This window comes from Mobula hypostoma, chromosome 7, assembly GCF_963921235.1.
Source record: "Mobula hypostoma chromosome 7, sMobHyp1.1, whole genome shotgun sequence".
Lineage (NCBI taxonomy): Eukaryota > Metazoa > Chordata > Chondrichthyes > Myliobatiformes > Myliobatidae > Mobula > Mobula hypostoma.
The window spans coordinates 23,229,262-23,301,350 of record NC_086103.1 but is presented as its reverse complement, the minus strand read 5'-3'; the positions used below and the strand labels follow the sequence as shown (position 1 = coordinate 23,301,350).

General features: G+C 42.0%; 1 protein-coding gene across 2 annotated transcripts; it reads right to left on the bottom strand.

The window, feature by feature from the left end:
- Nucleotides 1–24,932: 24,932 nt before the first annotated feature.
- On the bottom strand, nt 24,933–52,564 carry sparc (secreted protein, acidic, cysteine-rich (osteonectin)). 2 transcript variants are annotated; one of them, XM_063053145.1, is made up of 10 exons: nt 52,414–52,564; nt 40,649–40,721; nt 39,849–39,893; nt 36,804–36,894; nt 35,928–36,049; nt 34,904–35,024; nt 30,546–30,682; nt 28,456–28,604; nt 27,417–27,565; nt 24,933–25,625 (listed from the first exon to the last, which is right to left on the bottom strand). In XM_063053145.1, exons 2-10 carry the CDS (start codon nt 40,703–40,705, stop codon nt 25,597–25,599), a joined length of 900 nt encoding a protein of 299 aa, XP_062909215.1. In that variant the 5' UTR covers nt 40,706–40,721; nt 52,414–52,564; the 3' UTR covers nt 24,933–25,596. The 2 variants fall into 2 exon arrangements, with proteins under 2 accessions (XP_062909215.1, XP_062909214.1); XM_063053144.1 differs by having other exon boundaries at nt 39,849–39,896; nt 52,414–52,563.
- Nucleotides 52,565–72,089: the final 19,525 nt, after the last annotated feature.

The window sequence follows — 72,089 nt, the reverse complement described above, 5'->3', positions numbered from 1 at the left end:
CACATCACAACATGCCAGCATTGGTATCTACAGGAGATGCTGCCTCAAGATGGCAACATCCACCATCAAAGATCCCCACCACAGCGCCATTTCATTTTCGCAGCTCCCATTGGGCAGGAGGTACAGAAGCTTGAATTGAATTGAACTGACTTTATTTCTTACATCCTTCGCATATGTGAGGAGTAAAAATCTTTACATTACATAGAAACATAGAAATATAGAAACATAGAAAATAGGTGCAGGAGTAGGCCATTCAGCCCTTCGAGCCTGCACCGCCATTTATTATGATCATGGCTGATCATCCAACTCAGAACTCCGCCCCAGCCTTCCCTCCATACCCCCTGATCCCCGTAGCCACAAGGGCCATATCTAACTCCCTCTTAACTATAGCCAATGAATTGGCCTCAACTGTTTCCTGTGGCAGAGAATTCCACAGATTCACCACTCTCTGTGTGAAGAAGTTTTTCCTAATCTCGGTCCTAAAAGGCTTCCCCTTTATCCTCAAACTGTGACCCCTTGTTCTGGACTTCCCCAACATCGGGAAAAATCTTCCTGCATTTAGCCTGTCCAATCCCTTTAGGATTTTATACGTTTCAGTCAGATCCCCCCCAGTCTTCTAAATTCCAACGAGTACAAGCCCAGTTCATCCAGTCTTTCTTCATATGAAAGTCCTGCCATCCAGGAATCAATCTGGTGAACCTTCTTTGTACTCCCTCTATGGCAAGGATGTCTTTCCTCAGATTAGGGGATCAAAACTGCACACAGTACTCCAGGTGTGGTCTCACCAAGGCCTTGTACAACTGCAGTAGTACCTCCCTGCTCCTGTACTCGAATCCTCTCGCTATAAATGCCAGCATACCATTTGCCTTTTTCACCACCTGCTGTACCTGCATGCCCACTTTCAATGACTGGTGTATAATGACACCCAGGTCTCGTTGCACCTCCCCTTTTCCTAATCGGCCACCATTCAGATAATAATCTGTTTTCCTATTTTTGCTACCAAAGTGGATAACTTCACACTTATCCACATTAAATTGCATCTGCCATAAATTTGCCCACTCACCCAACCTATCCAAGTCACTCTGCATCCTCTTAGCATCCTCCTCACAGCTAACACTGCCACCCAGCTTCGTGTCATCCGCAAACTTGGAGATGCTGCATTTAATTCCCTCATCTAAATCATTAATATATATTGTAAACAACTGGGGTCCCAGCACTGAGCCTTGCGGTACCCCACTAGTCACCGTCTGCCATTCTGAAAAGGTCCCGTTTATTCCCACTCTTTGCTTCCTGTCTGCTAACCAATTCTCCATCCACATCAATACCTTACCCCCAATACCGTGTGCTTTAAGTTTGCACACTAATCTCCTGTGTGGGACCTTGTCAAAAACCTTTTGAAAATCCAAATATACCACATCCACTGGTTCTCCCCTATCCACTCTACTAGTTACATCCTCAAAAAATTCTATGAGTTTCGTCAGACGTGATTTTCCTTTCACAAATCCATGCTGACTTTGTCCGATGATTTCACCGCTTTCCAAATGTGCTGTTATCACATCTTTGATAACTGACTCCAGCAGTTTCCCCACCACCGACGTTAGGCTAACCGGTCTATAATTCCCTGGTTTCTCTCTCCCTCCTTTTTTAAAAAGTGGGGTTACATTAGCCGCCCTCCAATCCTCAGGAACTAGTCCAGAATCTAACGAGTTTTGAAAAATTATCACTAATGCATCCACTATTTCTAGGGCTACTTCCTTAAGCACTCTAGGATGCAGACCATCTGGCCCTGGGGATTTATCTGCCTTCAATCCCTTCAATTTACCTAACACCACTTCCCTACTAACATGTATTTCGCTCAGTTCCTCCATCTCACTGGACCCTCTGTCCCCTACTACTTCTGGAAGATTATTTATGTCCTCCTTAGTGAAGACAGAACCAAAGTAATTATTCAATTGGTCTGCCATGTCCTTGCTCCCCATAATCAATTCACCTGTTTCTGTCTGTAGGGGACCTACATTTGTCTTTACCAGTCTTTTCCTTTTTACATATCTATAAAAGCTTTTGCAGTCAGTTTTTATGTTCCATGCCAGTTTTCTCTCATAATCTTTTTTCCCCTTCCTAATTAAGCCCTTTGTCTTCCTCTGCTGAACTCTGAATTTCTCCCAGTCCTCAGGTGAGCCACTTTCTCTGGCTAATTTGTATGCTTCTTCTTTGGAATTGATACTATCCCTAATTTCCCTTGTCAGCCACGGGTGCACTACCTTCCTTGATTTATTCTTTTGCCAAACTGGGATGAACAATTGTTGTAGTTCATCCATGCAACCTTTAAATGCTTGCCATTGCATATCCACTGTCAATCCTTTAAGTGTCATTTGCCAGTCTAACTTAGCTAATTCATGTCTCATACCTTCAAAGTTACCCCTCTTTAAGTTCAGAACCTTTGTTTCTGAATTAACTATGTCACTCTCCATCTTAATGAAGAACTCCACCATATTATGGTCACTCTTACCCAAGGGGCCTTTCACGACAAGATTGCTAATTAACCCTTCCTCATTGCTCAAAACCCAGTCCAGAATAGCCTGCTCTCTAGTTGGTTCCTCGACATGTTGGTTCAAAAAACCATCCCTCATACATTCCAAGAAATCCTCTTCCTCAGCACCTTTACCAATTTGGTTCACCAATCTACATGTAGATTGAAGTCACCCATTATAACTGCTGTTCCTTTATTGCACACATTTCTAATTTCCTGTTTAATACCATCTCCGACCTCACTACTACAGTTAGGTGGCCTGTACACAACTCCCCCCAGCGTCTTCTGCCCCTTAGTGTTACGCCGATCTACCCATATCGATTCCACATCTTCCCGGCTTATGTCCTTCCTTTCTATTGCGTTAATCTCTTCTTTAACCAGCAACGCCACCCCACCTCCCCTTCCTTCATGTCTATCCCTCCTGAATATTGAATATCTCTGAACGTTGAGCTCCCATCCTTGGTCACCCTGGAGCCATGTCTCTGTGATCCCAACTATATCATAATCATTAATAACAATCTGCACTTTCAATTCATCCACCTTATTACGAATGCTCCTTGCATTGACACACAAAGCCTTCAGGCGCTCTTTTACAACTCTCTTAGCCTTTATACAATTATGTTGAAAAGTGGCCCTTTTTAATGCTTGCCCTGGATTTGTCAGCCTGCCACTTTTACTTTTCTCCTTAGTACTTTTTGCTTCTACACTCACTTTACACCCCTCTGTCTCTCTGCACTGGTTCCCATCCCCCTGTTGTGAACTAACCTCCTCACGCCTAGCCTCTTTAACTTGATTCCCACCCCCCAACCATTCTAGTTTAAAGTCACCTCAGTAGCCCTCGCTAATCTCCCTGCCAGGATATTGGTCCCCCTTGGATTCAAGTGTAACCCATCCTTTTTGTACAGGTCACGCCTGCGCCAAAAGAGGTCCCAATGATCCAAAAACTTGAATCCCTGCCCCCTGCTCCAATCCCTCAGCCACGCATTTATCCTCCACCTCATTGCATTCCTACTCTCACTGTCGCGTGGTACAGGCAGTAATCCCGAGATTACTACCTTTGCGGTCCTTTTTCTCAACTCCCTTCCTAGCTCCCTATATTCTCCTTTCAGGACCTCATCCCTTTTCCTACCTATGTCATTGGTATCTATATGTACCACGACCTCTGGCTCCTCATCCTCCCATCTCTGTCTAAATGTGCAATTTGCAATTTATAGTAATTTGTAATAAATAGTATGTACACCGCTGTGGACTATCAGTCATGCTGAAGCACGCCTTTGGAACATCAACTGAGGGTGTCTACCTCCACACCAGATCGGACAGGAGGCTGTTCAGTCTGTCCCGGCTGAGGGCAAAAACCAAGGTTTGTGAAGTACTCATCAGGGACATGTTGTTTGCAGACAATGCAGCACTGGCAACACACTCTGAAGAGCAAATGCAACACCTCATGGACAGCTTCTCAAGAACCTGCCAGGACTTCAGCTTGACCATCAGCCTGAAGAAAACCAACGTGTTGGGCCAAGGCGTTGAGCACCCCCCTGCCATTACCATCAACAACTACGAGCTGGAGGTAGTTCACGAATTTACATACCTTGGCTCCACCATCACGGACAGCCTCTCCCTAGACCCCGAGATCAATAGACGGATCGGACAAGCAGCCTCAACATTCGCCAGGCTGACAAAGAGAGTCTGGGAGAACAGAAAGCTGACGACGCACACCAAAGTTGCAGTCTACAGGGCCTGTGTCCTCAGCACACTGCTTTATGGCAGCGAGACCTGGAGCCTCTACTACAGACAAGAGCGGCGTCTCAACGCCTTCCACCTTCGCAGCCTGAGACACATCCTGGACATCGCTTGGACTGACCGAGTCACCAACAATGAGGTCCTAGCCCGCGCCCAGATACCCAGCCCCTTCACCCTGCTCCAACAACGCCGACTCCGCTAGCTGGGCCACGTACACCGCATGTCAGATGGGAGGATCCCGAAAGACCTGCTGTACGAGGAACTGGCCTCCGGCAAGAGAGCACTAGGGTGACCCCATCTTTGTTTCAAAGACGTTTGCAAGAGAGACATGAAGTCACTGAAAATGAACATCGAGGGGTGGGAGGACATCGCAAGCGATCGCTCTCAATGGAGGCTGGAACTACGCAGAGGTCTAAAAAGAGAAGAGAAGCTGAGGCTTGCTGCTGAAGAAAAGCGCACTCATCGGAAAAACAGCGTCAAGACAACACTGGAGGACAGCGTCTTCAAGTGCAGTCGATGCAGCCAAAACTGTCACTCCCTTGTGGGCCTCTACAGCCACAACAGATGCTGCTCTAACAACACAGACTGAAGCAAGACTTTCCAGGAGCAGATCCATGGTCTCACTAGACTAATGGATGCCACCACCAGTATGTACAACAGGACAGCCAATATAACATAGAAATACAATGGTATCAGTGTGAATTAATCAGTCTAATAGTCTGGTGGAAGAAGCTGTCCCAGAGCCTGTTGTTCCTGGCTTTTATGCTGCGGTACCGTTTCCCGGATGGTAGCACCTGGAACCTTTGGGCACTTTTTACACACCTGTCTTTGTAAATATCCTGAATAGTGGGAAGTTCACATCTACAGATGCACTGGGCTGTCCAACCCACTCTGTGCAGAGTCCTGCGATTAAGGGAGGTACAGTTCCCATACCAGGCAGTGCTGCAGCCAGTCAGGATGCTCTCAGTTGTGCCCCTGCAGAAAGTTCTTAGGATTTGGGGGCCGATACCAAACTTCTTCAATCGTCTGAGGTGAAAAAGCACTGTTGTGCTTTTTTCACCATGCAGCTGGTATGTACAGACCACGTGAGATCCTCAGTGATGTGTCTGCTGAGGAACTTACAGATGGTCCCACAGCACTGGGTTCAAGAACAGCTACAACCCTTGAATACTTTAGGTCTTGAACAAGATGGCAAAACCTAATCACCACTGCAGTTTAGCAACTCTATGACTACTCTGATCACAGTAAAATGGACTTCCTTTTTGTTTGTTCTAATTCAAATTACAGTATTGTTTTGCGCTGTGGTAACTACATGTTATAGTTATGTTGCTTTTGTCAGTTTTAGTCTTGGTCTGTCTTGTGTTTCTGTGATATCATACTGGAGCAACATTGTATCATTTCTTAATGCATATGTTACTAAATGACAATAAGCGAGGACTGAGTGTCCTCATAATCTAATCTAATCTAATTATTTGATTTTGTAAAATTGTGATTAATTTATGATTTTCCTGAGATTGCTGCTCACATGATATTAGTCAGTTAACTCGTACGTCTTTGGCATGTGGGAGTAAACCGGAACACACAGAGGCCACAAGCAGAACATACAAAATTCTTACAGACAGTGGTGGAATTGAATCTAGGCGGCTGTGCTGTAATAACGTTATGCTACTGAGGTATACAGCATGTTCTAAGTAAAACAAAAACTATGAATAACAATGTATATTTTTGATAAAGAAAGAAATTTCAATGCTTATATTAGTCCTTGAATGCTAGACAATTAATCTCAGCCCACTGCCAACACCAAGCACAGATTTTTATCCTAATCCTATTTAGCCCATTTTGATCTCCTCACATTCCCATTTCTCCCCCACACACTCCCCCTCCATACAGGGGATAATTTACACTGGATAATTAGTCTACCAACCTGCATATATGCGCAAAGAGACCAGTGCAGTTGGAGGAAGTCCCCCTGGTTACAGAGATAGCATGTAAACTCCTCACAGACAGTACCAGAGGTGAGGATTAGATTCAAGGTCTATGGAGCTGGGAGGCAGCAGTTCACCTGACTGGACTACCATACTGCCCAAAAACCAAGAAGTCAAAGTAGGAGCTACCAGGAGGGAATGACGTTTGACTGGAAGTTTAACCAAAGCAAGAAGATTTAGAAAGGATCTTAATGGTGAGGTGAAACCAGAGGTTTCAGGAGTGGGAAACCAGGGATTCATGATCCAGTCCTCATTGGAGGTTCATGGGTGCAAACAATCAGTAACTTTAAATTTCTGGGTGTGACTATTTTAGAGGACTTGTCCTGGTCTCAGCACGTAAATGCAATTCTGAAGAAAGCACGGCAGCACCTCTACTTTCTTAGGAGTCTTCAGAGATTAAGCAAGATGTCTAAAACTTTGACAGTCTTCTATAGATGCGTAGTGGAGAGTATATTGACTGGCTGCATCATGGCCTGATATGGAAACATTAATGCCTTTGAATGGAAAATTGTACAAAAGGTGGTGGTTTTGGCTCAGTACATCATGGGTAAAACATTCCCCACCAGTGAGCACATCTACATGAAATGCTGTCACAGGAAAGCAGCATCCATCATCAGAGATCCTCATCACCCAGCTGATACTCTTTTCTCACTGCTGCAGGCCTCACACCACCAGGTTCAAAACAGTTACTACCCCTCAACCATCAGGCTATTGAATAAAAGGGACTAACTACACTTGCTTGACCCATCATTGAGATGTTCCCACAACCAATGATCTCACTTTAAGGATTCTTTACCAAATTATCTCATGTTCTTCTGATTTATTGCTATTTATTTATATTTGCTGATTTTCTTTATCTTCTTGATCATTCACTGATTGGTGATAGTTATTATTCTACAGATTTGCTGAGCATACCTACAAGAAAAATGAATCTCAGGGTTGTATATGGTGACGTATATGTACTTCGACAGTAAAATTTAATTTGAACTTTAAACTTTGAAGAGGGATGGTATAGTAAGTCTAGGGAATGGACACATATGGCTGGTGGAAAACAGCATTTAAGATGTTGATTAATTTACAATTGCAAAGGGCTTCTTTTATTTGCAAGAATCATAAATTTTATTCTGAGAAAATGCATTTTTCCAAATGTTAAACTGAGGGTGGACATCAACTGAGAATACAGCCACATAGCTTTTAAACAAACATTGGAAGGAGTTATAAAATGACTAACCAGCTAGACTTGCCAAGGACTGAATTGCAGTTCATCAGCACCAGGTCAATTCTGTCTTTACATCCATCTCATATTCAGCTGTACTGTAATATTATATTTACTGTACTTTATATTATGACTGCATGAGCTCCTCTATCACTTTACCTTCTATCCATATCACATAACAGAACAGAGACAACAGAGTAACTGTGTGGTGAATCGCAATGACAACATCATAAGTTCACCTAATGAACTGCTGAACATGGCTGACCACGTTTTTACAATCTTATTTGACCTCAGTTCTAAGTGGCAATTGGAGTGCTACAAAGAACTGAGATACAGAGATGAATAAGTGAAGAATCCTGCTTCCATAAGCTACCAGCTTGCAGGCAATGGTTTTCTCCAAGGGGAGATGCAAAAAAGCTAGAAATTCATCCAGTTCTCTACAAAATGGCATCAGAACTACTTTATCATAGAAGTTAGATTGCCCCACCCCCCGTAATGCCTTGTTCCTGATACACCAGCAGCCTCTTCCACCTTTCAGATCCATATTATCTGCTGATTTCCTGCTGACGATAACCTCTGAACTCATATGACCCAATTAGATTATGAAGACACGCAGTCCTCTTTTATTGTCATTTAGTAATGCATGCATTAAGAAATGATACAATATTTCCTCCGGTGTGATATCACAAAACACAGGACAGACCAAGACTGAAAAAATGAACAAAACCACTTAATTATAACATATAGTTACTACAGTGCAACAATACCATAACTTGATGAAGAAGTCCATGAGCACAGTAAAAAGTTCAAAGTCTCTCAAATGTCCCACATCTCACGCAGACGGGAGAAGGAAGAAAAACTCTCCCTGCCATGCCTGACCACAGTCCGACTCTGAGTCATCCGAAAACTTTGAGCTCCGATCAGCTCTCCGACACCGAGTACTGAGCGCCATCTCTGTCCGAACAATTCGACCTCAATCTCGGTCGCCAACAGCAGGCAAAGCCGGGGATTTTGAGGCCTTCACTCCGGAAGATTCCCGACAGCACAGTAACAACAGCAGCAAACGAGCATTTCAGAAATTTCTCCAGATGTTCCTCTGAGCTTTCACATCCATCTCCATCAAATCAGAATTGTCCACGGCCCCTATTTAACAGATACGATATCATTTTTCACCGGAGGGCTGCACACGCGCGGCGCACTGCTGTCTCTCCTACTGCCGTCGAAGACAATGAAAATAATATTACTGTAACATATTTTTCAGGATATCAGTGAGCTGGAGTCTGCACTGAGATCATGGCTCAGAGGTAGTTGTTTTTAAGTTCATAGTGTCGGCGTTTGGGGACATAGAGTGGGATTAGAGGTCAGGTTTAGGGTTGGTGGAGAGGGCAAGTTAGGGGTCAGGTTAGGGTATAGGGACAAGGACGTGGAGGAGTTAGGGGTCAGGCCCCTGCTTGGCGTTCTGCATTTGAAGTCTAGTGATGTGGATGGGTGATGAAGAGCATCTGCAGTCTAAACCTCCACTCCATGCTCGACGAGTGATGCAAGGCACCTGTTGATGTCAGGCTGACCCTGTCAGCGTGTTCCAGCATCGGGTGTCTGTGCCAGCAGGAGGCTTAAGGTCAGGTCAGTCGGCATCTCCAGAGTTCAAGCCTGGAGTATGGGGTCCCATCATCAGATAGTCCAGGGTGTCAACACTGAAGATTGGAGCCTGAACGTCATTCAGAAGTCCAGAAGTTGAAGCCCAGTGGCTGAGGCCTGGAGAATGGAGGCTGGAGGTCCGTCCTGCAGTTGGAGGACTGGCTTTGTGTCTGTGTGGGGGCGAGGGAGGAAAGGGACTTGAGTTGCTGCTGTTGTTTTGTTGCTTGTTGTAATCTGTGTTGTTTTGCCGAGCATTGTGGGCATGCTATCTTGATGCTGGATATTCCCCCAGTATACCTCGAGGCTGCGTTGGTTGTTGATACAAATGACAAATTTCACCATATGTTTCAATGTACAAGTGATAAGTAAATCTGAATCTGTAACTCTCTGTGTTTCAGAGACCTGTACTAATTGATCATTAAGCACCTTCTCCATTTCAACAGCAATTAACATAAAACAGTACAGCACATGAACAGGCCCTATAGTCCACAATAGTTTGCCAAACCAATTAGAAACATAGAAACATAGAAAACCTACAGCACAATACAGGCCCTTCAGCCCACAAAGCTGTGCTGAACATGTCCTTACCTTGGAAATTACCTAGGGTTACCCATAGCCCTCTATTGTTCTGAGCTCAATGTACCTGTCCAGGAGTCTCTTAAGAGACCCAATCGTACCCACCTCCACCACCACCGCCGGCAGCCCATTCCACGTACTCACCACTCTCTGCGTAAAAAAAAATTGCCCCTGAGATGTCCTCTGCACCTACTTCCAAACACCTTAAAACTGTGCCCTCTTGTGCTAGCCACTTCAGTCCTGGGGAAAAGCCTCTAACTATCCACATGATCAATGCCTCTCATCATCTTATATACCTCACCACTAAACAATTCTTTCTGAGATTGTCCTTATTCTTCATAACTTGAGGTGCATATGATACTGCAAAAGTGCCATAGAAAGATGCAACATTGAAACCGGCACTTTGGCTACATGAGTCCACATTGATCATCAATGACCCATTTACACTATGTTATGTTAACCTTTTTTTAACTTCTCCTCACACCTCATCAATTACCATTCACCTACACTGCGGCCATTTAAATTTCTATCCCTCACAACTAGGGAATGTGGGAGGACACCAAAGCACCCAGAGGAAGACTATTTGGTCACAGGGAAAATCATGCAACACCAAGGGTTAATATGGTACCTCAGGCTCTGGTGCTGTGAGGCAGTAGTTTTAAGCACTGTGCCACTCCTTAGTTAACCATATGAGTTTCTCAAGGTAATAGTGATCTTTGATGCAACTTTTTAAATAGCTCCTGTACCTAATAAAGTGGCCACTGAGTGTATGTTCATGGTTTTCTGCTGCTATAGCCCATCCACTTCAAGCTTCGACTTGCTGTGCATTCAGAGATGCTCTTCTGCACCAACTGTTGCAACACATGGTTATCTGAGTTGCTGTTGCCTTCCTGCCAGCTCCAACCAGTCTGGCCATTCTCCTCTGACCTCTCTCATTTATACGGCATTTATGCCCACAGAACTGCTGCTTGCCAGATCTTTTTGTTTCTCACAGCATTCACTGTACACTCTAGAGACTGTTCTGTGTGAAAATCCCAGGAGATTGGTAGTTTCTGAGAAACCCAAACCACCCTGTCTGAAAATGACAATCGTTGCACAGTCAAAGACACTTAGGTCACATTTCTTTCCCCATTCTAATGTTTGTTCTGAAGAACAACTGAATCTTTTGACCATGGCTGCATGCTTTCATGCATTGAGTTGCAGCCACATGATTGAATGATTAGATATTTGCATTAATGAGCACAGATGTAGCTAATGAAATGGCCACTGTGTGTACTTATACCACATTCAAGATTCATTTCAAGTATGGAAGTGTGAAGTAGAACTAAATGAATGAAAAGAATATTTAATGCATTATGGTCTTTGTCATCTTGATGCTTAGGATAAGGTTTCTCTTGGCTGCTCTGTCTCTAAGCTTGAAGGCAGCATCCTGGGTTTGGCATTGGGAACAGATCTCTGCATTCTGTCGGGGCTTCTGGTTGGGCTGTGCGATGGCTGTTCTTGAGGTATTAATCATGTCTTTATCTTTATTAGCTTTAGTCTGCCTGAATCACTTCGCATCTCACTCCGTCATCAAGAAAGGCATTTACATCTACCATCTTAATAAATCTTTTGATTATCTATCTTACTTCTTCATTGAACTCTGTGCCAATTATTTGTCTGAATACATTCCTGTGAACGCCTGGAGATATCCATCAATGTTAAAGGATATATAAATGTAAATTGGGGCTAGTCCTTAATGGAAGCAGGATGAGGGGTGCCATTCCAACATGTTCCATAGCCTCCTCTTTTGTCACGAAGAGGCCACTCTCAAGGTCGAAGAGCAACACCTCACATTCCGTCTAGGTAGCCTCCAACCTGATGGAATGAACATTGATTTCTTTTTCCGGTAATTTTTTTCCTCTCACTCCCTTCCCACTTTCATTCCTGACTCTGGCCTCTTACTACTTCTCCTCACCTGCTTAACACCTCCCCCTGGTGCCCGCCCCCCCTTTCCCCTTTCTCCCGTGGTCCACTCTTTTCTCCTATTAGATTCTTTCTTCTCCAGCCCTTTTACCTTTCCCATCCTCCTGGTGTCTCCTATCACTTTCTAGCTAGTCCTCTTTCCTCTCCCCCCAACTTCTTTATTCTGGCTCCTTCCCCTTTTCTTTTCAGTCCCTCAGAAGAGCCTTGGCCCAAAATGTCGACTGTTTATTCATTTCCATAGATGCTGCCTGAACTGCTGTGTTCCTCCAGCATTTTACGTGTACTATGCTGGAACCCTGCTAGCTTCAGGGCAGTTAAGTAGCAGCATTTTAACTTTCTAAGTTTTGGCAGGCAGGTTTAATTCAAATCTTCTCCATGGGATGAAGTAAGGACTGATTCACTGCCAAGGATTTAGAAGGAATATAATCCTTGAATAAACCCCCACACTATTTAGATTATGACATGTTGATATCCAACTGCATTTTAATACATCTAAGCTGCAAAATAAGATGTCAGTGACAAATTAGTGCATTTTCCAGCTCTAATAATGAGCTTCAGACATAAGTATGCATTGGTGAGTCATTGACCTGGGGCTACACAAAGAATACCAGGAATATCTGCCTGTTCGTAGCACTTCCAAATGCACCGAGGCTATACATTATAGCTGCCAGTAACTGTGCAGAGGCCACAGTGTTCAGCTGCTTTACATTAGAAAGAATTTCACAATCCTTATCTCCCTCCTATAGAACCAAAGTGGAATGCTTTGTGCAAGGACTCTCTGGGTTAGTAATGACCTGGCTTATGGAAACCTAACTTAACACAAATTCTCCCATACATTTATAAAGTACTTTTCAAACAAAATGAATATTTCATGGTAATTCATTATTACTGGATACAGTGTATATTCCATTTATTTAATTACGTGATTGTTAGGGTAATTGTTCAATGGCAGAATCGCAGCAAACGCATATCGAGCAAAATGATATGGGGTACTGGAGAAAATGGACATCTCTGATTTATAGAAAGAAATTCAGGTTTTGACCATTTCTCGGAAACAGAACCCTCGTATAACCCAGGACTGCTTATATGGACCTACAAGTACCTGGGGGGTGCACACTTGGATGACAGACTAGAGTGGAGCACCAATATGGAGGCTGTGTACAAGAAGGGCCAGAGTCGCTACTTCCTGAGGAGACTGAGGTCCTTTGGAGTATGCAGGCCTCTCCTTCTCGTGTTCTACCAGTCTGTTGTTGCCAGTACAATCTTCTTTGAAGTGGTGTGCTGGAGCAATGGTATCAACACAGGCGATGCCAACAGACTCAACAAATTGATTAGAAAGGCTGGTTCTGTTATAGGAGCCAAACTGGACACACTGGAGGCTGTGGTAGAACAAAAGACCTTACAGAAAATCCTGGCGATTCTGGACAATGTTTCTCACCCTCTGCATGCCACCTTGCCTTAACAGAGGAGCACTTTCCGTAATAGACTGAGACAACTATGCTGCTCCAAAGAGCACTATATGAGGACATTCTTACCCTTGGCCATTAGGTTCTATAATGAATCAATCTATAGCCAGGGAAGTAATGACCCTCCTGTTAGACTGTTTGAGGTGACTTTTTTTTATTCTTTCTTACTTCTTTTCTAATATTTGTATATTTATAAATCTGTGCATTTGTAATGCTACTGTGACACGGTAATTTCCTTTGGGATCAATAAAGTATCTATCTATCTCTTGATGTGTGGAATCGACTTTCAATTCACTATGGGTTGGCAAGGCCTTCAATAGGTGAACACCGCTGGTAAGCAAGAAGTCCTTAATCTGTGTTCTATAAAGTTATTACAACTGCAAAAATATTTAATTTAGAGGGTTTTAATATTTGAAATTTGTAGTCTGTAGAAATGCAAAATATGATTAAAGAAAATAGTAAAAAGGGTTTGAATTATTTGTTGAAAAGAAACATAACTATGTAAATACTCGGTGATGACATTGTGGCCATCACTGAGTCATGGCTAAATGATGGATGTGATTGGGAGCCGAATGTCCAAGGATACACAGTGTATAGGAAAGATAGGAAGGTAGGTAAAGGGGGTGGTGTGGCCCTGATGGTAAGTAACGATATCAAATCAATAGAAAGAAGGGACATAGGATCAGAAGAGGTAGAGTCCTTATGGGTAGAATTAAGAAATGGCAAGGGTAAAAAGACACTAATAGCAGTTATATACAGGCCTCCAAACAGCAGCCAGGATGTGGACTACAAGTTACAGCCGGAAATAAAAAAGCGTGTCAGAAGGAAAATGTCAAGATAATTATGGGGGATTTTAATATGAAAGTGGATTGGGAAAGTCAGGAAGGTACTAGATCTCAGGAGAGGGAGTTTGTAGAATGCCTACAGGATGGCTTTTTGGAGCAGCTTGTCCAGAAGCCCACCAGGGGATCGGCTGTTTTGGATTGGGTGCTGTGTAACGAACCAGAGGCGATTAGGGAGCTGGAGGTAAAGGAACCCCTTGGAAGTAGTGATCATAATATGATTGAGTTCAGTTTCAAATTTGAAAAGGAGAAGCTGGTATCAAGTGTATCGGTATTTCAGTGGAACAAAGGAAACTACAGTGGTATGAGAGGGGAACTGGCCCAAGTAGATTGGAAAAGTAAGCGAGAGAGAGGGACGGTAGAGCAGAATTGGATGAAATTCCTACAAGAAAAAAGGAAAGTGCAGGAAAAATATATTCCAAGAAAAAAGAAAATCATGAATAGAAAAATGGCACAAATGTGGCTAACGAGAGAGGTTAAGGCTAAAATAAAAGCAAAAGAGACAGCGTACAAGGAAGCAAAAATTAGTGGGAAAACTGAGGACTGGACGACTTTTAAAAACTTACAGGAGGAAACTAAGAAAGTCATTAGGAAAGAAAAGATGAATTATGAAAGGAAGTTGGCAATTAACATAAAAAAGGATACTAAGAGTTTTTTTAAGTATATGAAGAGTAAAAGAGTGACAAGGGTAGATATGGGACCAATTGAAAATGATGCTGGAGAAATTATAATGGGTAACAAAGAGATGGCAGAGGAACTAAATGAGTATTTTGCATCAGTCTTCACAGTGGAAGACATTAGTAACATACCTGATAGCCAGAGGTCTCAGGGAATAGAATTAGGTACAGTCAAGATTACTAGAGAGAAAGTGCTTGGGAATCTAAATGGACTAAGAATAGATAAGTCTCCCGGACTAGATGAGGTGAACCCAAGGTTCTGAAGGAGGTGGCTTTGGAGATTGTGGAAGCATTGGAAATGATCTTCCAGGAATCAATAGACTCTGACATGGTTCCAGAGGACTGGAAGGTCGCAAACATAGTTCCGCTGTTAAAGAAAGGAGGGAGGCAGCAAAAAGAAAATTACAGCCCTATTAGTCTGACATCGGTGGTTGGAAAGATATTGGAGTCGATCCTAAACGACGAGGTTATGAAATACCTCGAGGTGTGTGACAAGATAGGCTCAAGCCAGCATGGTCTCATGAAGGGAAGATCCTGCCTCACCAACCTATTGGAATTTTTTGAGGTAACCTCAAATAAGATTGATAAGGGAGATGCTGTGGATGTTGAGTATTTGGATTTTCAAAAGGCCTTCGATAAGGTGCTGCATAACAGGCTGCTTAATAAGATGAGAGCCCATGGAATTACAGGAAAGATATTGGAATGGGTGGAGCATTGGCTGATAGGCAGAAAGCAAAAGGTGGGAATAAAGGGATCCTATTCTGATTGGTTGTCGGTTTCTAGTGGTGTTCCGCAGGGGTCGGTGTTGGGGCTGCTTCTTTTTACTATATATTTCAATGATTTAGATGATGGACTAAATGGTTTTGTGGTTAAATTTGCAGATGACACCAAGGTAGGTGGAGGAGCAGGAAATGTTGAAGAAATGGAAAGGTTGTAGAGAGACTTGGTCAGTTTAGGAGAGTGGGCAGAGAAATGGCAGATGAGATACAATGTTGAGAAATGTACGGTTGTACATTTTGGAAGAAGAAATAATCGGGCAGATTATTATTTAGATGGGAAGAAAATTCAATAATTGGAAGTGCAAAGGGACTTGTGGGTCCTCGTGCAGGATACCCTAAAGGTTAAAAACCAAGTTGGATCGGCAGTAAGGAAAGCGAATGCTATGTTGGCATTCATTTCAAGAGGAATAGTGTATAAGAGTAAGGAGGTGTTGATGAGGCTCTATGGGGCATTAGTGAGACTTCATTTGGAATACTGTGTGCAGTTTTGGGCCCCTTATCTTAGAAGGGATGTACTGATGTTGGAGAGAGTTCAGAGAAGATTTACGAGGATGATTCCTGGAATGCAGGGGCTAACATATAAGGAGTGTTTGTCAGCTCTTGGACTGTATTCACTAGAGTATAGAAGAATGAGAGGGGATCTCACAGAAACATTTCGAATGTTGAAAGGGTTGGACAGAGTAGGTGTGGAAAGGCTGTTTTGTTTGGAGGGTGAGTCCAGGACGAGAGGCCACAGTCTTAGAATTAGAGGGTACCCATTTAAAACAGAGATGAGAACATAGAACATAGAACATAGAATAGTACAGCACAGTACAGGCCCTTCGGCCCACAATGTTGTGCCGACCCTCAAACCCTGCCTCCCATATAAGCCCCCACCTTAAATTCCTCCATATACCTGTCTAGTAGTCTCTTAAACTTCACTAGTGTATCTGCCTCCACCACTGACTCAGGCAGTGCATTCCACGCACCAACCACTCTCTGAGTAAAAAACCTTCCTCTAATATCCCCCTTGAACTTCCCACCCCTTACCTTAAAGCCATGTCCTCTTGTATTGAGCAGTGGTGCCCTGGGGAAGAGGTGCTGGCTATCCACTCTATCTATTCCTCTTATTATCTTGTACAGCGCTATCATGTCTCCTCTCATCCTCCTTCTCTCCAAAGAGTAAAGCCCTAGTTCCCTTAATCTCTGATCATAATGCATACTCTCTAAACCAGGCAGCATCCTGGTAAATCTCCTCTGTACCCTTTCCAATGCTTCCACATCCTTCCTATAGTGAGGTGACCAGAACTGGACACAATACTCCAAGTGTGGCCTAACCGGAGTTTTATAGAGCTGCATCATTGCATCGCGACTTATCCCTCGACTTATGAAAGCTAACACCCCATAAGCTTTCTTAACTACCCTATCCACCTGTGAGGCAACTTTCAGGGATCTGTGGACATGTACCCCGAGATCCCTCTGCTCCTCCACACTACCAAGTATCCTGCCATTTACTTTGTACTCTGCCTTGGAGTTTGTCCTTCCAAAGTGTACCACCTCACACTTCTCCGGGTTGAACTCCATCTGCCACTTCTCAGCCCACTTCTGCATCCTACCAATGTCTCGCTGCAATCTTTCACAATCCTCTATACTATCTACAACACCACCAACCTTTGTGTCATCTGCAAACTTGCCAACTCACCCTTCTACCCCCACATCGAGGAAGTTAATAAAAGTCACGAAAAGTAGAGGTCCCAGAACAGATCCTTGTGGGACACCACTAGTCACAATCCTCCAATCTAAATGTACTCCCTCCACCACCACCCTCTGCCTTCTGCAGGCAAGCCAATTCTGAATCCACCTGGCCAAACTTCCCTGGATCCCATGCCTTTTAACTTTCTGAATAAGCCTACCGTGTGGTACCTTGTCAAATGCCTTACTAAAATCCATATAGATCACATCCACTGCACTACCCTCATCTATATGCCTGGTCAGCTCCTCAAAGAACTCTATCAGGCTTGTTAGACACGATTTGCCCTTCACAAAGCCAAGCTGACTGTCCCTGATCAGACCATGATTCTCTAAATGCCTATAGATCCTATCTCTAAGAATCTTTTCCAACAGCTTTCGCACCACAGACGTAAGGCTCACTGGTCTATAATTACCCGAACTATCTCTACTACCATTTTTGAACAAGGGAACAACATTCGCCTCCCTCCAATCCTCCGGTACCATTCCCGTGGACAACGAGGACATAAAGATCCTAGCCAGAGGCTCAGCAATCTCTTCTCTCGCCTCGTGGAGCAGCCTGGGGAACATTCCGTCAGGCCCCGGGGACTTATCTGTCCTAATGTATTTTAACAACTCCAACACCTCCTCTCCTTTAATATCAGCATGCTCCAGAACACCAACCTCACTCATATTGTCCTCACCATCATCAAGTTCCCTCTCATTGGTGAATACCGAAGAGAAGTATTCATTGAGGACCTCACTCACTTCCACAGCCTCCAGGCACATCTTCCCACCTTTATCCCGAATCGTTCCTACCTTCACTCCTGTCATTCTTTTTTTCTTCACGTAATTGAAGAATGCCTTGCGGTTTTCCTTTACCCTACTCGCCAAGGCCTTCTCATGCCCTCTTCTTGCTCTTCTCAGCCCCTTCTTAAGCTCCTTTCTTGCTTCCCTATATTCCTCAATTGACCCATCTGATCCTTGCTTCCTAAACCTCATGTATGCTGCCTTCTTCCACCTGACTAGATTTTCCACCTCACTTGTCACCCATGGTTCCTTCACCCTACCATTCTTTATCTTCCTCACCGGGATAAATTTATCCCTTACATCCCGCAAGAGATCTCTAAACATCGACCACATGTCCATAGTACATTTCCCTGCAAAAACATCATCCCAATTCACACCTGCAAGTTCTAGCCTTATAGCCTCATAACTTGCCTTTCCCCAATTAAAAATTTTCCTGTCCTCTTTGATTCTATCCTTTTCCATGATAATTATAAAGGCCAGGGAGCGGTGGTCACTGTCCCCCAAATGCTCACCCACTGAGAGATCTGTGACCTGACCCGGTTCATTACCTAGTACTAGATCTAGTATGGCATTCCCCCATGGTCGGCCTGTCCACATACTGTGACAGAAATCCATCATGGACACACTTAACAAATTCTGCCCCATCTAAACCCTTGGAACTAATCAGGTGCCAATCATTATTAGGGAAGTTAAAGTCACCCATGATAACAACCCTGTTATTTTTGCACCTTTCCAAAATCTGCCTCCCAATCTGCTCCTCTGTATCTCTGCTGCTACCAGGGGGCCTATAGATAGAATACCCCCAGTAGAGTAACTGCTCCCTTCCTGTTCCTGACTTCCACCCATATTGACTCAAAAGAGGATCCTGCTACATTACCCACCCTTTCTGTAGCTGTAATAGTATCCCTGACCAGTAATGCCACCCCTCCTCCCCTTTTTCCGCCCTCTCTATCCCTTTTAAAGCACTGAAATCCAGGAATATTGAGAATCCATTCCTGCCCTGGTGCCAGCCAAGTCTCTGTAATGGCCACTACATCATAATTCCATGTATGTATCCAAGCTCTCAGTCCATCACCTTTGTTCCTGATGCTTCTTGCATTGAGGTACACACATTTCAGCCCTTCTACCTTACTGTCTTTAGACCGTTTATTCTGCTTCTCTTTCCTCAAAGCCTCTCTACATGTTAGATCTGGCTTTACTCCATGCACTTCTTTCACTGCTCTATCGCTCTGTGTCCCATCCCCCTCGCAAATTAGTTTAAACCCTCCCGAACCATGCTAGCAAACCTACCTGCAAGGATATTGCTCCCCCTCAAGTTCAGGTGCAACCCATCCAATCTGTACTGGTCCCACCTTCCCCAGAAGGAGAAATTTTTTTAGCCAGAGTGTTGTGGATTTATGGAATTCGTTGCAACATACAGCTGTGGAGGCCCTATCATTGAAGGTGTTTAAGGAGGAGATTGATAGGTATCTAATTAGTCAGGGTATTAAGGAATATGGGGAAAAAGCCGGAAATAGGAACTAGATGGGAGAATAGATTAGCTCATGGTGGAGTGGCGGAGCAGACTCGATGGGCCAAATGGCCTACTTCTGTTCCTTTGTCTTGTGATCTTGTGAAATGGATCCTTAGAATATTTCATCTCAATGGTCTCTCAATACTGCCTCTAGACAGGCAGAACATAACAGAAACATAGAAAATAGGTGCAGGAGTAGGCCATTCGGCCCTTCGAGCCTGCACCGTATTTATTATGATCATGGCTGATCATCCAACTCAGAACCCCACCCCAGCCTTCCCTCCATACCCCCGACCCCTGTAGCCACAAGGGCCATATCTAACTCCCTCTTAAATATAGCCAATGAACAGGCCTCAACTGTTTATGTGGCAGAGAATTCCACAGATTCACCACTCTCTGTGTGAAGAAGTTTTTCCTCATCTCGGTCCTAAAAGGCTTCCCCTCTATTCTCAAACTGTGGCCCCTCGTTCTGGACTTCCCCAACATCGGGAACAACCTTCCTGCATCTAGCCTGTCCAATCCCTTTAGGATTTTATACGTTTCAATCAGATCCCCCCTCAATCTTCTAAATTCCAACGAGTACAAGCCCAGTTCATCCAGTTTTTCTTCATATGAAAGTCCTGCCATCCCAAGAATCAATCTGGTGAACCTTCTTTGTACTCCCTCTATGGCAAGGATGTCTTTCCTCAGATTAGGGGACCAAAACTGCACACAATACTCCAGGTGTGGTCTCACCAAGGCCTTGTACAACTGCAGTAGTACCTCCCTGCTCCTGTACTCGAATCCTCTCGCTATAAATGCCAGCATACCATTCGCCTTTTTCACCGCCTGCTGTACCTGCATGTCCACTTTCAATGACTGGTGTATAATGACACCCAGGTCTCGTTGCACCTCCCCTTTTCCTAATCGGCCACCATTCAAATAATAATCTGTTTTCCTATTTTTGCCACCAAAGTGGATAACTTCACACTTATCCACATTAAATTGCATCTGCCATGAATTTGCCCACTCACCCAACCTATCCAAGTCACCCTGCATCCTCCTCACAGCTAACACTGCCACCCAGCTTCGTGTCATCCGCAAACTTGGAGATGCTGCATTCAATTCCCTCATCCAAGTCATTAATATATATTGTAAACAACTGGGGTCCCAGCACTGAGTCTTGCGGTACCCCACTAGTCACCGTCTGCCATTCTGAAAAGGTCCTGTTTATTCCTACTCTTTGCTTCCTGTCTGCTAACCAATTCTCCACCCACACCAATACCTTACCCCCAATACCGTGTGCTTTAAGTTTGCACACTAATCTCCTGCGTGGGACCTTGTCAAAAGCCTTTTGAAAATCCAAATATACCACATCCACTGGTTCTCCCCTATCCACTCTACTAGTTACATCCTCAAAAAATTCTATGGGATTCGTCAGACATGATTTTCCTTTCACAAATCCATGCTGACTTTGTCCGATGATTTCACCGCTTTCCAAATGTGCTGTTATCACATCCTTGATAACTGACTCCAGCAGTTTCCCCACCACCGACGTTAGGCTAACCGGTCTATAATTCCCCGGTTTCTCTCTCCCTCCTTTTTTAGAAAGTGGGGTTACATTAGCCACCCTCCAATCCTCAGGAACTAGTCCAGAATTTAACGAGTTTTGAAAAATTATCACTAATGCATCCACTATTTCTTGGGCTACTTCCTTAAGCACTCTGGGATGCAGACCATCTGGCCCTGGGGATTTATCTGCCTTCAATCCCTTCAATTTACCTAACACCACTTCCCTACTAACATGTATTTCGCTCAGTTCCTCCATGTCACTGGACCCTCTGTCCCATACTATTTCTGGAAGATTATTTATGTCCTCCTTAGTGAAGACAGAACCACAGTAATTATTCAATTGGTCTGCCATGTCCTTGCTCCCCATAATCAATTCACCTGTTTCTGTCTGCAGGGGACCTACATTTGTCTTTACCAGTCTTTTCCTTTTTACATATCTATAAAAGCTTTTACAGTCCGTTTTTATGTTCCATGCCAGTTTTCTCTCATAACCTTTTTTCCCCTTCCTAATTAAGCCCTTTGTCCTCCTCTGCCGAACTCTGAATTTCTCCCAGTCCTCAGGTGAGGCATTCCAAACTATTGGACTGAAGATGATTTATTTTCTACAGTTTGTGGTCTATGATTCTAGCGATAGTCCCATGGATAAAGTGAGAGCATTCCATCCCACAGAAAATAATACTTGGCTTAAGAAACGAAATTAGAATCTTGTTAGAAATTTGCACAGGATTTTGTTGTCTTCCCCAGTAAATTAGGAATTATAGAAAATATGCAGGGTGTGCGATAGCAAAAGCTTTCACTGTTTTTAGAACAAGGCATCTTCACTAGATTACTGTGGCATCTCTCATTTGCACATTAACTGTGACTGGATTCAGTTACAGTAACTGCGATCCTTCACAAATTCATTATGTTAACAAAATGTCTGATAAAGAATTGAAGGATTTTTCACAGGCACAGGTGGTGAATAACTCCCTCTTGTGTTATAGGTTTCAGTGACTGCGGTATCGCCCTGTGCTTATTACGGCTGACCCACCATTCGTGGCAGAAGGCTCTGATGTGAAATTTATCCTCGATCAGATCCCTTGAATATGGGTTAATGTAGGACACATTCCCACTCTGCCTCAGAGTATCTCTGCTTCTATTGTCTGTAGCAAAATACTGTACGTCTATCATATGCCTGAATTTATTGCACACATAGTATGTGACAGAGAACTAAATTTCTACTATGTGGTGTATGGTATTAAAAAAAACCTCTTAATACAGTGCACCTCATGGTAGAAGGTGCCTTGTCACTGACATCCATGCTGATACATACTTCTGTTTTTGTAAGTATCATTGCTTTGATCATTTTAAGATATCATCCTGTATTTCATTCCTTTCAGCATTTGCTTTAACCTTATTATGCAACTGTGAAACAACTTGGGAGGCTTTGCTCAGCTGAAGGTACTTCATAAATGGCATTTGTTACTGTAAGTATTACCAGTGATCTTACATATCTAATAAAAATATCACACAGCTATTCAATCTTTTTGAACTTCCCTTCATTTTACCACAATATTTCCTCCCATTCAGCTTTGCTCATATTATAGGCATGGAATGATTTATTAGCAATTCTACACTCAGTCGTCACTTTATTAGGTACAGGAGCTGCCTAATAGAGGCTGCAGAGTGTGTTAATGCATGATTGACAACCTTTTGTTGGAAATATTGGCACTTTCCCATTTTCAGAACAATATTAATAGTCTTGTGTCTTTTATTACTGTATAATTTAAGCTGTTTCATATGGTTTACAATGCATTGCATAATTACTGTTTAACCATGTTTTATTTAGAGTACATTTTTATTATAACAATGTTTATGCAATTTATAGTGTAAATGAGACTTTTAGGATTGCAATGTGGAGTTGCTAGTTAGTTTCATATTCTCTGTAAAGGGCAAAATTGTTATTGCTTGCCTGGTTCAATTGGCATTGTGCCATAATGTGAACGTACTGCATTGTGTCACATTTGTTTGCCATTATACAGCTAATATTGTGTTGGATATGTTTTGTACTACATCCAATGGTGAAATTAATTTGTTCTAATAGATGGTATTGGACCCGGTTTATGGTCTTGCAAAAGTTGTATTAGTTTTCCTTTGAACTTAACATTAATGGTACAAGTAAGTGCCCACCAGAAGCCATTTGAGTTAATCTCATGGAATGGTTCTAGAGGTATACGTAGGTTGACAATTCGAGAGAGTCAGATTTCATCCCTTAAAGAGCATTAGCAAACAGTGAATACTTATTTTACTCTAAGCTAAGTGTTTTATGGTCATCTTTACAAAATATTATTGAAAACCACAAATTCTGGATTATTGGAGGAGGAGAAGACGGCGGTGTGATTCAGCGCGCAGCGGCCACTCCGGTGAATGATATCAGTAATCTGTCAAGTAGGGTGCCATGCACAATCCTGATTTGATGGAGACAGACGTGAGAGAATGGAGGAACATCTGGAGAAACTTCTGAAATGCCTGTTTCGCTGCCGCTGCTACTGTGTGATCCAGAATCTCCGGAGGAGAAGGCCCCGAGTCCTCGGCTTTGCTTGTTGCTCGGCGGCCGGGGCGGGATCGAAGCGCTCGGCAGAGATGGTGCTCGGTGCTCAGTGTCGGAGGACTGGTCGGAGGCTCAAAGTTTACAGACGGACTCAGGGTCGGCTGTGGTCGGGTGCTTTCAACGCATTGGCAGTTGTTGGCGCCTGGAGGTTTATGGCAGGGAGAGTTTCTCCCTTCTGCCACCCGCTATCGGGGACTATTGGGAGTCGATCGGAACTTTTTCTTACCGTGCCCATGGTCTGCTCTTTATCAAATTATGGTATTGCTTTGCACTGCTGTAACTATACGTTATAACTATGTGGTCTTGTCAGTGTTAGTCTTTGGTTTGTCCTGTTTTTTTTGTGATATCACTCTGGAGGAACATTGTATCATTTCTTAATGCATGCATTTCTAAATGACAATAAACGAGGACTGAGTGTCCTCATAATCTAATCTAATTTATTAACGGAATTTAAATTCCATGATTGTCGTGGGATTTAAACTCCTGTCACTAGGTCACTGATGTGTTACTTTAACTATTTTACCACCACTGTACCATACAGGTACCTTTCAGAGTCCCCTGATCATTCATCATACTGATTTGAAATACATTACCAATTCTTCGTTGTTGCCGGATTGAAATCCCAAATCCACCTGCTGAAAAGTAGTGCTTTTCTATTTATTTTCTTTTAAAGAGGTACAGCACGGTTACAGGCCTTACTGGTCCAACAAGCCCACACTGCCGAATTACACCATGTGACCAAATAACCTGGTTTGTCTTTGGAAACCGGACCACACGAAGGGAACCCTCAAGGTCACAGGGTGGATGTACAAACTCCTTACAGACACTGGCATGATTGAAGCTGGGTTGCTGATACCGTAATAGTGTTACACTAACCGCTACACTACTGTGCTGCGTCCTCATCAGAGGAACTGCAGCAGTTGAAGGAGACAGCTACCTACCACCTTCTCAGGGGCAATTATGGATCAGCAGTGAATTATGTCCTTGACAGTAGTATCTAATTCCCAAAATTGAATAACGAAGCTGCCAACCTAGAAGTTATATTTCTCTTTGGGACAGCTATGCTTTTATAAATCACATGTTTGAGACTGCACTGCACAGTGCATTGTACTGTGCATCATTATAAAAGAAATCGAGATTACCGTGTAATTTGTGACTGCCGTGAAGAAGCACGGGTATGCAATACATTGTGACACTATTGTGTTGTTTTATTCCACTGTACGGTAAACAGTTAGAAGCACATAACAGATATTTTTAAGCTCAGTATCCATGTAGAAAATAACAAGTTACAAAATTATAACATGGGTCTCTGCAGTTTAAAAAAAAAGACACTTTCAACATCGCAACTGCATGCATGAAATTATTTGTTTTAATTTTTTTATTAGAAAGAAATATGAGAAGTGTGCTTATCCTGTGTTAGTGGATAGCGTAAGGGGACCTCGAGGTAGACTTTCTTCAGCTTGTACAACCACATCCTTATTCCAATTTTTACACTTTCTGATTAACATCTGAGATGTCTCTTTTTCTCCCTTTACAAACTCTTACACATGCAAAGCACATATTAGCACTCCTGCTGTAACACAAACCCATAACAACTTTTGACAGTTTACTGAAATTAGTTCCCTAACACTCAGCCATTGAATCAAAGCAATCACCATCTACCTGTACATGAAAGAGAGAAGCTATGAACCTTCTGGGTTCTGGACATGGATACATGGGCATTTCTTTTTACAAGGGCAACAATCCAGGCAATACTGTTAACACATGCAAGTTAATCCTTTAATTGACAAGGACAATTAAAAACACAGCCAAAACAAAAAGAAATCCATCGAATTCCAACAATTGAACGAAGATGTGCGTCCTTTTTGTCAAAAAGTGTTACTGAAAGCATATGCACTGTGTTACAGTGGTATAGATAATAGGTAAGTGTAGCACCATTAGTGTAGTCAGTCTCTAGATAGCACCACTACCCAAAGGCAGCAATGGACAGCAACAGGTGAAGTAACACAGATTATATCAGAAGATTGCCGTCAATGTCCTCTGTGGAAAAAACAAACATAATATAGAAATTAGATTTCAATTCAAAATTAATTTACTGGTATCTCCTAAATAGTACGCTAAATAATTTGATATTAATGAAGAGCAAGCACTTCTAAACAAAACCACCAGGCTGTTAAACTAGCATCCAGTTGAGCAACCGTAGTCGGAAATTAACAGTGTTTTTCTCTATCATAAAATTGGATATATTAGTCTCGATGGGGAAGCTTGACCTGCTGCCGTGATAGAGCAAGCAACAGGGCTCTGGCTTGGGTCGGAAATATCAGATTTGTTATCACTGACTTTTATGATCTGAAATTTCTTTTGTAGAAGGACAATGCAAAGACATAAAAAATACTGTAAAAATTATATGCTCCAGTGCAAAATAGAAAGTATCAAGCTTGTTGGGAGGCAGAGTCTTATGCATGCAACATTGTACCTGCTCCGTAGGTAGTCATAAAAAAACAAATTGATTGGTTACCCCTCCAGAAAAGTAGGGAAGTTATCCAGACACTTAGATGTTATCCTTCAACCAAAAATCCCTAAAAAGACATTCCCATGCAATATGATAATGACTGGACAGAAAACAGAGCCAATAAGTCAAAGGTCCTTCATCAGAATTGGAAAAGTGAGAAATCCATTTAGTTTTAAGTTGCTGAGAGTAGTGGATAAGACAAAGGGAACATCTCTGTAAGAGTGAAGGCAAGGTCTCCAACACAATACATCATTTATAAAGCCATCTGACGGATAGATTATTGATGGCTTCATTAATCTGACATGTTTTCATCAACAGCACATCATCACGGCAAACTTAGCCTCACCTTAGAGATAGTTCCTTTGGCCTATACATACCTCCATTGAGTACCAGTTCATCCTTTTCTCCTTCCCAGTTCTAATGAAGAAATCTCCAGACTGAAATATTTATCTTTTCGTGGATACAGCCCGAGCTGCTGAGTTTTCCAGAGTTTTATTTTAATCTCAAAGGTATAATATGTAGTGACACACAAAAAATACCAGAGGAACTCAGCAGGTCAGGCAGCATCTATGGAAATGAATAAAGAGCCGATGTTTCAGGCTGAGACCATTCATCAGGATTGGAAAGGGAGGGGGAAAAACACCAGAATAAAAAGGTGAGGGAGGGGAAGGTGATTGGTGAAGATTTTTATTTACAACTATCATATTGTTTCTGAGGGAATTTGCAGCATGCAAATTGGCTGCTGCAATTCATTTAATACAGTAGTAATTTCACTACAGAAAAGCTTAATTGTCTGCCTTTGGCACGACCGGGATCACAACAGACATTAAGGAAATGTTAAGCTGTTTATCTTTTGGATACTTGTCATAGGAGTTTGCTAATTTCAGTTCCATTGAGAGCCGTAGAAATGAAAATCAGGTTGATTTTCCAACCAGCATAGTATTATCCATTATTTTTTATTATTGCCAGGGTGAGGTGGAAAATAATTGTATACCCACATGCTACTCCTGTCCAATCACCACCACAAAAACTCTCATGCAAGTGCAAAATGTATACGAAAAAACTACTCCCATCTAAACCTATTTATATTAAGCATGATTAGACTACTTGCTTCTTACTTTTACTATCCTTAATCTATCGCCTGAAGTACTTGCTTAATACTCATTGCAAAAGAAGATAACTGCCTCAAGGTTGTGAACCGCTTATCAGCATTAAAAATTGCCTTAATCCCCTTTCAAAATCCAAATGCTGCTAGTGGGGAGTTAACTGCAAACTTAGCAATGGACTGTTTTGCTTTCCTGCTGTCTTGAGACACTCACCCTCTTTGATGCCAAAACACATGGCCCACTCCTCCAGGGCAATGTACTTGTCATTGTCTGCGTCGCATTGCTGGAAGAAACGAGTGGTGCAGTGCTCCATTGGGACAAGGGGAGCACGGAGAGGAGCCAACTCAGAGTGAGAAAGGTACCTGGATTTAAAATAAAGGCAGGTTTACAAGGTTTAGATTCATCTGATAATGAATTTTTAACTGTTGCAAGGTGACCTGATGTACTAAACAAATTTTTAGACTCTCCACATAGATTTCCCAAGTTGAAGTGATTTTGGGATTGACACCTTCTTTAGCCAGAGAGTGGTGAATCTGTGGAATTCACTGCCACAGATGTCCATGGAGGCTGAGTCATTGGATATAGTTAAAGCAGAGGTTGATAGATTCTTGATTAGTAAAGTCATCAAAGGTTATGGGGAGAAGACAGGAGAATGTGGAGTTGAAAGGGATGATAAATTACCCATGATGGAATGACAGAGGTGAATTGATGGGCTGAATGGCCTAATTCTACTCCCATATCTGAAGCTCTATTGGCAATTGGATAGAGCCGTGAAAAGGTGGGCACGGACATCATAAATTACGCCTCCTGCTTCTACATAGTACAATTGTACTTCATAATCTCAGAAACAGTTATTGGGGGCATCTTGTGCTTTCGCTGAATCCTTGCAAAACAACGTAGTAACGTAATTAGTGTTTCCAGCTCCACTACTCATTTGGGTCTACACAAGACCTCCATGTACAGAAATAGAATTGAGTACATACAGTACATTTTAAAAAATCAATCAAATCACTGGGGGAAAAAAATCGGTCAAGTTATTGGAAGTTCAATATGCCTTGACTGGATGTTCAAAGATGGCCAGGCAAGATGCTTGGGTTCTATAATTTCTTTATCCATTTATGGATTGGTTCTGTTGGCAGATACATATGAGAAGCCTCACGACTGTTCACATTTGCCTCAACTTCACTTACAGCAAGGTAGATGGAAACTAAACCTGTGATCAACAATGTGCCGCATTTCTGATGAAGCTTACTTGTCAGCTGGGTGTTGGTCAAGTTGTCCAAATTGCCAGTGAACAGGGAAGATGAACATGTTGTAGTTCTTCTCAAAGTCATGAGCCAGAAGGTCCACTGAGTGTTCTCCAGCCTGCAGACGCTTTTCATTTTCATACATCTTCTTCACCTGTTAACCAGAACATGCAGTGGTGATGCTAAAGGACACTGGTGAGTCCCCCTTGGAGTAATGTGAGCAATTCTGGGTCTCTTATCTAAGAAAAGATGCATTGGCATTGGAGAGGATCCAGAGGAGGTTCATGAGAATGATTCTGGGGATGAAAGGGTTAACATGTGAGGAGCGTTTGATGGCTCTGAGCCTGCACTCGCTGGAGCTTAGAAGAATGAAGGGGGATTTCATTGAAACTTATCAAATATTGAAAGGCCTAGGCAGAGTAGATGCGGAGAGGCTGTTTTTGATAGTGGATGAGTCTAGGACCAGAGGGCACAGCCTCAGAATAGATGGATGTCCATTTAAAACAGAGATGGAGAAGAATTTCATTAGCCAGAGGGTGGTGAATCTGTGGAATTCTTTGCTACAGATAGCTGAAGAGGCCAAGTCATTGAACATATTTAAAGTGGAGGTTAGTGGGTTCCTGATTGTCAGTATCAAAGCTTATGGGGAGAAGGCAGAGAGCGATAATAAATCACCATGATGGAATGGCAGAGCAAACTCGATGGGCTGAATGGACCAATTCTGCTATTCCACTCCTATATCTTATGATTTTATATTTTGAAACCTGCAGATGCTGGAAAAAAAAAGCTTAACGGATCAGGTGGCATCTGTCAAAAATGAAGCAGTTGAGATTTCAAATTGGACCAATCATTAGCAGCAGACCTTCAGAATCGTGGGACATGGGGTGAGCCTGCCAACTAGGACAGGAATGAAAGAGACCACACTTCTAGTCTTCCATGAAGTTGCCATTTCCCTGTCCACATTTCCAACTGGTCTATACCCTGCTGTATCCTTTGACAACCTTTCTCACTGTCCATAACTCCACCAATTGTAGTGTCACCTACAAACTAACTAACCAGCTCACCTACATTTGTGTTCAAATTATTCACAAACAGAGGTCCCAATACTAATCTTTGTGTAGCATCGCTGTTTTACCTATTTTATTTCGGATACAGCATGGTAAAAGACCCTCCTGGCCCGAAGAGCCCACAGTGCCCCCACAGATCTCCAGTTAGAATAACACCCTTCCACCACTATCCCCCATCTTTTAGTTTTGAATCCAATCCACCAAATCTTTTCAGATCTCATCTGCCATAATCTTCTGAATCAGTCTCCCATGAGGTCTCTTGTCAAAGGCTTTACTATATCACATAGACAACATTCTCAATTCTATCCTCATAAATCATCTTTGTCACCACCTCAAAACTCACAACATGACTGCTTCTGCACAAAGCCATGCTGACTATCCGTAATATGTCCATATTCTTCCAGATGTGAGTAGACCGTGCACTTTCTGTGCAGCTTTTACACTTTATTCTGCAGTATTATTATTTTACCTCGTTCTACTCTAGCTCAGTGCACTGTGTAATGATTTGATCTGTATGAACAGTATGCAAGACAAGCTTTTCACTGTATCCTGCTATAAGTGACAACAATAAACCGAAACCTACAGACCCTATCCCTAAGAATAGTTTCCCTACCACTGATGTTCTTTCACTCAATGCCTTCATTTACAAAGCCCAGGATCTCAAATGCTTTGCTCCAACTTGGCTGCCACTTTTAATAATCTACATCCCCATCCGTTATACCCATTTTAGGACAGTGCCCTTTCATTTATATTACCCTTTTTTGTTCTTCCTACCATAATAGTAACACTTTATATTTTTCACCGTTCAATGTCATCTGCCACCTATCCATAAACCTGTCAATGTCTTCTGTATTTGCTAATCATTATCCACCTATTTTGTAATAGCACCATGCTGAGCGCTATACTCCTGTGACATTTTGTGCGTGTTACTCTGGTTTTCCAGCATCAGCAGAATCTCGTGCCTTATTTGGCATTGTCTTATTTCCCACATTTGTTTTAACGCGTTGGAAAAGATGCACTTTTCTTGCCTTCATCTTCTGCTTCTCAGTCAGCAGGTTGTTTTGCTCATTGTCGCGCTCGTAGAGGGTCACCAGGACATTTTTCAACCAGTCGCGCATGCGCAGAGGGAACTCAGCCAGTTCGCCATCCTGGCAGGGTTGAATGACTGCAAAGGAATGCAAAGGAGCTCACTTAGAGATATTAAAATATTATCTAATAAGACATTTTAATATATTCATTCCTATACTAATTTCCATGCTGTCCAAACCTGAAAAATCAAACAGAAAATGAGAAATACAGATGAATCTACAAAGACTGGGTCAAAAGGCAAAAATCAAAAGCTGACCATTGCCAGCTTTGGAAGAGAATGTCCTCAGATCCTTAATCCTGTGGGTCAAACGTGTGTGCGCATTGAGAATTTTAGTTTGGAATCCATGCAGGGAAAGCAAGAGGAGGAGGTTTCTCATGCCCCAGCCTCTCCCTATGTTCACTTTCACCCCTGAAGAAATTATGCAGCAACTTGTGGGTATAGCTCTATACTGCCGACAAAAATGGAGTACATGACATCGGTGGCAATTTGAGGAAGAGTTAAGTGAATTGGGAGAAAGGTTGAAGCTTGAGGGAGGTACAAGGAAAGATAGGAAAATGAAATGGTGCTCAGTTACAAAGCCAAAGTGTAACAACATAGCAGCGCAAACACGAGGAAATCTGCAGATGCTGGAAATTCAAGCAACACACACAAAGTGCTGGTGGAACGCAGCAGGCCAGGCAGCATCTATAGGAAGAAGCACAGTCGACGTTTCAGGCCAAGACCCTTCGTTGTGAGTCCTGATAAAGGGTCTCGGTCTGAAACGTCGACTGTGCTTCTTCCTATGGATGCTGCCTGGCCTGCTGCGTTCCACCAGCACTTTGTGTGTGTTGCTTGTGTAACAACATAGAATGCCTTCAACTATGATAGAATTTTTTACAACTATATCCCTTTGCTGAATGCATTAGTGTGAACTATGCTGCTTGAACTAAAAGCCATATTAATCATGGATCTGATGTAGAAAACATACTAGCATAAACACATTGGAAAAAAGTATCTATCTGCTTAAAATTTTAATGAGCAGTGCATCCGATTAAAGGCTCATGCCTTTTTGTGTATGATTTATGTAAATGATAGGGATGTGAATATACATGACCTAATTAGCAAGCTTGCTGATGATACTAAACTGGGAGGTGGGGGTATCTTGTTGATAGAGAGACAGGTCACACTGAATTAGTTATGGAGATGGACTGTGGGATGGCAGATGGATTTCAGCTTAGCTGAAGTGTGAGGTGATGCATTTTGGACATTCAAATCAGGGTAGGGACTATACAGTGAATGGAAAGCACTGATGAATTTTGTGGAACAAAAAGGTCTGGGAATACAAGTGCATAGTTTGCTGAAAGTGGCCGTACAGATAGACAGAATGGTGAAGAGGATGCTGACTGAACCAGAGGACCTAAGTTATAGAGGGAGGTTGCTTGGCTACACTTTAGGAGAATGAGAGGTGATCGCATAGAAATTCATGAAGTCATGGGGGATAATGATAAAATGAATGGTCATAGTCTTTTCCCCAGGGCTGAGGAGTCCCCAACAAGAAGGTTGTGAATACAGACATCCTACCCTGCAAAAACTCATTTCAGGGAGGTAGCACCATCAATTTGTGGGAGACTCCTGGAACTTCCGGGAGAGGTGGGATGTCTGCAATAGAGTAGCTCCTTAGCAGCCGGCCAGCTAGTTTAAATAACGTTAGCTGTGCTAATGAATGAATGACACCTGTTAAACTCACCTCAGCATGTCTTTTACAGTCTTAACCCACCATGGGCAATAGAAAAGTCACTGTTGCAAACAGTGCAGCGAGCAACACTGTCATTATTTTTTGACCCCTATTAGGCAGGGGTACACTTTAGTGTAGTCTGGGGTGACGTACGTTTTATATTTTCTTTTTTTGGAACACTCTGCCATGGTGCTCTCTCTCTCTCTCTCTCGCTCTCAGGCTCTCTCTCTCTTGCGCTCTCTCTTGCTCTCTTGCGCGCTCTCTTTCGCTCGCTCTAAAAAAAAAATCGATTTCTGGGATATTGTATATAATTTGCGGGCATCAGGGAGCCACTAACAATATGCAGGAGACTCCTGGAACTTCCGGGAGAGGCGGGATGTCTGTGAATACCTGGACTGAGCTGCCAGAGGAAATGATTGAGGCAGGTATAATTCCAAATTTAAGAGGTATTTGGAGAGGTAGATGAATGGAAGGGGCCTGGAGGGTTATGGGCTAGCAGGGAAGATGATGTAGCTGAAAGACCTGCTTCTGCACCGTATTTACTCTATAACTCAATGATATTCCTAAACAGCACATTGTATCATGTTTTCACTCTTTTCTTTCCACCCTGGTCTCTTTTTATTCCCTGCTGTCCACTTTCCCTGCTTGTCTAACTATGTACAGCTTTCTCCCATTTCTTTTTAAATGGGCTACTTGATCCTTTCATATGATTACTTAGTGGAATAGTAACACTTCAAATGTGATCATCAGACCATACCATATGGGAGCAGAATCAGTCTGCTCCATTTCACCATGGCTGATCCATTTCGCTCTCAGCCCCAAAATCTTTTGCCTCCTCCCTGTTTCCCTTCATGACCTCACTAATCAAGAATCTAACAACTTTTGCCTTAAACATACAGCTGCCTGTGGCAATGAATTCCACAGATTCACCATTCTCTGGCTAATGAAATTTCTCCTCATTTACCTTCTAAATGGACATTCCTCTATTCTGAGGCTGTGTCCTCTAGTCTTAGACTTCCACAGAACAGGAAACACCCTCTATAGTTCCACTCTATCAAGGTCTTTCAACATTCATTAGATTTCAATAAGATACCTCCTCATTCTCTGAATTCCAGTGACTACAGGCCCAGAGCCATTAAACACTGCACATATGATAAGCCTTTTCATCCCAGAATCATTTTTGTAAACATCTTTGAAACCTCTCCAATGTCAGCACATCCTTTCTTCGATAAGGGATGCAAAACTGCTCACAAAACTCCAAGTGAGTCCTCATTAGTGTCTTATAAAGCCTCAACATTACATCCTTGCTTCTATATTCTATTCCTCTCGGAATGAATGCTATTTGCCTTCCTCAGCACCAACTCAACCTGCAAATTAACCTTCGGGAAATCCTGCACAAGGATTCCCAAGTCTCCTTGCACCCCAGATTTGTAAATTTTCCCTCCATTTAAAAAGTAGTTTATCTTTTCATTTCTTCTACCAAAGTGCATGACCATACACTTCCTGACATTTCCTTTGCTCCTTCTGTACCTACTGCATGTAGTGACTTAGATCAATGTCCACAACTTCCTGTTACGCAGTGCACAAGGTGAACAAATGATTCCTGCCTATCTTCTATGTACAGACCCTCTGATCCTCCTGAATTTGTGACCACACTGAGTTTCTGATACATGGATTAACTAGGTATGCTTCAGTTTCAATTTTAAGTAGTGAATGTTAGGCAGGAATTTATGTTCAGACCAGGAACACAGACTCAGTCCAGAAACAGCAAAGCAACTTAAAGATCCCACCACTATTCCAGCCATAATTAGCCAGTGTACTAAGAAATTACCCTGCAACTTCCTGATTTGTAAGGCTTGCCATAATATTTGTGCTGTTCACTTATCATTTAAGAAATAAGGGGTGCCTGTGTTTATAAACTTAATTCATAGTAACATTAACTAATGAAAAAAAAGCTTCTGATCAAAGCAGCATCATCTTTAAAGCCGAAGTTAATCTCTTATTTTAAGAGAAAAAGCTATCGTGGACTTTAAGGGATTAAATCGAACATCTGATGAAGGGTCATTAACAAGAAACGTTAAATCTGTTTCTCTCTCCACATGATCATCTCTATCATTTTCTGTTTTCATTTCAAATTCAGGGTAATTTTTTTTATCATTAGAGATACAGCCAGTAACAGGCCCTTCCTGCCTAATGAACCTAATCACACCAATGTGACCACAAAGCCTGCTAACCAGTACATCTTTGGAACGTGGGAGGAAACCAGAGCACCCAGAGAAAATCCATGTGGTCATGGAGAGAACGTTTAGACTCCTTATAGGCAGTGGCGGAACTGAATCCGGGTCACTGGTGATGTATCAGCATTAACACAAACTACTACGCTATCATGCCGTGTTCTCATAGATAGCTCTGCTGCTTAGATATTGCAATGCAGCATGAAATAAACAAGCTAACTTATGTGACTGTATTGGTGACAACTTTGTAATGGTAGAACAATAAGGAACGATATTTTCAAAAAAAAAAAATCTTTCTGCACGATTTTGTCTCTGTAAATATTCAGGAAAATTAAACACTTCACATACATTTGCATGGTCCAATGTAGTCCAGATGGAGCTTATGACCCTTTTTGGTGCCCTCCAATGCACATTTGGTTGCAAAGAGCTGGCAGGCACTATCGTAGGAGGTGTTATCAGTGCCACACACCTGGAGTAAAGTTAAAAAGAAACACAGAAATAGTACTGCTATGGTAATGTAAGAGTAATCCCCTCTTCACCAAAACACTTGAGGTTTGAACCAACTTTTAATTCTTAACCGGTCTAAGCTTGGAAAGTAAACAATACTAAGACTGATCTTGCATATTAGATTCAATACAGTATAAAACACGGTAGGATACACAAATGTTATCCATCATGATCCCAAGCCATTCCTATTGCTTGTTAGCTTAAAATCTTCAGCCCTTTTCCACACAAAGGTCACCATTACTGGTAGTTCTTGAATGTTCAGTAGCCGTGCACTGAGCAATTCCCCCAATGCAGATTCCTAATCATGGGTTTTATGATGTTTTCTGCAGATGTTATGGGCACACAAGGCACAAGTATTATTAATGGCAACTTACTTGAGAGAATTAATCGGCTTTTTATTTTGTGTCATCCCTTCTAATAAATCATTTACGACCAAAGTGAAAGGATAATTATTTTCATTATTTCCATATCTCTATTTAGCAAATATTACCAGTCCTATAGATTCAATGTTTTATTCAATGAGAACTTTTCGCACAGTTCAGACCTTTGCATCAAGCAGACTTGCACAGCCATTCAAGTCTTCACTGTTGCTAAAGAGTTGCCAATGTCTATCTTTTGAATGATCGGCTGGCTACACCACAGGAGATCGTTAGACTCTACATTCTGTGGTTTATTTTTGTCTTATATGTCACCAATGTCTCTTTAGAATCTTCAAGTCATTACAGCCTAGAACCTCAGTAACTTCCCACTTTGTAATCGCCTCTAATTGGTGGGTTATTTTGGTTCTGCCTTACCAATCATGTTCCATCCTGCTTCACTTTCTCAGCGACTATAATGTTGGGTTTGACAAACGTTTGAAACTGACCTTCTCAAATTCAACAGTGCTGGGTGGACAAGTTGATGGATTCTGGCAGACACACATGGGCTCATTGTTCTCATCGGCCTCACATATCTTCCCTCGTTTGCAGTGGAAGTTCTCACATGGATCTAGGAAGGCAAAGTCAGATCTCAAACTTACATTACAGAAACACTGATTCATCAATTGGACTGTTGCCCTCAAGCAGATTTCCTTCCAAGCTGTTTCATTTTGAGTGAGCCTCCTCTTCCATAGCAGTGTATTTATTCTATCTCTCCTTTTTTCCATTATGTAAACCAGTGCATAACAAAAATCAGATTAGGATTCAGTTATTTATCACATGTATAATGAAACACACAGTGAAACGTATCGTTTGTGCCAAAATCCAACTCAATCGAAGGATGTGTAAATGTCACCACACATTCCGGTACCAACACAGCATGCCCACATTGTTCAGCTGAAGACTAGTAACAGAAATAATGCCAGCAAAACAAACCCCATTCCTCCCTCTCATACACACAGAGAGTCTTCCAGCTCCAGGACAAGCAGTCTCCAGCTTCAACACTCCAGGGCAAACACTGGGTCTTTGACTTCCCCAGTGGACTCGCCACTGGGTCTCAACTTCTAGACTTCCATGGTTAGAACAGTAATGTGAAGCATCATGTAGCATTCAGTATAGAAAGATAGTGTCGGAGTTGGAAGTGGGAAGGTATCAGTGATGTCCTGAAACTCAAGCCTCAAATTCAATGACTTAGATTGAATTGAATTTAGATTCAACAATTTAGATTGTGCTAGCCATCAAAGGCCAAATCAGACTGATTTGCCTGCTTGCAAATTAAATTCTGGAGAACAGTCAAGCCACAGTCTGGAAACAATTTTACTTACTTTCAGTTTCAATATCTGTCTTGGTATCATCGTCAGTTTCTTCAAAATCTCCTGTGGCAACTTGGACTGGATTTGCTCCGACTGGCAATGCCTATTTGAATACAAATCGCTTGTTAGCTAACTTGATTTTCTCATCCCACTTTGAACGTTGAATAAGGGAGGAATGTCTTCTACAGATCATCCAAGGGACAAAAAAAAAATCTGTACAAAATGTCTGACCAGATTGAATGAATGTTGGCCGTGGATAATTAGCAAAGGTTTAAACTTAGAGATAGTGAGATGGAAAAAGATATCGTCAGAATTGGGTTTCATATCACTGACACCAGTTGTGAAATTTGTAGTTTTGTGGCAGCAGTGCACTGCAATAAAAAAATATAAATTACAGTAAGATATATACATTATATATACATAGATATACATATACTGTATATGTAGTGCAAAAAGAGAGTAAAGATAGTGAGGTTGTGTTCATGGGTTGTTTCATTGTCCCTTCAGATAGTGAAGGAGTAGAAACTGTTCCTAAAATTGAGTGCATGTCCTCAGCTTGGTGTACCTCCACCCTGATGGTAATAATAAGAAGAGAGTATATTCTTAATGATGGAGGCCCTTAATGACCACCTTTTTGAGGTATTGCTTTTTGAAGATGTCCTCAGTGCTGCGGAGGCTAGTGCCCATGATGGAGCTGGCTGAGTTCACAGAACAGTTATTGCAAAGGCAGGCAGGATGTAGCGGTGCAATATCATTGTAAATCCCATTCGTCTTTCGCTTTGGGGTACAGATTTTGGATTGTTTAGTCATAGAGTCATACAAAATGGAAACGGGCCCAACAGCCCAAATCATCCATATCAAATATGTTTCTCAGCAAGCTAGTCTCATCTGCCTGTGTTTCGCCCACAGCCCACTATCCATGTACTTATCTAGAAGGCTTGTAAGTGTTATTAATTTGCTCACCTCAACTGCTAATTCTGGCAGCCTATTCCAAAACTGTAACACTTTATGTGAAAAAAGTCCCTCTGATGTCTCCTTTATGCCTCTTGTTCTTACGCCTATGTCCTCTTGTTTTTAGCACCCAATCCCTAGGGAAAAGACCATGTTCTTTCACCTTGTCTATACTCTTCATAATCTTATATAAGACCATAAGATATAGAAGCAAAATTAGGCTATTCAGCCCTTTGAGTCTACTCCATCATTCCATCATGACTGATGTATCATCCCCCTCAACTCCATTCTCCTGCCTTCCCCCCATAACCTTTGATGCTCTTACTAATCAAGAACCTCTAACTCTATCTGGTCACCCTCCCAATCGCCTAGGTCCCAGTCCTAAGCAACCTCCCCTTGTAAATAGGTCGCAAGTCCAAGCAACATTCTGGTAAACCTTTTCCACATTTTTTCCAGGTCAATAATTTCATATCTATAACAGGGTAACCAAAGCTGTATACAAGGCTCCAAATATGGTTTCACATATTCATCTTATATTAGTCATGAACAAGTTCCTTGACCACCTCAGAAAGCACAGGAAATGCAAATTTGCTGGGGTTAACTATTGTGTCCGAGCTCTCGATGCTGCCTCCTCTACATCGGTGAGATGCATTGTAAATGCATCGTTGAACACCTCCGCTCCATTGTCAAAAGTGGAACATCCAGTGGCCAAACGTTTTAATTCCCATTCCTGTTCCAACATGTCAGCCCATGGCCTCCTCTTGTGCAATCCTCAGGGGGGAGGAACAACACTGTGTATTCTGCCTGGGTAGCCTCCAACCTGATGCATGAATATTGGTTTCCTTTTCCATTAAAAATATCCCTCCCCCTCCCTTCTTCTTCTATTCCCCCCTCTGGCCCCTTAACTCTTCTCACCTACCTATCAGCTCCTCCTGGGTTTCCTCCTCCTTCTCTTTCTCCTGTGGTCCACTCTCCTCTCCATCAAATTCCTTTCTCTCCGGTCCTTTACCTTTCCCACCCACCTGGCTTCACCTATCACCTTCTAATTATCAACCTTCCCCCCCCCCCCCACCTTTTAATTATGTCTTCTTCCCTCTTCCTTTCCAGTCCTGAAGAAATATCATGGCCCAAAATGTTGACTGTTTATTTATTTCCTTTGTTGCTGTCTGACCTGCTGAGTTCCTTCAGCATTTTGTGTGTGTTGCTTTGTTAGAGTGTTTTCTGAGCTGTACACCAATTACAGTTTTTACTGTTGTTATTGAAAGTCCAAGGATGGATATTAGTGACTGTCACAATCTTTTGATGAAAGTCCACTCTTCAAGGAAAAAAAACAATTTGCAAAATCCTATCCAAGAAAAATCAAGCACAGAAAAGGTATCATTGTGTGGATTTTAAGGCAATTACATTTAAATAATAAATTATTATCCTAAAAAGGCAATGAGTGACTCAAAATAAGAACATCTATAAAATCTGTCAGTTGTATAATGATTCAATTGGAGAAAGCTAACAAAAGTGGGCTGTTTACTAGCTTCCCATCTGATAAACATCTTTTATAAGTCGTACTTCAATGGCAGACATTTGTTAATAAGATTCATCAGTAATTCAAAGTACATAGTTCAAAGTTCATTTATTATTAATATATGTGTACTGTATACAACCTTGTGATCTGTCTTCTTGGAGCACAAAACAGAGAAACACAATAGAACCCAATAATAAATATATGCCCACAACAAAGACCATCAAACACCCAATATATGAAAATAGAACACATTGTACAAACAATTAAAAAAGTGAACAAATAATATACAGAACATGAACTGCAGAGTACCCAGAAGTGAGTCCACAGCCAAAGAGCCACCTCCGCACTACAGCCAATCCAGGAGCACGATGGCTGCAGGTCCCACAGCCACAGAATCAGCTTAGTTCCTAAACAATTCATTGTTTAGGATCAAGGATCAACTTTACTCAGCATATACATTTATGTACATAGGTTAGGAATTTGCTGTGGTGTGTGGGAGCAACTTGCAATAAAAACTGAATCTGTTTGCTTTCCTTTTGGAATGTATTTAAATATCAAACTTATCATTATTTCAAATATTGCTTTACCTCTTGTTCGGTTTCCTCAACAACCTCCACTTCAGCCACAGGTTCCTGCTGTGAAATTGGGAAAAATTTAAAAAACAGCTGTCAGACTTAAGGCAATTGCTTTTTGAACTGCAATGTGCTATTTTCAAAACTCTCATCTCCAATCTTTTTATTCAACATTCAACAAGCCTGTCTGAAGCCTTTGATAGAATGCAGAGATCAGGAGAAAACAAATTATAGAATATTCTAAAATAGAAAATGGAAAAGAACATGGAAAGTACCATCTAAAGCAATCTTTTTAAAATCCATTTATCTATTTATTTAGAGACCCAGCACAGTAACAGGCACTTCTGGCCCAATGATCTTACGCCACCCAATTAAACCCATGTCCACTTAACCTACGAACCCGTATGCCTTTGGAATGTGAGAGGAAACTCAAGGAGAAAGTACAAATTCCTTACAGACTGTGGAGGAATTGAACTTGGGTTGCTGACACTGAAATGATGTTACGCTAACCGCTACACAACCTCGCCACCCTATCGTGATTAAGAAATATTTGCTGCAGTGTCCCAAAGTGAATGGGCGTTGTTCTGAATGCCTGCTGGATTTGCACAGTGAGTTCATAATACATAGATTCTAGTGCATTTACATTTGGAAAGCAACAAATAATTACCTATCTGAACAGCAAGTGTAACCTAGTCTGGGCAAGTGGTCACACATACTGGCAAATGCACTTTGCTCAAACTGCACAATCCCTCATCCCAGATGCTGCATTCCAGATTACAACAGCTCTGAACTTGTCTTTTATTGCAAGTACTTACAGGAGCAGCCAGTGCCTTGCCTGCAAGGCAGAGGACAAGAATGGTCCAGGCCCTCATTTTAGTGTTTTGAGATCTGAGGAGAAACAAAAAATAAGCATAAAATTTAATGCGTGTTCATACAAAAATGCTTTTACACAAAGCAATATACAGGAAATCAGTTATTCTTTTGATGCATGAATTCTCTACCTCATCATTTTCCTCACTTAATTATGCTCAGTTCTAAACCTGGAGGAATTGGAGGTTTTTAACAAAACTATTTCTTGAATTAGAATTGGATGGTGAAATTGAGGTAGCCAATGCCACAAGGTCAAAGTTCAAAGTGCAAGCTGTAGGATGGAGTTAGAGAGCAAGTGGATGAGGTAGCCTGATTTCAAGGAACTATGAAAAGGATATACAGTATTAAGGGATTTTTTTTTCTGAAGGTCCAATCATTGTAGATTGTAATTTTCCATGCATCGAACGTATTAGTTCAATTCTTGGCCATTAGTCTTCCACAATGAGTCATTTACGATGTCTGCCTCAACTTTCCGCTTTCAAATGAACTCATCAATCCCTTCAATCATTTGGTTTAAGATAGGTGACAACCTCAGCGAGGGACAAATTATATTTTCCTGTGTTAGAAAGTCATTTGCACTCCTTACAGGGGAACAGAACCAAAACTCGTACAGTTGGAGAAAAGCAGTTTTGGTGATAAAGACTACATTATAAGCACATCTGCTCTGCCAGGTAGATGTAAATTTGACGACTCTGTAAATTTGGATAGATACATGAATGGGAGGGGTATGGAGGTCTATGGTCTGGCTGCAGGTCAATGGAAGTAGGTGAATAATAGTTCAGCATGGACTGATAGGCCGAGGGGCTTCTTTGGGTGCTGTTGAGTTCTATAATTCTATCTAAAAGACTCCACTGCACTATATGAAGGAGAATCAAAGAATTCTTTAGTTGTCTAGTCATCGTTTATCCTCCAATCTACAGCATTAAAACAAATTATTAAACCACTTCTCTCTTTCACTTTGTTAAGTCATGCTTCATGTAAATTAGCTACCACGCTCTCTTTCAACAACAATAATGTTCATTGTCTGTTAAGCGCTTTTTAAAAAAAAATTGTGCAACATATATTGCTTCTTCCATTGCCTACAATGTCTACAAAAGTAAATAGGCTCCTCTATTTCTCCCAATCCCTGCATTGCAATGTCAGTAAGCTCTTACTTGATGAACATTTTTAAGGATTAGCATTATGCTAATCAGAACAAGCTCAGCTCACAATTTTGGTGTGCCCATGACACTAGCAAAAGAAGGGCAAGTAAAGACCTATCACCTTGAAAGCAATCAATGGAAGCATCTCCACTTCCTAAGGAGATGGAGGAAAGTGAGGCTTTCCCATCCCACCATCCCACCACCCCACCAGCTTAGCTGCATTTTATAGGAGCACCATTGAGAGCATCCAGGTAATTTGCATCCCCGTCTGGTATGGGAGCAGCCATGCATCGGACCGGAAGTCCTTACAAAGGACTGTGCGAACAGCTGAGAGGCTCATAGGGGCTCCCTACCATCCATCAGGGACATTTATCAGGAGCGCTGCATACACAGGGCCCTTCGTATTATTAAGGATCCCAACCATCCATCCAGCATTCTCTTTGACTTTCTACCATCAGGCAGGAGACTCTGATGCATAAAAACAAGAACAGTTAAGATGGGAAACAGTTTCTTCCCTCGGGCTATTAGACTTCTAAACTATCTGCAGCATCGTATTCGAAGTGTCACCGGATAATCTGTTCTGTACCTTACAATACTTAATTTATACACTTCAGTTTGTTTGTTTATGTGTACTACAGTGCCTTACACCCTGGTTCTCAGAGAAAATTTGTCTTGTATGATGGTATACATGTATATAGTTAAATGACAGTAAACTTGACTTGCAGGAGGTTTGGGGAGTACTCTTCTGAAATTAATATTCAACCACTTCAAATAATCTCTCTTCTCCCTGACCCCAACCCCCTCAATCAGGCAGAAAATATAAAAGCTTGAAAATGCAACCATGAGGTTCAAGGAGAGCTTCTAACCAGCTCTAATTACACTCCACAAATGGACTTCTTGTACATCAATGAGATACTCTGTACCTCCAATCTACCTTGTCCTGGCCCTTCAACCTGCAATGCAATTTGTCTGTAACTGCAACATGATATTCTGCAATTTGTTATTGATTTTCCCTTGCACTATCTCAATGTGCTTACTCTTCATAATGATCTATACAAAAACTTGCAAACCAAAGATTTTCTACTCCATCTCAGTACTTGAGACATGAATACAGTAAACCAACTCCAATAAAACTAATCAAAGTATTTAAAGAGCCCCCACACAGGCGGTACAACAGATTGAAATCAGCTCCTGGAATAAATTCGGAGAGCACTGGCATTTTGATGGGTTCCATGTGTGATTTAAAAGTTTTATGGGAGGGTCATTGCAAGGTCACAGCCTTTCAGGAGTCAGCTGTCTGAATAGAGACTGCCTCAGAGCTGGGATATCACAAAGTGACTTCAGAGCCATTTACTTGCTGTTCTGTTTTGCTTGCCTCAAAGAAAAGGCTTGTTTCAATTCAAAATGCAGTTTTTGTGATAGAGGAGTAGACTCTTATACAATAGCAATTGAAACCAGTCTGAACATTTGACAGTAATGGCATTATATGAGAGCTCCAGTGGCATATATGGCAAATAGCAACTTTTAGGTTAGGATGTCAGATTGTTAATTTGCTTGTAGCTTAACTTTCTTATGTTTGCTTGTATATTTAATTTTAATATAATCACCTATATACATATAATTATTCAGTGAATTTTTGAGCAATTATGGTACAGTTGCTTCTGTATTTTTCTCGAAACTTCTTTGTTTTCAGTGGCAGGAGTCACACATCTGGAATCCGGCTATTTTTACAGGTTAATTGCTATCACTGACTGGAATTTGCTGTCTCTAGTCTGAGTGTGAGATGACCACAACTTCTTTTCTTTTCCTTTGTTCTCTCTGCTCCTCTTTGTTGTTCGTTTTCCGCTCTTGTAACACTTAATACGAGGGGTGATTGATAAGCTCGTGGCCTAAGGTAGAAGGAGTCAATTTTAGAAAACCTAGCACATTTATTTTTTAACATAGTCCCCTCCTACATGTACACATGTCCAGCGGTCGTGGAGCATACGGATCCCTTCTTTGTAGAAGTCGGCGTTTTGGATCTCCAGAAAGTGGTTCACAGCAGGGGTGATTGATAAAGAGATGAGTTATTAACTCTGAACTTTCTGCATAATCACTGAAAGAGTTGAGCTGCACGTGCATGTAACGAGAGCTGTATAACTCAACACACATAAAAATTGCTGGTGAATGCAGCAGGCCAGGCAGCATCTCTAGGAAGAGGTACAGTTGACGTTTCGGGCCGAGACCCTTCGTCAGGACTGACTGAAGGAAGAGCTAGTAAGAGATTTGAAAGTGGGAGGGGGAGGGGGAGATCCGAAATGATAGGAGAAGACAGGAGGTGGAGGGATAGAGCCAAGAGCTGGACAGGTGATTGGCAAAAGGGATATGAGAGGATCATGGGACAAGAGGCCTAGGGAGAAAGAAAAAGGGGAGGGGGGGAACCCAGAGGATGGGCAAGGGGTATAGTGAGAGAGACAGAGGGAGAAAAAGGAGAGCGAGAGAGAAAGAATGTGTGTATAGAAATAAATAACGGATGGGGTACGAGGGGGAGGTGGGGCATTAGCGGAAGTTTGAGGTCTATGTTCATGCCATCAGGTTGGAGGCAATAAGGTGTTGTTCCTCCAACCTGAGTGTGGCTTCATCTTTACAGTAGAGGAGGCCGTGGATAGACATATCAGAATGGGAATGGGACGTGGAATTAAAATGTGTGGCCACTGGGACAGGAGGCCCAGGGAGAAAGAAAAGGGGGAGGGGAGGACTGTGTAATTTATCTCCTTTTACCTTAGGCCATAAATTTATCAATCGCCCCAGCTGTGGACCACCTGGAGGTCCAAGACGCTGACTTCTACAAAGAAGGGATCCGTATGCTCCACGACCGCTGGACTAAGTGTGCAAATGTAGGAGGGGACTATGCTGAAAAATAAATGTACTAGGTTTTCTAAAATTGACTCCTTCTACCTTAGGACACGAACTTATCAATGACCCCTCGTAAAACGATCATAAGCAACAAGTTTTATAGCTCATTCTTGACTTCTGAAAATCCTTTGGGCTATAAAAGTTATAATATCCCACACGTCCCAGAACTTCATCAGATCAATGCTTCCTTAATGTTGGAGGGACACAGCACGTCAGGCAGCATCTAAAGAGGAGAATAAACAGTCGACATTTCGGACCTTGGGTCTGACTTGATACTGTCTGATTTGCTGAGCTGCTCCAGCATTTTGTAGGTGCTGCTCAAGATTTCACCCATCTGCACACTCCCTTGTGTTTAATGTTTCCTTAATGACTATTTTGAGTAGTCAAGTGTGTAATCAGATTAAGACCTGCTTTGTACTTGATCCCTATGGCTTGCTTTCACAGAACAGTGCACTGATTCTATACATACAAAATTAACACATTTCAAAAGAAGATAGGGATCATTTATATGATGAATAATTTTAAAAAATTTGAACATTTAATAATTGCCGTGCAAGATTTTCACAGGCATGAGGAATGAAAGACATTCACCGAAATAGGTGGGAGAAATTTGGCATTCTCAAATGTAATGGAACAATGACTGCATTAGCATAAATAATACTTTAATGATTGATTTACTAAGAGAAATGATATGATCAATATGGGTGAGTTGCAGCTGTTGGCTATTGTGGACTGGACTCAAACGCTTCATTTGGTACAGGGCAGACATGTTTACTTTCCATTATGTAACCGTGCAATGGGGTCTTACTTCAGCACTTTACATGCAAGACTGCTCCACACTGATGAGGTTACTGCATGCATGGAAACGTGTTCTGGGTGTGTTTTTAACTTGCAATAACAAAGTGTCAAAAAGAGTTTAGAGATGAGTAGATCAAATGAACTACCCACCAGCTGTGGCTTTCTCTCTGCCACATCTACTGTCCATTCATTTATGAAGATCCTTTAAAGTCAAACATTTGAAGCCCATCCATTACATTCAGATTCATTTATTTATCACATGCACATCGAGACATACAGTGAAATATGTTGTTTGCATCAACAACCAACACAAAAATTGGATATGCCAGGGGAAGCCCGCAAGTGTCACCACACATTGCTTGCCCACCAGGGTCAGCAGGACCAACAACAAAACAAAACAAAACCACAGCAAAACAATCCCCTTTTCCCCCTCCCACCCACTCACACACACAGACAGGCTGCCTCTGGGTCTCCAGTCTGCACTGGACTCAGGGACTCGCAGGCCTCAGGCCTCCAGCTTCCCCAACAGATTCACGTTCCATGGCTTCGACTCACCATTACTTATCTCACCCTGATGAACTCCAGCTGCTTGGGTTTTATTAAATCACTTTTCCTGATACTAAGCGCCTTAACTTTTTAAACAAAATCTAAATTCACATGGATGTCTTTTCCATTTTCTTTGAACCCCACTTGTCTTCCATTTGATTATTTTGACAATCTCACCAACAATCTCCCAATTATTTCTAAAAACAATCTGATAAGACTTTTGCCAGAAAACCAAAATACCTCAGATGCTAAAAATATGAAATAGGAGTAGAAAATTCAGAAAATCCTGATCAAGACAAGCAGCATCTGTGGAGATATAAGCAGTCAGTGTTTCAGTTCAACTGCCTTAAAAATAATGAATCTACACTGACTGAGGCTTATTAAGGAGTTTCTTACAACAAGGGACTGAGATAAAAAGTAATGTACATTATTTTCTTTATGATATCATTTGTTAAATAATGCAATGACATTCACTGTGTGTGTGATACAAGAGTTGTTTAGTTTCTTTGATAATATAGTCACAAGATTTAACCATGTAATTTAAATAGCCCCTCCCCTATATTGACCATTTTGAATACATGTTTATTTAACTTGATTTGAACTGAATAATGAGTCATCATTCTTCGCTCAAAATGATTAGACCACCAATTCTAATCACATTTTATGATTTGGTCACAGAAGCTAGACTGATACTGCATAGCCATTGTTCAGCAGGTGATTGATTTACTTGAGAGAATTATTCTGCATATTCATTAAACAATTTCTACAATTTTTTTAGCCTTGTCAATGTCTTAATTTTGGGATCTTACTGCATAAAAATTAGAATATATGTTTTCTTACAAAATACAAGTGACTGCTTCTTGTCTGTAGAACTTTGGCGAAAAACGACAAAATAGAGATTTGTTACATTTTACGAGATTTACAAGTAATGGAATGGCACGATATTCGTCAGTAGTGTGTATAATACAAAATATTGCTGGAAATAAGATAGTAAAGTAAAATGTACAGGTAAATAGGATATATGTCTATTAGGAGCAGAAAAGATTTTCTTTGATTTGAGATTCTTATTAAGCAGCATGTGCAAGTACCCCAGAATGTGGACTCTTGGTGCCCACATAACTGAGGCTTGGCAGCTATTTAAGGAAGTCAGTAATACTTTTGGCATCTGGAGATATGCTTTGGACACTGAAAAATAGTTTGTCAAAAATGAAAATTTTCTTAGCATTGGTTTCTTGGTTTCAGAACAATCAGCTCATCAGATGTAATATGGTTATGCAGCAATGTCATCTGACATTCCCTTTTGCATTGTCCCATCTTTAGATTTTTCTTCATAACAGGAACCGACTGAGAGCTATCACCAAAATAGCACAGACGTGCTTTAGCACAAACAAGTTCCAAACCGCACAGTGCAAAAATTATACAAAGTTCACTTTATTTGTTGATGAAAAGCTTCTTCTACTGATATATTCTCTTACGTCCAAATAGAAATCCACAGAGCTAACTTGAACAATGTTAGATGAACAAATCAGGAGTGAATGAAGACAATCCTACTGGAAAGGTAACATTCAAAAAGTCAAATAAAATTGAAATGTTTGCTTGCAGCAGTTCTGTACAGAGCTGGGACATACTTGCAGAATCGTAAGAAAATGTACTAACACATCTGAATTTTTACTGAGCTGAAGAATTATAATTTTACTTGAAAGATTTCAAAATCTAAAGCAGTTGCCTAAATGATTTGATTTATTGTGAATGTTTGAGTGGCAGAATAGCTCAGTGGGTTTAACAAAACTGAAGAGCACTAGAGTTCAAATTGTTCAAAATCAATGTTTACCTTTACATCACTGCTAGACCATGAGTTTTAGAATCACAGAACAGTAGAGTGCAATGAACAAATCTTTCAGCCCATCTATGCCATGCTGAACTACTATGTTGCCTCGTTCCACTGACCAAACCTCCCACCCATGTACTTATCCAAACTTCTTTTAAATGTTGAAATCAAACCTGCGTCCTCCACTTCCACCGGCAGCCCATTCCACTCTCACCACCTTCTGAGTGAAAAAGCTCCCCCTCACCTTCAACTTAAATATTTCACCTTTCACCCTTAAACTATGACCTCTAGGTCAACTCTCACCCAACCCCAGTGGGAAAACGCCTGCTTGCATTTATCTTATCTATACCTTTCCTGATTTTGAACACTTCTAACAAATCTTCCACGTTCTCCTACACTCCAGGGAATAAAATCCTAACCAATCCAACATTTCTTTATAACTTAGGTCCTCACTTCCTGGCAACATCCTTGTAAATTTTCTCAGTACTAGTTCTATATTAATGAAATACTTGATGAGGTTTTCATGCATGTTGGTGAGAAATTTTTGGCATAATGACTATATAAAGTATGGGAAAATGTGAGTCCTGATGAAGGGTCTTGGTCTGAAATGTCAACTGTTCATTCCTCTCCACAGATGCCACCTGACCAGCTGAGTACCTCCAACACTGTGTGTGTTCCTTAAGATTTCCAGCATCTGCAGAATCTCTTGTTTATGAAAAATAAACACTGACTACAGAAATGGTCCAACCCACTTGAGGGATTGGTGGGTTTGAGTTATTCTGCCACTGTTCTTTTCATGCAAGCCTGTACTTTGAATAAATGCAAAAGTCACATTAAAATGACACATGATCAATGGAAGCAAAGTTCAAAGTAAATTTATTATCAAAGTACATATATGTCACCATATACAACCCTGAGGTTCATTTTCCTATGGGCATAATCAGCAAATCTGTAGCATACTATCTATAAAAGGATCAATGTAAGACCATCTAACTAGGGCATTCAAGCAGAGTGCATTAGACAACAAACTGTGCCAATGCAAATATAAATAAATAGCCATAAATAATGAGAACATGAGATGATGAGTCCTTGGAAGTGAATCCATTGGTTGTGGGAAGATTTCAATGATGGGGCAAGTGAAGTGGAGTGAAGTTATCCCCTTTGGTTCAGGAGCCTGATATGAGGGGTAGTAGCTGTTCTTGGATGTGGTGGTGAGAGTCGCTGTCTGTGAGGAGTTTATATGCTCTCCCATTGACTGTGTGGATTTTGCCCCTGGGTGCTCTGGTTTCCTCCCACATTTCAAAGTTAGTAGGTGTGTGATTAGTTCTGTTACCATGCTGTATTGATCTTTATTTGAGTTGAGGGTCTTTTAACAAGGAGGGGTCTGTGAATATTAGCCATGGTGTATTCTCTCAGAAGCCTGTATGATTAATGGAGAAGTGAATGAACAACGGATGCTCTGGCACACAGGACAATTTCTATAGAGGCCATTCACTTGCAAACGTTGGAAAGATTTGAATGAGCTGAATTCTGGGAGTGAAAATATATTTTCCTTTAGAAAGTGCAGCAGCTGGAGATCTGAAATAAAATCAGAAGTCACTGGAAACATTCAGAGGATCTAAGATGGGAGAAACAGTTAATATTTCAGATGTATTACATTGGTGTTGGTAGATGTAACAGAGATGTTTTTCTTTGCATGTTTAGGGATCTGACGCATACGATTTCAAGTGCTTAAAGGAGTACCATAAGAGATTTTGAAAACCTACAGGAAATCCTCTTTCCCAGGTAATTTCCTCTCACCCCCTCCTAGAGCCAACATGAACTGGGTTGATTTCGGAAGTTATGGTTACGATCTGAACAGGAGTTCGATTCAGCTGTGTTTCTGTGACCACTTATTGCAAAAAGCGGTCAGAAATACAGGGAAACTTAATTAATACCTATCCAAAATAAGCAACCATTCACCCTGTGAGACTCGAAAACAGAATTCCCATTCCTCCTGTGCTCTTTGCTGGACCCGCTCACTGGACCAGTACAGATTTAAAGAGGCGCTTTGGAAAGATTCCCCCAATTTGGTAATAGCATCTAGTGTAATTCCCTCCCGCACTGTAAAACCCAGAATCTCGCATAGTTAGTTAGCAGTAGTAAAAGGACTAATTCGGCTGTGAGGAATATAACACCAATTAATCATTCTGGCTTATGTACCATCGTCAATACATGAACTGTAACCGTATAGGGACTCTTGCTTTTCTCAATCCGAATTCCTTTCCGACTATATATATAGATTTCTGAACCACACTTTAAATTATCGAATTGACGTTCTAAAATTGTATTCTGTTTTTCACCTTTCTCCAATATTACACGTCTTACATATATGATATTCCACATATAGTGTGATGCAAAATGTATTAGGCACTCCAGATATTTTTAGTAAGTATGATAAATTGGCTTTTGATCTGAGTGCGGTTTATTTTGTTTTAACGTTAATGGATCGAGCAGTCTCGTCGCATTCGTAAGCAATTTTCGGCGCACTGCCTTCTGTTTTGACATGGAAATTGGTTGAAAGGGCGGGGCCTGTTCAATATTAAATAGGATTAAAATTGTTCAATGTCATTTCCAGAACACAAGTGGAAATCGAATGAAGAAATTGTTACTCCGGATCCCATGTTGCATATATAAAAAACACACGCTACAATAAAAAAACACAATAAATTTAAATACGTAAGAATTTAAGAAAGCTTCTATACATCGATTGATTGCATGTATGGTCCATAGAGTGACGCTAGATACAGGAATGTCTGTACATAAGGTGAGTGACAGGAAGTGATAAGGTAGTGGTGGAGTGGGTTAGTAGCTGGAAGTGTTGGTCAGCCGTACCACTTGGGGAAACTGTTTTTGGGTCCGGTGTTCCTGGCGTGGATGTTACGTAGTCTCCTCCTCCTCCTGTTGGGAGTGGAACAAACGGTCAATTGGAAATTGGATTTAGATTTCAAAACTGGGTGTGTGTTGGGGGGGGCAGGGGTGTTGATTGGGGATATGGTTCGAAAGAGCAGAGAATTCAACTAATGCGTGGTTCGTTCAAAGAGGCGATAGGATGACGTGAATACGCTGACACTTTTGTCTCGCTCGTCGAGCTGTCCATCGGTCGATCGGTCCCGGAGCGGAGATACGAGAGCTCCACTTACAGCTGGGAGCCTTCACCTGCTGCTGTTATCTGGCCACAACCGAGTCACAGAACCCACCCAAAGCCTCACCGTGTTCAACATTTACTTCTCCCAACCGAATAGTCAAGATTGGTAAAATAAACGAGTGCAGAGTTACCACAATAAAGAGCTGCACACTAGCGATAATTACAGTACATTCGAACCCTCTCCCCCCCCTTAAATGCAGAAGTAGATGCTTTACAGAAACATTTTATTAATCATCCTCGCGTATACAGGCTTTTGTCCGGCAAACTTCCACATTTAAAGCAAGTCTACGTTGAAAGGGGCCAGGGACAAGTGAGGAAATACGTTAACATTGATATGGATACAAACGTATATCTAAGTAATTCTGATAAGGCTCTTTAGTTATAGATTAGATATTTTGAAAGGTGCAAAACTAGCGATTCACAGCAATTACCGGTTCGCCGCTTCTAAAGAAAACTACGAACACATCAAAAGAAGTTTTAATTACACCCGACAGTTTCTGGAAAGATGCAATGGGAAGGGCCTCTTTGTCGTCGACGGAACAAGAATTTCACTTCTTCTCTTCATCCTCGGCTTCGCTTGTCTGTGCCAACAGATTGTATCAGATTCTTCGTCGACTGGTCCCATCTCGAACGCAATCTCACTCACAGATCTTCACTTCCCCTACTGGAACCCAGCCCTGAATACACAGGCTGGCTTACTCCCGCTGTTCGTCGGAGGAGACAGCTCACTTCAGAGAGTTCAGTTCGCCTTCCTCAAACAAAGGGCCCCCTTTGTCCAATTAAAACTAAAAGCACCTGTTTCCTAACGGGGCTCTCGGAGGCTGCAGACTAAACGATTAAAATCAGAGAGGATCTGTAAAACTACGGTAACACACACAAAATGCAGGTCAGGCAGCATCTATGGAAAGGAATCTATGGAAGAGTCGCAGTTTCGGGCTGAGACCCTTCATCGGAACTGGAAAGGAAGGAGAAAGAAGCCAGAATCCATAAAACTACGTAACCCCGGTGCCTAGTTCATCAAAGGACAAGGAAGTTTGTATCCATCCTGTGAACAAAGTCCTTCAGAAATAAACAAAAATCCTTTGAAACATCGACAGTAGCAGGCAAGCGCTGAGAATTACAACGCATTTAAAGACCATTGAAGGCTGTGAATGGAAGTGTACGTGTGAAATGCAGAAATCAAAGTTTTAAGCAAAGCATCAACAAAAGAGTGGATTGTTAAGAAAATCTGAGCAAAATGGGCTGCAAACGTGAATGCGCCGGGAATAAAGCTTAGGAATAGTGTTGCAGTTTAGGACTAAGTGTAGATCATACCTGAGAAGGACGACCGAACAGCAGAAAGAGAGCACCGGGCTGACTGAGGCGGTGCGAGTGCTCCAGTCTTTAGTGCAAGCCTGCAGGAAATGAAGCAATGCTATCCCCGGCGAGTTGGCTCTCTTTCAGCCTCAGTCCTTCCCTCCCCCTTCGGATTGTTCTGAGTGGAAAATCAAAAGCATAGTTTACTAGTGGAATGCATCCCCTGTCGCAGACCAGAACAATCTATCGACAGCATTATTTGTATAGATTTGGCTCAGTGGCTTTAAAACTCTGCCTGGCCGGACGAAAGAGCACCGTAGCCTTTAATTAATTCCACTTACGTTTCTATTTATTAGTTCTATCTGGCCGTATTGATTCATTAACAGAGGGCTATCCCTTGCTTCAGCAATCGGTTCTTTGTGCCTTAGCTGATTATCTGAACATCTGGATTTGGTTTATATGGCGAGAATACTGTCAACGTGGCAACTGCATATCCAGGGTGTCCAAATATATTTTAAGAAACCCTGGAAATGATGAAGGGAGTGCCGTTAATTACCACGATCTGTCCCAGTATATGTGGCCTCTGTTATTCTCTTCTAGCAATGGAATCTATTTATGAACTGCTTCAGAATGTACTCCAGACCGAATGATTTTATCTATTTCAGCAAATACAGACTAGTATACTTAACAAATACATGTGTGACTTCCACAATAAAACTTTGGAAATTATACCAAATTAATAAATATCAATGAGTGTTTCAAATGATTTGTATTTAGTCTGTACCTTTCCACGATTTTTTTTTTGGCCGTCTACTTTTGGATTTGCAGAGATCATGGCTGTGATTCTAATAAAATCAAACCCAACTGAATATGCTTGTTTATCTGCAACATATTAGAAGTAACAAGAGCAGACAGATTCTCCGTGTTTTCTGGCCAATATTAATCCTTCAGCTAAAATCAAAGAGAAAGATTTTGGCTGAACCATATTGCTGTCTATGTATTTACACAGTGTTGATGGGCTTGGTGCGTTTCCCAACACTGCAGCAGGGAATACTTTTTAAAGTAGTTTTATTAAGAACATAAGAAACAGGAGCTGGAATAGTCCATATAGCATCTTGAGCTTGCTCCGCCATGCGATAAAATCACTGCTGCTCTGACCAGGACCTCAGCTGTAATTTCTGCTCATTTCCCATAACCTTGTTCCTCTGGAGACCAAACATCTGTTCATCTTAGCCTTGAACAGATTCAATAAATTCATCTGAGCCTTGAATAGATTGAACGGACTTCTGTAGCTCTCGAGTTGAGACTTCCAACGGTACGTGATCCCTTCAGGAATTGAATTTCACCGCATTTCCATCTCAAGTGGCAACTCCTTATTGTGAAGCTAAGCCTGCTTGTTCTACACTACCTTACCCCTTTGAAAACTTTGTGACCCTCTCACATCCTGCTCTCCTGTAATACTGCAGCAAAACAACAAATTTCATGACGTATCCCAGTGATATTAAACCTGACTCTGATTCTGAATCAATCCTCTCTTACCTTTTTTCTTGAAATGGCTTTTTAAATATCGATTATCTCTTCTCAAGTATTTTCCCCTTTGTCTGATCTTCTGAATTAACTATAGCCAACCCTGCCTTCATACATTTGCAACACATACAAAACGCAGGAGGAAACGAACAGTTACACTTCATTAGGAGCTTGAAGAGATTTGGTATGTCAACAAATACCGTGGAGAGCATTCTGACAGGCTGCGTCACTGTCTGGAATGGAGGTTTACCGCACAGGACTGAAATAAGTTGCAGAGGCTTGTAAATTTAGTTGGCTCCATCTTGGCTACTAGCCTAAAAAGTACCCAGGACCTCTTCAAGGAGTGGTGTCTCAGAAAGGCAGTGTCCATTAATAAGGACCTCCAGCACCCAGGGCATGCCCTCTTCTCACTTACCATCAGGTAGGAGGGACAGAAGCCTGACGGCGCACACTCAGCGATTCAGGAACAGCTTCTTCCCCTCTGCCATCCGATTCCTCAATGGATATTGAACCCTTGGACACAACCTCACTTATTAAAAGATATAGTTTTTTGCACAAATTTTAATCTATTCAATTCAAGTATACTGTAATCGATTTATTTATTCATTTATTTATTTATTATTATTATTATTATATTTTGTGTTTTTTTCTCTTCTATATTATGTACTGCATTGAACTGCTGCTTCTAAGAACAAATTTCAGTCCATGCCGGTGATAATAAACCTGATTCTGAACTCAGGAGGCCAGGCAGCATCTGTGGAAAAGATAAACAGTTGGTGAAGGGTCTCATCCTAAAACGTCAACTGTTTACTCTTTTCCATAGATACTGCCTGAACTGCTAAGCTCCTCTTGCATTTTCTATGTGCTGCTTGGATTTCCAGCACCTGCAGATGTCATGGTCTGGTCCGTGAAGTCTGCATTCCGGTTCACGGTCCGGTCCGTGGACTCTGGACTCCGGGTCTTCCAGCTGTCCCTTGTTTTGGTTGAGTTAATCATAGGCACCTGATTCCCATCTTGAGGCTTGGAATATAAGTAGCCTTGGGGACAACTGTGGGCTGCTAGTTAGTATTGTCAAAATTTTGTGGGAGTGACCTGCTGGTGGAAGGCTGGGGTGGACACTTGTCATCTTTGGGCCGTGTTGGAGAACCATCGATTCATGGAGCCTTGCTGTTGGTAGTCGGAGCTGTCGTTGTGGTATGGATTTGGCTGTTTCCTGGGCCAGCTGAGTGGCTGCCAGGTACTCTGAGCTAGGTAGGGATCCGGCTGTTTCTGTAGCCAGCTGAGGTTGCTGGCTGAACTGCAACTCAGAGCAACCCTGATGCAGAGATGGAACTGTCTGTCATTCTTTGGTGTTTGTCTCTTCTTGTCCTTGCCTCTGTGGGGTAAGTCAGGCTGTTCTGCTATTGCCCTGTGGGGGGGGGGGTCCTGTTTTGTCTTGTCTTGTCTTTGCCTCTGTTGGGTAAGTCTGGCCATTCTGCCATTACCTGATGGACGGACCTGTCCCACCTTGGTGTGGAGATAAAGTTGAGTCCTGGCTTGTCTAAGGATAAGTCCTGGCTCTATGTCTATGTACTGTCCAGTCTCATATTAGTGTCATGTTAAAGAAGAGTCCCGGCTTTTCGAAGGATAGGTTCCAGCTCTATGTTGATGTACAGTTCCCGTCTGTCTCCAAGCTCCAGCCTCAAGTTATCAGCCTCTGCATTCCAAGACCCTGTCTTCAAGCTCAAGCCTGTCTCCAAGCCTCAAGCCTCAAGACCCCAAGCCTGTCTCCAAGCCTCAAGCCTAAAGATCCAAAACCCCAGCCACATTCTGTCCTGTAGCCATGTCATGTCATGTCCTTACCTAGTTCTGGGGTCCAAGCCCGAGGCAAGACCCAGGTCCTGAGTCCTTGTCCAGTCTCTGGCTTGGAGCCCAAGCCCAAGCTCCTAGTGCATAGTTCCTTGTCCGGGTTCCCTGTCTTGTCCATGTCCTAGACCAGGTCTGCGTTCTTGTCCCTGCTCCTTGTTTGTATCCTGTCACGACCCTACTCTAGTCAAGTCCTGTTCCTTGTACTTCAGTGTCTGTGTCTTGCATTTGGGTCCATCATCAATGCCCCCCACTGTGACAGCAGATTTTCTCATGTTTGTAGTTCATACATTTGCAAATACATTCATTTAAGTTTAAGGTAGTTAATGCAGAACCAACTTCTCATTCTCAAATTGAATGCAAAGCTGTATCATTTGATGATCATTCTTCCTTAGAGGCTTCTCTATTTTGAGATCATCTCACTTCACATGATCAGATTTCATTTGTTGGCATCCTTCAGCCTTGAAAGACAGTGGGTAGCACACTGAAAGAGTCAACTTGTGATTTTGCACTTCCCAGAGTGGCTGAGGAGTCCCACTCTGGAGTGACAATGTCTTCCACACTGGCTGCAGGTGAAGGAAGATGGGCATCTGGTTTGAGTGACCCTCTCCTTCCGTTGAGCTCTCTTGGCAGCCAGTTCATTGATGGGAGTACCTTCTGCTGTTTGCATGCCCTTCCGAACTGCCAAACCTGGTCATCTGCTATGCCTTCCCAGTTGTTCACGATTATATTGGCCAGCTTCAGATCCTTTTTGTAGACATCCTTGAAGTGAAGCTGTGAATGACCAGATGGGCATGCATCCTTTGCCAGCTGCCCTAATCTTTTGGGTTTCAACCAGAGCCCATTCACCTTACTTGCCTTTACCATCAGAGCCACCTCTGGCTGAGAAGTGCAAATGGGCTGGCGATGCCTGCACATTGTAAGAGCTCTGTATTAGAGGCTCTTTCCTGCCAGGGTATCTGCAGGATCCATCTGAGGCCATGCGGGTGAAAGCTGTTCAGTCTCTTCTATTGACTAGCATAGATTGTCCAGGATTCACTGCTGTAGAGGAGAGTGCCAAGGGCACTGCCCTGGTACACATGCAGCATGGTATTCTCAGTCAGATAGTTGTTGCTCCACACTCTCTCGTTCAGCCTGGCCTTGGCAGCTGCAGCTTTGGTTATTGTGTTGCATAGGTCAGCATCAAGAGGTAGAGTTTTTGTGATGCTTGTCCCAAGATAGGTGAAGGAGTCAACCATTAGAACTAAAACAGACTATTCGTTGGCTATAAAATCCTTGAGAATTCATGAGGTTGTGACAGGAACTAAATAAATGTAAGTCCTTCTTTCTCTTTAAATCTCCCCACTTATAGGCACTATCCTATTAAGGACCATCAATATCGCTCACGTTCAGCTCCTATCTGTCGGGGGTTTGTATCTTCTCTCCATGACTGTCTAGTTCCCTCTGGGTGCTCTGGTTTCCTCCCACTGTGCAAACGGGTACAGTTAGGGTAAGTGAACTGTGGGCATGCTGTGTTAGCACAGGAAGCATGGTGACACTTGCCCAGCCCAATTCTCGCCAATTTGATTTGACGCAAGTGATTCATTTTACTGTATGTTTTAATGTACTTGTGATAAATAAAGCTGATCTTCTCATCTTTACTCTTTAATAGTACATCACATTTGAAGCCATTCGACCCATTGAGCACATCTACATGGAAAGCAGCATCAACCATCAGAGGTCCTCTCCACCCAGGCCAGGCTCTTTCCTCACTGCTACCATCAGATAGAAGATACAAGAGCCTCAGGACTTGCACCACCAGGTTCAAGAACAGTTACTACCCCTCAACTATCGGGCTCTTCAGCAAAGGGGATAACTACACTCAGTTGCCCATCCATTGAGATGTTCCCACAACCAACAATCTCACTTCAAGGTCTCTTTATTCTGTTATCTCATGTTCTCGTTATTTATTATTTATATTTGCATTTGCACAATTTGCTGCCTTCCATATTGTAGTTGATATATGTATATGGTGACATATATGTACTTTGACAATAAAAGCTACTTCGAACTTTTAATTGTCTGCTTTATTCCATTTGCACTGATCAGGCTGCCAAATCTAAATCTCTTTCCAACACTCAATGTCTACTATAGTGAATGGGATATTTATAAACATTTTCTTTTCAAAATCTATGCTTGTGTCCAGCCAGTAATAACTGCTCATTCTAATCCATTCCCTTCAATTAGATCATGGATGACATGTACCAGCTGTCCTAGGTAACGGGTGAGTTCCGATTATAGATGTCCATAAGTTGATTTTGTCTGTAAGTCAGAAAATGCAAGAAAAAAACACTCATTGTGGTAACCATACCTCTAAAATATTGCAATGGATGACATCCGAAGTGCACAAAACTGATAAGAACAACTGTTGAAAATGGAGAGAGGAAACTAGATCTGCCATTTGATGGAACAAATGTATGTATGTCAGAGTTTTGAAAGTACAGTGCAGGTAAACACTAAGGTGCATGATCATACCAAGATGAATTGTGAGCTCAGGAGTTCAACTTATCATACTAAGACACTACGGTATTGTGCAATATTCTTAGGCACATATATATAACTAGGGCTTCTAAGATTTTTGCACAGTACTGTATTTGTCAACAGGGAGTGGAGAGCAAATCTGTAAATCTGTAAATGTGGCAGAAGCAAAGGATTGGGAAGGGCCGGATTAACCTAGTAGCAAAAGTAGCATGTGCTACGGGCCCCGCCCGCAGTAAATGCTTACAAGCTGCAGTCTGGTGAAATCGGCATCTCACTGTATTCCTACGACTGTTAGAGTGAGTTTTGGGTAGACAATTCATTCACACTTAAATAAATGACTACAGCCATCAGTCTTCCATTCATTGACGAAGTACTGTGGATTGAGTTCATAACAATGCATTTCCCTAAAAGCTGTGAACCCAGTTTTATTTGTAACAATGCATCTCTGGTTCCTCTGAGACAAGAATGCTAAGTTTACAGGTAGTTGTGAAGACACCATATCTATGCTTTTTAAATATGAATTGTCCTCTGTTAGCACGTAGAATACCAAATAATGTATTACGGATTTTAACTTGCATTCCTAAAGGCCATGAATGCCAGTTTAGGCATACTGGTGCCAGTAGAATGAATTTAATCAAAAGATGTGAGAACTTCAAAGAATTGTCTAAACTTGTAACTATGAACTGTGCTTTGTGTTTAGCAAATAAATATCGAGCCTCAATCACAAGGCGGTTAGACCTGTTCTGCCAGGGGTCTCCGCCTGCTGTAACCTTGTTTTATCGAATAAAGAAACTGCCTTGTACCTATCGGTAACACAACGCACTGTGATTTCATCCACGCTACAACAACGATGATCTGGCAACGCTGTTGTTTTCATGTCGGGGGAGCTGCATGCTGCATGGTACAGTATGTGTGTACAGGCGTGTGTTGGCTCCTTGCTGTGTCGTGGTATAAATGCTCATGTAAACCAAGGAAGGGGACATAAATCATAACTAACTAAAACATGTGAGAAATTCATCAATCTAATTGGATCCAGCATACTGGATCACATTATCAGTGAAGTGAAGAAATACAAGTATTATTTTGTTTCATTGGATTCTACACCACATATATCTAATGTGGACCAGCTGACTTTGACTGTGCGCTATGTTTTGCCGTCTGGACCAGTTGAATGATTTGTGAAGTTTTTGGATTTGGAAGGTCAGAGTGCTGAACAGCTCACTCAAAGTTTACTTGACTTAAAGGAAAATGATATTGATATAAAAGACCGTCATGGTCAAAGTTATGACAATGCCAGCAACATGAGTGGCAAGTATAGTGGCTTACAAGCACGAATTAAAGAGTTTACAGATTACATTCCATGTTTTGCACATTCACTACATTTGGTTGGAAAATACACTGCTGAATGTTGTCAAGAAGCATTAATTTTCTTTCAATTTGTAGAAAGCCTGTACACATTTTTTTCTGCTTCAACTTATCGGTGGGATCTCCTTTCTGCTGCATTATCTGATGGTGGTGATAATTTGCCCATTGTGAAAAGAATATCAGATACCAGGTGGTCAGCTCGTGCAGATGCAACAAAAGCACTTTTACACAGTTTTTCTGCAATAAAACAAGTCTTGGATGACATTTCAAATAACAATGATCAGAAGGCAGAATGTCGACAACAGGCTCATGGACTACTTTCAACCATGATGAAGTTGGAAACAGGAATAATGGTCATATTGTGGGATCAAGTATTACAGTGATTTCAAATGACTAGTGCTTCTTTGCAATCTTCTGATCAAGACTTGAACACAGCTTGTGCACTCTATGAATCCTTGCATGGACATATTCAAGCTATGCGGTCTACTTTTTCAGACATTGAGCAAAAAGCCAAGGATCTGACTAAGTGTGAAGATTATCAACAGCAAACTCGAAGAGAACACAAGCAAAATCGCACGTATGATGATTTCAGTGGTTCTAGTACTCTTGATCCACTTGTTGAATCTCAAACGCCTTCTCAGAAGTTTAATAGGCATCTGTTAGTCTCGTGAGACCATGGATTTGCACCTTGGAAGGTTTCAAGGGTGCAGGCCTGGGCAAGGTTGTATGGAAGACCAGCAGTTGCCCATGCTGTGTCTCCTCTCTCCACGCCAAAGATGTTGTCCAAGGGAAGGGTACTAGGGCCAATAGAGCTTGGCACCAGTGTCGTTGCAGAGCAATGCGTGGTTAACTGCCTTGATCAAGGACACAACACGCTGCCTCAGATGAGGCTCGAACTAGCGACCTTCAGATCACTAGACCGACGCCTTAACCACTTGGCCATGCGCCAACACTCAGAAGTTTAAAAACCAAACATTTCTTGCCATTATTGACAGCTTGCTTTCTGCCCTGTCAAAAAGGCAGAAAGTTTATCTAAAGGTGAATGGTGTTTTTGGATTCCTTCATCAGTTACAGTCATTTACACCTGAAGAGATCATAAAGAGGTCATCAAATCTTATTAAATCATATCTGGAAGAAAGTCTTAATGAAGAATTTGTGCAGTTTACTGAACTGTTGAAAACTGATCTTTCTTCTCATATTGGTGCCAAACAAGACCTTGTAGAGTTACAGTTGTACCGTTTGATAACTGACAATTCTTTGGAGTCATGTTTTCCAAATGTAGAAAATGCCTTGCGCATCTATTTGTTACTCACGGTTACCATTTGCAGTGGAGAACGCTCATTTTCAAAACTGAAAAGGATTAAAAATGAACTAAGGAGCACCATGGGTCAAAACAGATTGAACAATCTCACTCTAATGAGCATTGAACATGAACTTCTGCGTGAAATAGACATTTCCAGTATCATCAACAAAATTGCTCATGCTAAATCTAGAAACTCTAACTTTTAAATTGACATTTGAAATTGATACCTATATGTAAGTAATACTATTACTGAAGTGTCAGACATTTGTCGTATTACCTGGCTGTATAGCAAATGGAAAAATTGAATTACTTTACTATGCAAGTAAATAATTTATGCTTTAATACTTATGTGCAGTTTTAAAATTTAGGGTCTCTTTATAACTGATTAGGAAAAGGGGAGGTGCAACGAGACCTGGGTGTCATTATACACCAGTCATTGAAAGTGGGCATGCAGGTACAGCAGGTGGTGAAAAAGGCGAATGGTATGCTGGCATTTATAGCGAGAGGATTCGAGTACAGGAGCAGGGAGGTACTACTGCAGTTGTACAAGGCCTTGGTGAGACCACACCTGGAGTATTGTGTGCAGCTTTGGTCCCCTAATCTGAGGAAAGACATTCTTGCCATAGAGGGAGTACAAAGAAGGTTCACCAGATTGATTCTTGGGATGGCAGGACTTTCATATGAAGAAAGACTGGATGAACTGGGCTTGTACTCGTTGGAATTTAGAAGATTGAGGGGGGATCTGATTGAAACGTATAAGATCCTAAAGGGATTGGACAGGCTAGATGCAGGAAGATTGTTCCCGATGTTGGGGAAGTCCAGAACGAGGGGCCACAGTTTGAGGATAGAGGGGAAGCCTTTTAGGACCGAGATTAGGAAAAACTTCTTCACACAGAGAGTGGTGAATCTGTGGAATTCTCTGCCACAGGAAACAGTTGAGGCCAGTTCATTGGCTATGTTTAAGAGGGAGTTAGATATGGCCCTTGTGGCTAAAGGGATCAGGGGGTATGGAGGGAAGGCTGGGGCGGGGTTCTGAATTGGATGATCAGCCATGATCATACTGAATGGCGGTGCAGGCTCGAAGGGCCGAATGGCCTACTCCTGCACCTATTTTCTATGTTTCTATGTTTCTATGTTTCAATGTTTCTATGTTTCTATGTTTCTATGTTTCTATGTGCTTTAATCCGGCGGTGGGTGTGGGGCAGGGGGAAGAGAAGGAATACCAGTGATGGGGACTGGTATTAGGGTGCAGACACACCCAGCCCTGAGATATCAGGGAAAGTCATTTGATTCCAAACAATTGATCATTACAGAATGTCTCTCTGCTGCTTCCCACTCTCTCCTTCCTCCTAACTCTTTTTCCCAACCATGATACCCCTCTCGCTGCCCCCTTCCCACTCTCAATCCAGACATCAGAATCAGGTTTATCATCACTCACATGTCATGAAATTTCTTTTTTTTTTCCAGCAGCAGTACAGTGTAATACATAAAATTACTACAATACTGTGCAAAGATCTTAGGCACAGTATATATATATATATATGCCCAGGCCAATTGATTTTATCTATTTCACAGCACTGTATTTAATAGTTTTATAACAGCAGGGTAGAAATTGTCCTTGAGCCAGGTACTTCAGTAGCTTCTATCCTGTGGAAGAGGGGAGAAGAGAAGATGTTCAGGGTGGACGGAATCTTTGGTTGTGTTGGCTGCTTTGCTGAGGTAAGGACAGAGTCCGCAGAGGGGAGGCTGGTTTCCACGACGGGCTGAGCTGTGTCCCCAGCTCTCAGCAGTTTCTTGCGATCACCCCAGAACAGTTATCGGTGCCACAGAACAACAAATTTCATGACATGTCAGTGATTACAAACCTGATTCAGTTATTATGAGAGTTTAATCACATATAGGGCTGTTCATAAGGTCGGATGTTCGTAATGTGTGGGATGGCCTCTGCCTCAGCTCTGTTCCTTGTTTCCTTCAAAACCCTTGACAGGCTCACTTAATGAAAAAAACTCTTTGGATACTCTTGAAAATTTCAACTGATCCAGCATTTTCACTAATCTGCATTTTCTGAACCTTTACTGTTTCTTTTTTTGGGTCCATTTATTTTCAACTTGGCCTGCTGCCTGCGGTTGACTCGTTGTTTTTCCCAGGGCTGCATTACCTTTAGCAGCTCTGCAGTAGTCATTCATCACAAGGCCTGACTGTTGCTGCTCCCTCAGAAGGTGAGCTGCAAACGGCAACTGCGTCTCAGAAGGCAGATCCTGACCCCCAAATTCACCAGTGGCTTTTTATAAACATATTAACCAACCGATTAAAAAAAACATAATATAAAATAGAGACTGCAGTCTGGTTCCTGATATACAAAAGCTGTCTCTCTAATATACTACAGTTCTCTCTGATTCACTGTCTTTTGCTAACTTTATTTAACAACTTTTCCAATATTGTTACATATTTTCAACCCCATTTGGAATTCCTAGTTGAAGATTGACTGAACTTGGACTTATTTCATAATTTATTGGCATAATTTACATATTACTATTTAACTATTTATGGTTCTATTACTATTTATTATTTATGGTGCAACTGTAACGAAAACCAATTTCCCCTGGGATCAATAAAGTATGACTACTACTACTACTACTAACACCAAAATGATATTAAAAATTGTCAGTCAGCATTATAACGAAAGTATACTGTGCATCAAATCTTTTGTTGTACTTCATGAGCAAGGAGATATAATTGTTAGCATTGTGCTTTTATATCAAATCTTTTTGTTTCTTTGCATACACCTCAGACATTTTGTAGTGTTGTTCCATGCTAGGCTTCTTTTGTCATGCTTTGTACTGATGTTACTGCTATTTCTTTTCATTTAAGCTGCTCATTGTACTCTGTAAGTAATGATCAACCTACCGTAATTGGACAAATTGAATCGTTGGAATGTAAGGATTAGGTGAAAATATAGAAATCACTGGTAAACAATGGTGTTGGCATAGCAGAGTAGAGGTCAGCGCAATGCTTTACTGCACAAGGGTTCGAATCCAGTGGGTGTCTGGAAGGAGTTTGTACGTTCTCCCCATGATCATGTGAGTTTTCCCTAGTTTCTCCCCACATTCCAAAAGATGTACAGTTAAGGTCAGTAAGTTGTTGGTCCTGGAAGAGTGGCCCAGTACAATCCTCACTGATTTGATTTATTGCAAATGACATGTTTTACAGTAAGTTTCGATGGGCATGTGACAAATAACACTGATCTTTAGTTTTTCTTTTTAGGTTAAAAACTGGAAAGTAAATAACTCACTTAAACTTTGATGCCCCGAAGACTAAGTGAGTTATTTGTTTCCAAAAGGTATCAGTTGGGTTGGTTAGTTGTTGCTAGTGTGATACCAAGGAGCCAGTAATCCACTGAGCAAACAAATAATATCCCTACATCCCCCACCAGGAAAGCCTAAAGCTCTCCGTTTCCTTCTGGACACTGGACCTAACCAGTTTCCCTCCACCACCACTTTCCTCCACCTTGCAGAACTTGTCCTCACTTTAAATAATTTCTCCTTTGACTCTTGCCACTTCCTTTAAACAAAAGGGGTAGCCATGGGCACTTGTATCGGTCCCAGCTGTGCCTGCCTGTTTGTCGGCTACATGGAAGAGTCTATGTTCCAAGCCTGCACTAGTGATCGTCCTGCACGTTTCCTATACTACATCTACATTGGTGCTGCTTCCTGCCCTTGTGCTGAACTCGTCAACTTCATCCACTTTGTCTCCAACTACCACCCTGCCCTCAAATTCACCTGGTCCATTTCCGACATCTCCCTTCCCTTTTTCAATCTCACTGTCGCTATCTCTGGAGACAGCATATCCACTGATGTCTATTACAAACCCATGGACTCACACAGCAACCTAGACTACACCTCGTCACATCCTACTACATGCAAAAACGCCTTCCCCTTTTCTCAATTCCTCTGTCCCTTCCTCCACCATCAAAGCTGTCCTCAACTGCACCTCTTCCATTTCACACACGTCTGCCCTTACCCCATCCTCCCGCCACCCTACCAGGCATAGGGTTCCTCTTGTCCTCACCTACCACCCCACCAGCCTCCACATCCAGCACATAATTGTGTAAAACTTCTGCCGCCTCCAATAGGATCCCACCACCAAGCACAACTTTTCCTCCCCGCCACTTTCTGCTTTCCACAAGGGTTGCTCCCCATACATGACTCCCTTGTCCAATCGTCCCCCCCCCCGCCCACTGCCTCCCACCTGGCATTTATCCTTGCAAGTGGAACAAATGCTCCGCCTGCCCCTACACCTTCTCCCTCACGACCAAACAGTCCTTCCAGGTGAAACGACACTTTACCTGTGAGTCTGTTGGGGTCACTTACTGTGTTCAGTGCTCCCGGTGTGGCCTCCTGTACATTGGTGAGACCGATGTAGATTGGGAGACCACCTTGCCAAGCATCTTGTCTGCCAGAAAAGCAGGAGTTCCCAGTGGCCACCCATTTTAATTCCACTTGGCATTCTGATATGTCCATCCATAGTCTCCTCCATTGTCGTGATGAAGCCACAGTTAGGTTGAAGGAACAACACCATATATTCCGTTTGGGTAGCCTCTGACCTGATGGCATGAACATCGATTTCTCAAACTTCTGGTAATGCCCAGCAACCCTCCCCCCTCTCCATATCCCATCTCCTTTCCCCTCTCTCACCTTATCTCCTTGCCCGCCCATCACCTCCCTCTGGTGCTCCTCCCCGCTTTTTCTCTCTTCCGTGGCCCTCTATCTCTTTTACCAAACAACTTCCCAGATCTTTACTTCATCCTTCCCCCTTCAGGTTTCACCTATCACCTGGTGGTTCTCTCTCCCCTCCCCCACCTTCTAAATCTACTCCTCGGCATTTTTTCTCCAGTCCTGCTGAGGGGTCTCGGCCCGAAACATCGACTGTACTTTTTTCCATAGATGCCGCCTGGCCTGCTGAGTTCCTCTAGCATTTTGTGTCTGTTGCTCGAATTTCCAGCATCTGCCGAATTTCTCTTGTTTGTGATATCACAACATTGACATGTGGAGCAGTGACTATCCCTTGGCACATTCAAAAATTCGTTAATTTCATAGAAGTCAAAAATATAACGTAACGCATCTTATCTCCAGTGAACTGGTTCGAGATACGCACAATTCTTGAGCTGATTGCACAGGCATGTTGGAGGAAAGCATCAAAAATGTCATATGAACCAAAAGTCCACACTGACCTGGCTGATACCTGCTGAGGCAGTGGCAAGAATTTGATAACTGATGTCACTGATCCTTATTTGGAGTAATGACATCCAATGTTTCGGTTCCAGATTTATGCCAGAGGTGTATCCCGAAAAATAGAAGTCACGTTGGTTAAGCAAGTGATCAAGTTAGCCTGTGTTGCTCTTCATAATCACATAAAGCACAAGTCATGGTATAAAGAAATTGGTGGCTTTGGTGGAATTATATCCAAGCATAAGGAGTGTCAGGTGGGGAGGTGCCTATTGGTAGGAAGGACATTGTTGGATGTTAGGTGATCACCTCCTGGGGCTGACTGTTGGCTATGCATGTGGAATCTGTGTCTCATTAAAGTAGGTGCTTCTTCAACATTTTACATGGCTTGTCTTTGCTACACTGACAATCCAGATGACCTTACGATGGCGATGAAGTATACAAATGGCCACTCTCAAAGCTAATGATCAGGATATCCTTCTTTCACCAATTCACCTAACTCTGGCATTTGACTTTGGCATTTGACTTGCCAGGGAGGAAAAATTGAATTTGATGCTTTATTGGTATTGGAACAACTTCTTCTTCATGTGCCTTGCACGTTACACGCTTGGGCGATCATGGCTCTCCACATCGAACGATCCCTCGCAGTGTCAATGATATCTCACACACTTAAATCTGTTAGTTCTTTCAGTGTCCATATATTTTCTTCTTTGCCTTCCTCTTCCGCGTTTCCCAGGCATACGGCCTTGTAATGTAAGGCATTCTATTTCTCCCTTTCTGATGACATGGCCCAGGAATTTAATTTTCCTCTCATTTAATGTTCTCATTAAAGATCTTTTTGTATGAGCACGTTGGAGTACTGTCTCATTAGTTACCCTATCTCTATATGATATTTTCAGCATTCTTCTAAGTAACCACATTTCTGTTGCTTCTAAATTTCTTTGGAGTTCTGGTGTTTATAGTCCATGTTTCGGAAGCATACAGCAAGATTGACCAGATGTAACATTTTAGTAGCCTAAGCCTTGTTGTCATAGAAATGTGTCTGTTGGTAAAAATGGGTTTCATTTTTTGGAAGTTGGTCTTGGCAATGGCAATTCTTCTTTTTATTTCTACTTTACTTCTAGCATCTTGTGATATAAAACTACCAAGGTATTGGAGCAACACATACAATATTCGGGAGATCAGCAGGTCAGTCGGCATCCATGGAGAGGGATAAACAGTCAATGTGTCAGGCTGAGACCCTTCATCAGAACACTTCATGAGTCCTAAAGAAGGGTCTCAGCCCAAAATGTCAACTGTTTATTCCTCTCCATTAATGTTGCCTGATCTGCTGAGCTCCTCCAACATTTTGTGTGTGATGTTCTGAATTTCCAGCATTTGTAGAATCTCTTGTGTTCTTGACTTTATTGTATCCCTGTGCTTCATGATACATCATGTTACATGGGTGTCTTCTATCAAACATAGGCACTGTTGAGAGAATAATGCATCATAACAAACTATTTGCCCATGTAGCACATGTTCCCAAGCATCAAGATCTCAGCGTGACTACATTATAGCTTTCGATCTCCGCCAGCAAGAGCTAAACCTGAATTGGCATACACTAAATCAGAATCAGCTTTACTATCACTGGCATATGTCATAAAATTCATTGATTTTTATGTGTTTTATTCATTTATTTAGAGATACGAAATGGTAACAGGTCTTCCAGCACAAACAGCCCGTGCTGCCCAATGATACCCATGAGACCAGTTAACCTACTAACCCAGATGTCTTTGGAATGTGGGAGGAAACCAGAGCACCCAGAGGAAACCCACCTGATTACAGAGAACATGTAGAAACTCCTCACAGACAGTGGTGGATTGAACCTGGGTCACTAGTGCTGTAAAAGTCATTATGCTAACTGCTACGCCACCATGCTTTGTCACAGATGGTAAGGACCCTTCGTCATTTAAGCTTCCTTCTTGAGGCACTGCCGTTTGAAGATGTCTACGATGGTAGGGAGAGCTGTGCCCATAATGAAGCTGGCTAAGTCTACAACTTTCTGTGGTCTCTTTTCTTCCTGAGTATCGGAGCCTTTGTACTTTGCAGTGACGCAACCTGTCGGAATGCTCTCCACCATACATCTGTAAAAATTTGACAGAGTCTTTGGTAGCATACCAAGTCGTCTCATGAAGTATAGTTACTAACGTGCCCTCCTCAGGATTGTGTCAGTGCATTGGGTCCAGGCTAGTTCCCCTGAGCTGTTGATGCCCAGGAATGTGAAGTGGGTTACTCATTCTATTGATGATCCCTCAATGATGACTGATGAGTCATCCTCTCTTCGACGGGAGTTCAGTGAGACCCTCTCTCACTGCTCCCCCTCTGCGATCTCTGTGTTTTCCCCCTTTCCGAGGCAGAACATTCTGTCCTTAGCAAGGGCCTCACTTTTGTCCCCCTCCGTCCGCACCTCAGTGAGTTCCGTGCCCGCCACGACGCTGAACTCTTCTTCCGTCGCCTACGTCTCTGAGCCTACTTCTTTGGCAAGGTTCCCCTCCCCCTACTGATGACGCCTTCTCCTGTCTTCAACCCTCCTCCTCCTCCTGTTCACCCTGCCTGGGCCTTCTACCTGCACTCGATCTCTTCATCTCCAACTGTCGCTGAGACATCAACTGTCTCAACTTCAGCACTCCTCTGTCCTGTTCCAACCTCACTCCCACAGTCCTGACGAAGGGATCCAGCCTGAAACATCGACCGATCTTCGACCCCAGCATCTGCAGATTATTTTGTGTTTATGACTGGTGAGTGTTCCTCTGACTTCCCCTTCCTGAAGTCAACAATTGACACTAAGTCAGGTCCAAGTCTCTAAGAACAAGAGTTCATACAGGTGTGGCTGTGTCAATAACTGCATTCTCCAACTCAAATTAAATCTTACAATGTTTCTAGTTTCACAGAACCCGAGGTGGTAGAGCTTTCCGTTTTGAGACCATCTTCTTTGGATACATTCAGTCTTTCTTCTGTCATATTGTAGAGTACTAGCCTGGGTATATGAGATTATCAAGTGGTTCCTTATTTTCACATTTTATAGCTCAATCAAGTAACTTTTGTGTTTGAGGAGGAAGAGAAGAAATGCTAGCATTTTGCTGTAGCCACATCAGTTTATTCCTAGTGGATTCATATCTACTGATTAAACATAGCACAAACCAGGCATTGGCCAGGAAAACAACTACTGCCCAGAAAGCTCTAATCTGTTGGTTGGCAATGGATACATTTAGTTTGGAGTTTGGAAAGCAATAAAAAATATTGAAAACAGAAGGGAAAGAGTAACATCCAGTGAGTACCTTATTTCATGCTGAATTATAGCCTGCACAACAGAATGGTTCAGAAGTTAATATTAATTGCTGAGATGCCTGAAACATGAATGGCTCCTCTATATAGTAATTGGTAATGTAATGTTCTGAAATTTGTTTTTGTATTTTATTGCATACTGATTTTTCTTTTCATTGTAAATCGGTGCCTCTGTTTCATTTCAGACTGCACACACTTCATAAGAGCTGTCTTCACAAATTTGACAGCTATTTAAAAATAGCCAGCGTACAGTGATTGATGGAAGTTACCGAAGGAAGCAGTGAATTCTAATGCGTCCTTGCAGATAATATGAGACTCATCACTAACTGTCAGTAATATCCTATAATTTACTATGAAAATAATGGGGCAGAGTACCCTCAGGTGTGATAATTAATGGTCACAGCATAAAGGGATCAGTGTCACTTGAAGGTAAGAACTCTTAGCAAGAAACTGAGAATTACTTTCGTGGCTACTTTATAATTAACAGAGACACCGACATCAAACTTTAGATTATTGTGCTGAGTATTTTATTCTGTCTTTCATCTTTGCTTTCATGTCTCTTACTTCAGAACTACTTCTTTTTTTTGCACTTTGTTTCTCTCTCTAGGGGTTTTGGTTGGACTACATTCATACACCTAGTGGCCACTTTATTAGGTATCTCCAGTACTTAATAATGCGGCCACAGAGTGTATGCTTGTGGTCATCTGCTGCTGCAGCCCATCCACTTCAAGGTTTGACATGTTACGCATTCAGAGATGCTCTTCTGTACACCACCGATTTACGCATGGCTACCTAAGTTACTGTTGCCTTCCTGTCAATTTGAACCAGTCTGGCCCTTCTCCTCTGACTTCTCACATTAACAAGGTGGTTTTTGCCCACAGAACTGCTGCTCACTGGATGTTATTTGTTTTCACACCATTCCCTGTAAACTCTAGAGATGTTGTGCGTGAGAATCACAGGAGATCAGTAAGTTCTGAGATACTCTAACCACCCCATCTGGCACCAACAAACATTCTACAGTCAAAGTCACTTGGACCACATTTCCTCCCCATTCTGATGTTTGGTCTGAACAACAACTGAACCGCTTGACCATGTCTGCATGCTTTTATGCGTTGAATTGCTGCCACATGATTGGCTGATGAGATATCTACATTAACGAGCAGGTATAATGTATACAGGTGTACTTAATAAAGTGGCCACTGAGTGACCCCGCCCCCCCCTACACACACACACACACACACACACACACAAAATACCGGCTGATTACTTTGTTTATTTTGCCTGAATATATTGTTGTTTATTAATCCTTAAATCAAACACAAAGATATGTATTGTGTTCAGTGGCGTAGGTCAGAAGCTAGTTCCCTCGAATAGAATGCTTAAAAATAAATTTCTGAGAATCATTTACTTTAATGCATTTCCTCTAGTAGAATTGCCAGGCAAATTTCCTTCTGTATAGAAAGTAGATTTTTTTTAGTTTCAGGAGCTCAGACACAGCACCACGTATTCTTCCATTGAGAACACTGAACCACTCCCATATATGGTTATGTCCAAACTGCACTGGCTACTATGCTATCATAATTTTGATTATTCATTAGATTGGAACTCCTTCTCTGTATTTTAGGGTCCGGTCAGAAGACACCATTAGATGTTCTGAAGCTAGGGAACTCACTGCTACACCTGCACATCATTCTAAATATCCATGAGAATCGCAGCTCATTTCTTTCAGGTCAAGATCATTTTAAAACATCCCCATCCTATAGGGAATTCAAATCTTTCCTGAAAGGAGTGACAGGCTAACCGGAACAGTATCCTTCATTGTAAGAATGTGAACCACTTCATATATTGCTTTCAGCTACAAATTTAGATGTAAATGCTTCTAATCAAGACCAGAAGACATAGGAACAGAATTAGGCCATTTTGCCCATTGAAATTAGGAGAGTTAGAAGGGGCCATGAGAAGGCCTTGGTGAGCAGGATTAAGGAAAACCCCAAGGCATTCTACAAGTATGTGAAGAGCAAGACGATGAGCTGTGTGAGAAGAGGACCAATCAGGAGCAAGAGTGGAACTATGTGCATGGAGCTGGAGGAGATAACAGAGGTACTTAATGAATACTTTGCTGCTGTATTCACTGGTGAAAAGGACCCTGCAGATGACTTACAGCTGACTGAAATGCTTGAATGTATAGACATTAAGAAAGAGAATGTGCTGGAGCTTTTGAAAGGTATTAAATTAGATAAGTCACCGGGACCAGACAAAATATACCCCAGGCTACTGTGGGAAGTGAGGGAGGTGTTTGCTGAGGCTCTGTTGATGATCTTTGCATCATCAATAGGGATGGGAGAAGTATCAGAGGGTTGGAAGGCTGCAAACGTTGTTCCCTTGTTCAAGAACGGGAGTAGCGATAACCTGGAAAATTATAGACCAGTGTGTCTTACTTCAGTGGTGGGCAAGTTGTTGGAAAAGATCCTAAGAGGCCGGATTTATGAGCATTTGGAGAGACATAACCTGACTAGGGATAGTCAGCATGGATTTGTCAAGGGCAGGTCGTGTCTTACAAAACTGATTGAATTCTTTGAGGATGT

Coding starts and splice junctions, on each gene's coding strand:
- sparc (XM_063053144.1), bottom strand. CDS start 40,705: ATGAGGGCCTGGACCATTCTTGTCCTCTGCCTTGCAGGCAAGGCACTG. Junction 35,025..35,927: donor GCACTGTTGAATTTGAGAAG/GTCAGTTTCAAA, acceptor ACTTTACTCCAG/GTGTGTGGCACTGATAACAC. Junction 27,566..28,455: donor GACCAACACCCAGCTGACAA/GTAAGCTTCATC, acceptor TTTTAAATCCAG/GTACCTTTCTCACTCTGAGT.